This window comes from Corythoichthys intestinalis, chromosome 10 (assembly GCF_030265065.1).
Source record: "Corythoichthys intestinalis isolate RoL2023-P3 chromosome 10, ASM3026506v1, whole genome shotgun sequence".
In the NCBI taxonomy this organism is placed as follows: domain Eukaryota; kingdom Metazoa; phylum Chordata; class Actinopteri; order Syngnathiformes; family Syngnathidae; genus Corythoichthys; species Corythoichthys intestinalis.
Window position 1 is genome coordinate 8,008,514 of NC_080404.1, and position 57,962 is coordinate 8,066,475.

The window sequence follows — 57,962 nt, forward strand, 5'->3', positions numbered from 1 at the left end:
GGCAATGACCCAGAACACACTAGAAAATGGTTTGAGAGAAAACACTGGAGACTTCTAAAGTGAGTCCAGACCTGAATCCCATAGAACACCTGTGGAGAGATCTGAAAATGGCCCCCTTCAAATCTCAGAGACCTTGAGCAGTTGACCAAAGAAAAATGGTCTAAAATTCCAGCAGAGCATTGTAAGAAGCTCATTGATGGATACCGAAGGAGTTATTCGCAATTATTTTGTCTAAAGGTTGTGCTACCAAGTATTAGGCTGAGGGTGCCAATACTTTTCTCCAGCCCATTTTTGGAGTTTTGTGTAGAATGATAATTATTTTTTTTTACATTCTTTATTTATTTTGCTTGCAATGTAAAAAAAAAAAAAAAAGATATTACTACCGAAGCATTTGTTATTGCAATCATTTTCTGGGAGAAATTGAGCATTTTCTGACAGAATTGCAGGGGTGCTAATACTTTTGTCCAGCACTGTATGTAACGCAGTAGCCTAATAATGCATGTGTAAAACCAATTTGTGTGTGTGTATTATGGGTGTAAGTATGCCAAAACCAGTTTTCTTTGCATTTCCTTCGTTTTAGGTTTGACTCCCCCCAAAACAAAAAAATGGTTAAAAACTGGCGACCTTAATGTCAGGGTGTTTTCCGGCAAGAAATTTTTGCCACTTTCACCCTTGTTTTGCTTACAGTGTTCCACGATTGACATTGTGTTTTTTTTTCCGGAATAACAAAGATGGCTAAAAATACCCATGATGATATGTAGGCGTGGTCACGTTCACCTCTCCTCCAATAGAATCGTTGTTCCGCGTTTTGTGTTTCCTTTTAAAATTCAGTTGCTCATTGCTTTTTTTTTTCTTTTTTTTTTTTTTTTTAAACTATTTTATTGAACAGTTGTATCAAATATATATTTATACAACGATGATGTACTATGCTTCAGTCGAATATAGCCTTCAAGCTTTAATTTGAAACTCACCAAATTGACACCCGGTGTTAAAGCCGTTACACGGAAGCAGACCAGTGTACAGTTGTTTTGCGGTTGGTCCGACTCCACAAGTATGAGTTCCACGGGCTTTGAGGCAAGAATAGTCATCATAGGATGCGGTATATCGGGGATAGCAGCGGCAAACAGACTCCTTAAAGTAGGATTTAAGCATGTGCGGATACTCGAAGCTACCGGGAGAAGCGGAGGGAGGATCAAAACTGGAAAATTGGGCAAGTTAAACTGCAAACCAGCCTTATTATTTAAGTCACACGCGGTAAAGTACATGGAGTTCTTTTCGATCAGATTTCTTTTTTTTTTCCCCCTCTCTCCCCAAAACGCATCATGTAATACATCAATTTAAAGCGCTTTTCATGCCATTCACAGAACTAAAAACCTATTTTAAATAGTCCCAAAATATTACCGTTAATTAAAGGTGGAGCCCTTAGGAAAATGTTCTGAACTTCATCGCTTAACTAATAATGGTAGTATATGGTAAGTACAAAAAGGGTTAAATCAAAAATCATTGATAGTACACTGCAAATTTATAACGTCCTAAACAGATTATATATTAAATCTAGTCAAATTTCTCCATCTTGTTTTGAGTGTTACAGACAGTAAATATCACTATTTGTTCTTATTAAACCCCATACATCTAAAAGTTGGTCATTTTTCACCTAAATCAAGAAAAATCTGCTTTCACGTAATCTTTTGAACAATATATTCATGAATTAAGAACATTTCTAAAAAGCTTTTTTTTTTTCTATTATTATTTTATTTTTATTTGTATTTTTTGTAAAGATTAAGTATTCTACTACAACCCCTAGCAAAAAGTGAATCACCAGTCTCGGACGAGCACTCACTCAGACATTTTATTATGTAGAACAAACTGGGATAAAATGCTGGAAAAAATAAAGAGTTGCATTTTGAAGTAATTCATTAGCATTCAGAAACACTAAAAGAAATGAATTAAAAAACATTGTGGTGGTCAGTAAATGTTACTTTTATAGAGAAGGTGCAGGGAAATATAGAAACACTTTATTCTGAGGAAAGATATATGGAATCATGAGAAATAAAGAAATAACAATCAAAACACATATGTAGTATTCAGTTGCACCACCCCTGTATGGAGGACCAGGAGTGCAAAAATTCAATAAATAAATACACGATTAAATAAATATTTAAAAGTGTCAATAAAATGCTTTTATTTCAATATTTATTTATTTATTTCAATTTTTATTTATTTATTTCATCGTTTATTTATTTCAATTTTTATTTATTTATTTCATCATTTATTTATTTATTTCAACATTTATTTATTTCACTTTTTATTTATTTCATTCTTGCACTCTTGTTCCCCGTGTGGCCGCATGAAATAATTTTATCTGTCATTGGCTCATCAAACCCGGTGGGCGGGCGTGAACTAGGCGGGGTTTGAGTTGATCGAGTAATAAGCGATTGCTTCGTCCCATTTCTTCCCAACGTGGCGGCATTTTCTGAGATTTTGCATGAGCTCTCTTGGGACGTTAGATTTCTCAGAACAAATTGAAGCAGGACATTTGGACCCTGAGTACGTGTCCTACAAAACACAGCAATCAATTAACGTTATTGGCATCATCTCGGCTCTGTCAGATCAAGATGTTGATCGAGTGTTCGATAGTTTAGAACTGCGGTCAAGCCAGCCTCCACTCGTAAAAACGAAGTCAAACCAGCCGCCCCTCATTTGGATTATTGTTTGCATTATGTGCATTACGGTAATGCAATGCGCTGGCTTCAGAATGCAAAGAGGTGGCTTCAGAGCGCAAGTCCCTTTATTAAATATATGGGGAAAAAACGGTGACCTATTCGACAACAGGTCCACTTTAGAGAGACACTGGAGCACCCCTAGACCCAAACTAAATCATTATCATGTAAAAATGATGTCGGAGTTCAGAGTAAAACTACTTAGAAAACTGCTAGTTATTTCTGTCATTTAGCTTTATTTCAAAACTTGATTAAAAAAATAAATAAAAAATAAAATCTGGTAAATATCCAAGGACCGTTCCACTTCTGAGTTATACTAGAGTTTCTCGTATGCAGACATCAGCCCGTTTAAAGGCGCTGGCCCGCGCGTTGTAGAAGCCACAGACTGGACTCCACCATGGGCTGCTGGTGGAGTTCTCCTCAGAGTGTCCTCGATTAAATTTGCTGCTTCTCTGAGCAGCGCCAGGCACATTTTGGACATATGTATGTTTTGCTTGGACAACACGCGAAATGCGTCAAAGCCCACTACCGCTACGCTGACCACGCTCGTGACGCTACTAATCTTCATCGTCTTTGTGATTTTGAGGGAGCAATTATTTTTCAGATTGTACGGATCTACACTGCCACCTTATGTTGTTGTCACCTATGTCATCACGACCACCTGAGCCGCCATCTTTCGTGTATCTCAGTGACCTGGACTACATCCGCCCCGGTCACGTTTGTTTTGTTGACAATTTTGCGGGTAAGCAGCCACGCGAATGTCACATCAAAATGGGAAAAAGCCAGAAGAACGACAAGACTCCTTATGTGGAGAAGTTTGAAAAGGAAGCGAGAGATCGATATTTGTCAGTTATGGTGCCTCTGCTGTGGTCTGGAGACCAAAGATGGCATGGTTGCGTGTGATAATGAGATCTGCCCCATTATTATTTAACCTGTGTTGGTCTACACCGCATGAAACAGATAAAGACATGTGTTGGTTCTGCTCTCTGTGCTCCACTTAAGTTAGTGGTGGTTGGTAGTTTGTGATTTGTTTTAACTGACAATTTGGCAACATTAAAAGTACCTGGCCAAAGTAGTTAACTGTCGTCCTTTGTATAAACATTATTATGCGTGTGTGTGTGTATATATATATATATAATACAGTATTGACACATGCTGTACTTACAAAGAATAGGATTCAAGATGACTTAATATGTTTTATTAAATACAATCAAGTCACAACAAAATACAAAATATCAATAACAGCTAAGTTTGAAAGGCTGAAACGGTTAGCATAATAAATGTTATAACAGTACAAACTACACAACAGTTGGGCAAAGGTTTGTAAGGGCACCGCATACATAAACAATCTTATCCAACAATGTGCAATCTTCGCCGTCACATGGCAGAACCAAGTTAATAGGTATAGTTCCTGTTGGATCTTATACTTCTGGCAAAGATTACCAATTACCCGTTCAACATGGATCCTCAAATGTGCTATCTTCCTAGTCTCCTCCACATCTCTACCAGCTGACAGCGACCTTTTGTGAACGTAGGGAGTTTGACCTCTGCACATAACATACCCACATGTTCTTGAATATCAAAACCTCTGTCAGTCAAGACAATGTCCCCGGGCAAAAGGTTATTAAAAAAAAGCACTGTTCAAGGTGATATGTTTGTCACTTGTGTGACCACCCCAACCTTTTGATATCAAACAAATTCCCCCCTTTCGTGTGATTCCAGTTAGGTATTTCATGGTGTAGTTATGCTTGTAACTAGAAAACATTTGCGCATGCGCCTTAAGATTTGATGGTTTCTCTGTAAAAATTTTAAAAAACTCAATAATCACTGCAACTCTGCGTCTGAAGAACTCAACAAACTCGTGAGGCACTGTTTTATAGAGTGTTTCTCTGTTGGGCCAAACAATTGCTCGTCTCAAGTTAGCATGTAAAAAGGGCACCATGCCACTGAACACTCAATACACAGTCTTACGGGAAACATGGAATATGTGTGCAATGTGTAGTGTAGGCAGGTCCAAACGCAGGCGCATGAAGGTCAGAAGGAGGGCGCTGACGGCTCCTCCTTTAGCTCACCAACGTCTTCCTCCATCCTCAATTTTTCACGCCTACTTCGCCTAGAAGAGTGGTCCACGTTGGTGGGCTGAACACATGTGTGTCCCAGGCGTAAGTATGGTGCCCAGTCAGGGTCTGCCTCACTTATTTCATATGCTGGTTTTCCTGAAATTATAAAAGTCGTATCAGTCATACAACAGGCTAACATTAGTAACTTAAAATGGATTTTAAAGCTTTGTAGTGAGTCTAAACTGGTGGGACCTGCCCTCATGTGGCACTGATTTGTATGCAACAGACTTTTTATTTATTTATTTATTTATTTTAAGTTTAACTGATCATTAGGCATAACAAACAAGCAGAAGATTCTTCTGGTGATTTAGTAGATCTGTAGTCTCCTCCACAGTGTGCTTGGTCAAGCATATCAGTAGCCTAAGCGGGAGGTAAATATCGCATTTTTTTCTAACACATCTCCCATACTTATAATCATTCATTGTGTGCTGTTACATCTTCATTACTACCCTTACTTTGTTACCTTTGAACTGTTTTTTTGTGTACTAGTACCATACGATGAACGCCTGTTGCTTATGCACAGTTAGCCAGTAGGGCTACAGTTAGCCTCTCTTAGACACTAGCGTGGTTAGCCAAAGTAAACAACACAACCACACGCCATAAGCGTTTGAATGCAGTCAGTATCAGTATCCGAAGAACATTAACACTTCCAGTTACTTACCTTTATGGAAATGTAGGGAACAGACCGACATGTTTTCAGTTGATGAATAAAAAGTGATGGCCTTTCTTCTCACCGCTGCAACCATTCGAAGCCTCTTGGTCAACTTCTCTTCCAGGCGGGAATGCTAAAAAAAAACCCTATCCCATCCTTTTTGCATTCGTTTCTATCATGGGACCTAGAATGGCAGTCTTTCACACAACACGAGTGTACCATTTTCAACGATTACCACGCAGAATGGATGCCTAGCAAAGGATCACGTCGCGGGCTTGTTGTTGTTCTGCAATACACGAAAACCCACAATGCATTGCGCCAGAAACGTCACGAGACAAGAACCGTCTCAGGCGTCAATCTATTATCTGAGATCGACTAGTTAAGACTTGCTTTGCTGAGCAACCAATCAGACGTTAGAAACTTTGACGAGCAAACGTGACAGATAAAATTATTTCATGGATGCACCTCCAGAGGAACAAGAGTGCAAGAATGAAATAAATAAAAAGTGAAATAAATAAAAGTTGAAATAAATAAATAAATGATGAAATAAAAAATAAATAAAAAAGTGAAATTAATAAATAAAAACTGAAATAAATAAATAAAAATTGAAATAAATAAAAGTTGAAATAAATGAATAAAAATTGAAATAAATAAAAATCGAAATAAAATTTGAAATAAATAAATATAAATTGAAATAAATAAAAATCGAAATAAATAAATATATATAAATTGAAATAAATAAATACAAATTGAAATAGATATTGAAAAAAATAAATAAATATTGAAATAAAAGCATTTTAATGAAACTTTTAATTATTTATTTAATTGTGTATTTATTTAGCGAATTTTTGCACTCCTGGTCCTCCATACCCCTGGCTTTTATGACCACGTGCAGTCTCTGAGGCATGGACTTGATGAGTATTCTTCATCAATTTGGTCCCATCTCTCTTTGATTGCAGTTGACAGATCATCCTTGCAGGTCGGAGCCTTGCTGTGGACTATTTTTTTTTTTTTTTTTTTTCAATTTCCACCACAGGTTTTCAATAGGGTTTACATCTGGGCTATATGCAAGCCATGACATTGACTGGATGAGTCTTTCTCTAAGGAATGTTTTACCAGTTTTAACTCTGCGGCATGACGCATTGTCATCTTGGAAAATGACAAACATATTTTCAATTGAAGGGATAAGAAAGTGTAAAATTTTAATGTAAATTTGTGCATTTTTTAAAAGATTTAACAACAGTGCCTTTGCCTGACATGCAGCCCCATATCATCAAGGACTGAGGGAATTGTGATGTTTTCTTCAGGCAGTCATCTTTGTAAATCTCACTGGAACTGCATCAAACAAAAGTTCCAGCATCATCACCTTGTCCGATGCAGATTCTGGACTCAGTCCTTGATTGCCTCTCCTAAGCCCATTGCAGTCTTGTTCTTTTCTGTTTAAGTGTCAATGATGGTTTCCTTTTAGCTTTCCTGTATGAAAAATGTCCTTTTGGCGATTTTGCACAGTTCTGCCACATACCTTGACCCCAGCTTCCTCCCATTTCTTCTTCATTTGTCTTGTTGTACATCTTCCAGGCATGAAAATCTCTCACCGTTCGGCGAAATTCGACGTTTTGAAGTCAAAAAGGGTGACCTACGTGAATTGTTTAGATCCGAGGAGAAAATTTTTTAGGGGGGGGGGGGTAGTCGGGAGTAGGCATGTGCCGGTTAACGGTTTCCCATGGTATGAAAATGTCGCAGTTTGTGTGTCAGTGACGCTATTCCAGCGAACCCACAAAAACAAACACTCGAAACACAAGGCGTACTTTTCTTCAATTTATTGAGCTCTCAAAGCGTGGTAACTGAAATATACAAAATGAATACATTTAAAACGTTGTACACAAGTATTTTTCCATGTGTGAGTAGCTTCAACAGATTAGCACCATGAAAAAGTTAGCCAAAAACAAAACACACATTTTCCTTTCAAATTCAATATTCAAACTAAAAACTTACAAAGACGAATGTTAGCCTAGGCTTAGCTGGGAGAGCGACTTCATTGAGGTTATAATCACAGCCGCTGAGTGAGAAACAAGTTTGAAGTGGGGAAAAATAATAGCGTCAAAGATTGCTAATTGCGACAGATGATCTTGCCCTAAGCACAAATTCACGTTCGCTGGACGAGGAGAGGTATCACTCTCAATATTTTTTTAGATGAATGCATTTGCCAGCATATTGAATTTGGTGAGTAATGGTTTTAATCGTTTCATATTTTGCGGTATAGCAATGTTACTGCCGTTCATTGCAGCTTGCGTCGAACACTGCCAGAGCTAGCCAAATCTCTGGTTAAAAAAAAAAAAAAAAAAAAAGCTCCCGTTAAGTTAGCGTCAAACTTGTGTATTTAACGTTAATATAAAACAGGGGTGTCCAAACTTTTTGCAAAGGGGGCCAGATTTTGTGTGGTAAAAATTTGGGGGGGTGGGCCGACCTTGGCTGACGTCCTTTATGTATTATCTATATCGAACAATATATTTAAGCAAATTTCAGCAAGCCATTCTGTGTGTCACATTTGCTTTATTATTTTTTTAATTAATAATTTCAACAATCCCGCAACTAACCTTTGTGGCATTCTCTTTCCACTGTCGGGCTCTTGCGAAATACTGCTGCTGTGAAATTAAACTAGCTTCAAGTTGCTTCAATTTCTCGCTACGTATCGTCACTGCAATCTTGTCGTACAGGTCACCGTGTCTTGTTTGGCAATATCGCCTCACATTGAATCCTTTAAAAACAGCAACTGCTTTTTTGCAAATGAGGCAGACCGTTGTTGCGTATTTTAGTGAAGAAACAGTCCAATTTCCACCTATCCTTGAACCGTCGGCCGTTGCAGTCATCTTTTTTGTTGTTGTTGTTGATTGTCGCCATTTTAGAAAATTGGGAGTAAAGGGCCACATGGGGTAATGTTGCTTAGAGTGCTGCTGCCTTTTCGTGGGTAAATGTGGAGCAGCATTTAGTGTGTAAGATACTTCATACGCTGGTAGCAGTTCTGCTGACGAATTTATAAAGTCTGTTTGTGGGCCAGATGTTATTGATTTTATGACAGATGCTGGGGGCCGGATGAAATTTGACCACGGGCCGCATTTGGCCCCCGGGCCGGACTTTGGACATGTCTGATATATAAGAAGAGACGCAAGCTTCTCTCTAATATCACTGTAATTGGTATTTCAGGGACGTGTAGCGCCTTTTTTTCAGTGCGACATTTGTGTACAGTGTTGAACACCTACGTAACTCGTTTAGCTAACTTCAAAGTAAACTTTGTTTCTAAATAAAACATGGCCAGCACAAGGTATATGTGTGTCTGTGTTTTTTGAGTTTTTTTATTACCTTTTCATTCCCTTAAAAAATATCTTTCGCCTGTATTACCCTCTCATACTTTTAACCATTGTTTTTTGTGGTAGCTTTAAAGCATTTGACCACATTAGTCACATAGCCTATTTAAACCATCCTTATTTGATATAACTACATTTGAATCTTTTTTTAGTACGTTCTACCTGTATGCATCTAAACAAAACAAGTTGACAGCACACGGTAGTACTTTGGGTGTCAAATTCGCCTCATATAGGATTTTTCGCTGATGTAGGACATTTTGGCAGAACGCCGGAACATATGTCCTCCACACCCTTCTCACCTTTTTAACCCCTGACCCATTTTCATGCCGGATCTTCTGTTTTCAAGACCTTTAGTTGTTTGTCGTGACGTTTGGATGGCTTCCTCAGTCTACCAGTACACCTAACTTCAAATACTTTGCCATGCTGTTTGTACTTGGTCCAGCTTTTTGTTACAGCTGACTGTGAACAGCCCACATCTTTGGCAACCATACGTGTAGCGTTACCCTCTTCAAGAAAATTGATAATCCTCTCCTTGGTCTCCAGAGACATCGCTCTTGTTGGAGCCATGATTCTTGTGAATCCACTTGTTCCAGCAGCCCTCCAAGGTGTGATAACGGCACTGTTTTTAACTGCTTACTAACGAGCATACTGTATCTAATCTGAGGCAGGGGCTCAATTAAGGAAAGGTAATTGACTGGGTGTATCTGTAATTTCTACTCAAAGTGAGTCCATATTTTTTTTCTTCACAGTGGAGTGATTCTATATTTCCCTGCACGTGCTCACTAAAAGTAATATTTACTGACCACCACAATGTTTTTATTCTTTTCTTTTAATGTTTCGGAATGCCAAAGAGTTGCACTTTTCATTCACAATTCATTATTTTTTCAAGCTTTTAATCTGAGTTTGTTTTACATAATAAAATGTCTGAGTGAGTGCTTGTCCGAGACTGGTGATTCCATACTTTTTTTCTAGGGGTTGTATATAGACAAGTTTCCAGAGCGAAATATGGGCGGCGCCATTTTGGAAAATATTTGCTCCGAACTTTCGGTTTAGAAAGAACAACATGAATAGGAAATGGGACATACTATGTCATTGTTTGGGTACGCCGCCATGTTGGTAACATGAATTACTTCCGGTCCAGCAGACTCATCGCAGATTGTAATTTGTGGTTGTGCTAAGATAATTCCTTCGTTGTATTTAAAAGAAAAAAATGGGTGTACAATGTTGTGTGACTGGGTGCAGCAGCGCCTCCCACAACGGAAAAGGGGTGAAGAAAACTGCACTCACTTTTCACTGATTTCCTGCATGGAGGACCATTAAAGGGGACTAAATATAGGCGTGACGGATGGCTTGAGCTGCGGCGGTTCGTCCGAAAAGCATATCTTTTCCCCATATTTCTGCTGGAATGAGAGCGTGTTCCCGTCATTTCTACTCTGGTAAGTTGAACAATTTATCCACTGTTTTGGTTTTAATACACGTTTTTATCGTTGCCTCGGTAGCAGTGCTCAATTTTTAAATCATAAGGTGCCGGATGACGAGAAATTATTTTGACAAAACGACATGACAAAATTACTCATAATGGTCAAAACTGTCGACTTCTTGCACCTCCCAAACTATAGTTTATGCCACCGGAGTTAGTCGGCTTTTGTCATTTCCCTGTCCCGGCTTCGGACAGCATAAACAAACCAGTAGGCGTGACAGCTAGCCGGCATGCTAACCTGAACCGAGTGATGTTTCAAAGTCTTTTTCTCAGCTTTCGAGCGAAAAATCACACAAAACTACCCGCGGATCATGTCACACGGCGGCAGGGTCGATTGTCTCCGCCGATCGGCAAGCTGCTCGGCGGCGAGCAAGTTACAGCTCGACATTCCCCTGCTGCGGGCAGGAGAGTTCGTTTGCGGGGAAGCAGCTGGACAATGACCGCCAGACAAACAAGCTTATGTTGAAGGAGCGTGTAGCTGCCACATGGTCAACATGAATATGATGTAAATTAATGCTTAACTACACAGCGAAGACTTAAACAGTGAGAGAGCGGCGTGCAGTTGTTATGTGCCGCGAACAAGGCAGGATGTGTCTGAGAAATTTTCTACATGTCTGTCCATGATCACATGTAAGTAAATAGTCCTTAAACAAAGTTTGTAGTGTTTACTTTGTAATCGCTGTATTCACAGCCATTTGAACACAAAGTTGCAATTTCTTATGGGGTGGAAAATTTGACAGAACACTGGGCACACGAAGAGGGGCAATAAGCCAAGTATAGTGGGGGGGTGCAAACAATTTGCCGGTCGAGTGGCTTTCTCGGTGGACAAGCAGCCACAAATTGCAAGCCACCTCCGTATTAAAATGTGTGCCATGATCCCAGTATTTGATATAATACAAAATATGATGTTTACTCACTTCCTCGTAAGTCCAATGTTCCCACAGTAGTAGGGCTTGTTTTGGCCAATCTCCGCTGTGAACGGGAACTTCCTGAAACCCAAAAAGGCTCAAATGCCTCTCCCTGGTGCAGCAACAATTTTCTGCAGCCTTTTGGCTGGCGTGATGCGAAAAATAAACGAATTAATCCGCAAAATCAGCTGAATCCGCAGTCCATCTGCATGCGATAAAGCAATGCTGTATTGTGAGATGCTGACCCGGGTGACGTCACATTTGCATTCGTCCTAAACCCCAGACTGGAGCCGGAAATCACTCATTTTGATGGGGCAGGATTAAAAAATTCATTATATAAAGTGATCGCTTCCACACACATCCAAGCTGTCCATTACATCCCAGAGCATAAAACACCGCATGAAATATGAAATAAACATGCTTTTTGGTGTCATACGCACTTTATGTTATTCAATTCGGAATATGCACTGACAATTTTTGGACAGTGTTGTAGACAAGAACTGGGACTGGCAAGTTGCAATAGATTTATTTCAAGCAATGCAACTTCTCCAATACAGTATTTGAACTGACAGTTTAAAATCTTTACATTAGCCCACACTCTAACGGGGGCAGCAAATATTATAATATCATAATTTATAAATAATAATATAGTACTATATAATTCCAAGATTACACTAAAACGTGTCTTTGTCAAAGCAATTTAAAAAAAAAAAATCACTGGCCTTAGGTAAATAGCCAGGCAGAATAATAAATATGTACTTTAAAAATTAGTTCTTGTATTTCCATTTTAAGTATTGCAACTTATCCTATACAATATTTGAACTGACAGTTTAAATATTTACATACATAGTCAATGAGGGCAGGTTGTCCAAATTGTTGCTCCATGCCTTTGGCTGCATGTGTGGGTCTACGTCGTCGATTAAAGTCATTTTTGAAAAGTACCGGCTTCGAGCCTCTACTGACAGCGTTTCCCTTTTAATCCCACCATGACTTTGGTTGTTTAACATAATTCCTGCAAAAAAACTATCCCACGGTGAAGTAAACGGCAAGATTAGTTACAATCCGCGTTGAGTCTGCCAAGCCGAAGTAAGTCATGTTGCCAACATGGCGAAGTATCCAAACAATGACTTTAGGGCTGTCCCAAACGACTAATTTTCTCCCGATTAGTGAGCCGACTATTTTTACGATTAGTCGACTAATCTAATAATTAATTTTTAAATTTAAAAAAAAAAAACTAATTTAGCAATGAAATTTTTGTTGACGCTTATCAATTAAAAAAAAACATATTGGAACACTCAAATCATTTATTAAAGTACAAATAAACACGTAAATAACTATAATAAATCACAAATAAACAATGAGTTCAAATGCTGATAGAATTAACTAGTGTAGCATCCCGATTGAAAAGATGGTCTCTTAAACTGATGGTTTACAACTTTTATTCCATCCTTGATGTAAACACACTGTAAGAGCTACAGTGCACACAAATAAAGCAACACAATTAGAAATTAACAAAAACTTTTCACCTTTTTCCTTTTAAACCTTATTTATATATCAATGAATTGCCTATATGAATTGCCTTTACCTTATTACCTTATCATTGACAATCTCTCCCTTGAGTGCAATCACTGTATATACTGTATATATTTATGACCTTTTAACCTTATATAATTTTCTATACCATAAAATAAACCATAACATGAAATAAACCTTTCAATTAGCATTAAGAACAATACTAATAGCACTTATAGGCCCATTGTCAATGAAACATTATTATTTAGTAAGGCGACAGCACCCTCTGGTGTACAAAAAATGAAAAAAAAACAAAAAAACCTTACAAACTGCGTGAAGGCGCTTGAGGTGTTTATTCACGGCCGACGTGCAGCCAAGCTTGGCACTGAAGAGACAGGACAGAAGAGTGTACTCTCCTTTGTTTCTTTGAAATAAGTCAATGTTTTGGACACTCTGGTGCGCTTTTTTTGGCTTTGTGCCGCTTTCCCCGCTTGCAAACAGAGCATCCGACATTCTAACTTTCCACGCATATATTTTTTAACCCTTCATTAACCGTCGACGGCATGTTGTGCTCGTCGACGGATTTACGTCATCGATGACGTCGACTACGTCGACTAGTCGGGACAGCTCTAAATGACTTCCCATTCCTTATCGGTAAATGTTAGGCAAAAATGCTCTCAGCAGTTCATTATAATGTCCAAAATAGGTCAAAAGATTTATCTTTAGGTTTTGATACTATTTTGCTCTAAAATGCATTTTGGTGCTACTTTGAAAGCAAGAATATTGAGCCGTTTTTGTATAAGCTCCAGTATAGAATCCAATATGTCTGCCGAAATCCCTACCAATGGCTGTAGCAACTGTTCTTGTGTGTGTCTAGGCGATAACATAGTGGAGATTGGGGCCAACTGGATCCACGGGCCTTCCGAGGAGAACCCGGTGTTTTGTTTGGCACGGCAATATGGCCTGCTGGATCCAGATGCCCTCACCCCGGAGAACCAAGCGATGGACGTTAGAGGACATCCTCCATGGATCCCCAATGTCTTCACCAGTTCAGGTCACTCTTGAGAAAACATTTGAACATCTTTTCCCAAACAAACAAGGTGTGAACTCATGTGGTACTCCTATGGAAAGGTCGCAAGTTGAACTTCGAGGATGTTTACCCCGCTGTGGAGATGTTTGGTGAGCTTATGGAAGAGAGTGCAGAGTTTCTGGAGAAGGGCGGAGAACCCTGGCCCAGCGTAGGCCAGTTCATACGTGCGGAGGTATGACCGTCATATCTGTGTTCAACCCTATCTTGACAGTAAAGTCATATCTTATGTGGGTGCAGGTGTTACAAAGATCAGCAGAGAAGTGGAAAGAAGACAATGCAAGCTCCTTGAAGCGCTCTATGATCAGCACCATGTTAAAGGTGGAGTGTTGTGTTAATGGTACTCACAGCTTGGATGACCTAGGCCTGGGTGTGAATGGCCTCTATAAAACTATTTTGGGACTTGACTGCACCTTCCCAGGGTTTGTCACCAACCTTTTATACATGTGAAACACAAATTGTGCATTGTAACTGAAGTACTTCATTTTCCCAGCAATGCATGCATGTACCGTAATTTTCGGATTATAAACCGCTACTTTAAAAACTTTAAACCCTCATTTTGAATCATGTGGCTTAAAGTCCAGCGCGGTTCATTTGTTGATTTATTCGGGTTAATGGGTAACACTTTATTTGATAGCAGCATCATCATAGGTGGAGTTTGAATTTTGGGGGAGGGGGGGCAAAACATGTTAATGACCCTGAAACACAGTGTCAGCAATAAAATCGCTGTAATTTACAATATGTATATATCTATATACAACAATGATGAGCAGCAGTATTTGCCCCCCTTGAGATTTTGCAAGATCACCCACTTAGAAAATACAGGTCTGAAATTTCAATCATAGATTTATTTCCATTTATAGAGACATAATCGTAAAAAAATCTGGAATTTACATTGTATGAGTTTTCAATAATTTATTTGTAATTTAGTAGGGTTCATGAGTTTTTGTACCCCTGAGAAAATCGGTGCTAACATGTAGTGCAGAAGCCTTTGTTTGGAATTACAGAGGTCAGATGCTTTCTGTTGTTCTTTTTCACATATGGAAAAAGGAATTTTGGCCCATTCCTCCACACAAATCTTCTCTAGACCTATCAGGTTTCGGGGCTGTCGTTGAGAAACACGAAGTTTCAGCTCCATCCAAAGATTTTCTATGAGATTGAGGTCTGGAGACTGGCTAGGCCACTCCAGAACCTTGATATGCTTTTTACGCAGCCACTTCTTGGTCAGATGGGCTGTGTGCTTCGGATCATTGTCATGTTGGAAGATCTAGCCACGACTCATCTTCAAGTCTGACTGAGGGAAAGAAGTTGTGGCTCAAAATCTGACAATATATTTCACTATTCATTCTCTGCTTTATAAAGTACAGTCGTCCTGTTCCCTTTGCCGAAAAGCAGCCCCAAAGCATAAGGTTTCCACCCCCTTCTTCACAGTGGGGATGGTGTTCTTGAGATTGTACTCTTCTTTCTTTTTCCTTTACACATGACGAGTAAGGTTTGCGCCAAAAAGTTCTACTTTGGTCTCATCTGACCACATGATTTTCTCCCATGACCCTTCTGCATCATTCAGATGGTCCCTGGCAAATTTCAGACGGGCCTTCACATGCATTGGCTTCAACAGGGGAACCTACTGAGCAATGCATGCTTTTTAAACCATTGCACTGTTGTGTTCTACTGACAGTAGCAGTGCATCCAGCTCTCTTCAGGTCAGTGACCAACTCCTGCCGTGTGGTTCTAGGCCGAGCCCTCACTTTTCTCATCATAAGTGATGCCCCACGGGGGGAGATTTTACATGGAGCCCCAGTCCAAGGTAGATTATCAGTCATGTTTAGCCTTTTCAATTTTTTAACAATTGCTGCAACTATTGATTTATTCTCACCCAGCTGCTTCCGAATTGTCCCATAGCCTTTTCCAGCTTTATGGAGCTCAACAATTTTTTCTCGGGTGCCTTTCGAAACCTCTCTGGTCTTGCCCATGGTAGCAGGCTGATTATGACTGACTGTGGGGTGCACAGGTGACAATAAAGAGCTCAAACAAGTGGTGGGTGGGTAGTTACTCATGGGGTAAAGGTAGATTTTTTTTTTATTTTAAGGTAGACTGACAACCCTTTGAGTGTCATAACTATTGCTGATTCTCAGAGGTTCAAATGCTTATGAACCCCAGTAAATCACAAATAAATTAATAAGTCATACGAGTTCCGGATTTTTTTTTTTACATTGTCTCTATAAGTGGAAATGCAATTATGATTGAAATTTCCAATCTCTTCCTATTTTCTAAGTCTGCGAACTTCACAAGAAGTGCAAATACTTTTGCTCATCACTGTATGAATATGTATATGGCGGAAAACACTCCGACATAGACGTCTATGACTCGGGTGACTTGTAGTTCCGCTCTGCTACCCCCAATTTGGCCAAATTTCAAAGTTGTCCTATATGCATTTGTGATATATCATTGGAAAGCTTAAAATCCCAATTTTCTGGGGGAAGAAAAATTTGAAAAGGAGGGAACTTAAAAAATATGTATTTAAACCCCTAAACCCTAACTTGAGGTGAGAGCATAATTAAAGACACAATGATTTTAACGAGATATTATAGCGTTCTTACCTTTTTTGGATCACAAAACTCTGTGTAGCATTTTTCAACGAGTGTCAAGACACAGCTTTGAATGGCCACAGGTGGACTTTTTGAGGATTTTATGGGTGAAACACGGTAATATAACAAGGGTCACAATGCAGAATTCGCAGACATCAAGGAGTGGTCGAGATTTTATTTTTCAAATATTTAACCTTTTTGACATTTTTCCCCCCATTTTTTCTTTGTTTGGATCCATAATTTATCATATAAAATATCCAGGAAAATGCGACAGTAACCGAAAAAAAAAAAAATGCAATTAAGCGATAGTTATTGGGTAGGTACTGTATCTGTGACCTATTTACAGACACTATTTTTTTCATTGTAATGTAATTTGTTTAAAAGTTTAAAATATGCGCGTGAATAATTTTATAAAGTCGTTTTAAAAAAAAATAAAAAAATTGTTAATTAAATAGTAGAAATTAATTAATGATTCTAAGCTAAAAAAAGATAGACATTTCGAATAATAAATATACCGTATTGGCCCGAATATAAGACGGTGTTTTTTGCATTGAAATAAGAATGAAAAAGTGGGGGTCATCTTATATCCGTGGTCTAGACGTTATACCCATTCCTGACGCTAGATGGCGCCAGATATCATTGAAGCGATGTTCTGTCATGACAAGGCTCAGCTACTCTCAAGTTTAACCAGTTTGCATTCTTTTATTGCAGTGTTTTTCCTTATTCAGATTTGTTTCAAGACTACAGTTAGTTAGACTTCACTTTGATGGTTAATGCAGTTATTGCAATTTTGTTGTTTAACACAATAGATTGGTTTATTTACATTTCAGAAACCAGAAGCCATTCATTTACGAATGTGATTGCACTTTATGTATTTAAATGTTCAGATATTAAGATTTGAATGAGGCAAAATAACATGCTTTTTCTCTCAAATATATTGTTCTATTCATTTGTTTCGGATGTACTGTAATTATTTTTCTGTATAAAAATGAATTAGGTGTTCAAAAAGTCTTTTTTCAAACTTGAGTCTTGAAAAGAGGGGGTCGTCTTATAATCAGGGCCGTCTTATATTCGGGCCAATACGTTAATTACTTTCTTTTTAAGGCTGGGTTGAAACAAAAGCAGTTGCGCGGTCTCCAGGGTAAAACTCGGTTGTGCGGTGTCTCTAAACGGGGGTGTCCAGGGTAAAACGGACAAATTAAAAATAGTTTGGGGCTTAATGCGCCATGAGACTTTTATGGCAGCATATTGACATATTGTTCGATCAAACAACAGTTTCTTTAACTTCAAATACAGCAGTTTATTTTAAAGAGGGGTACAAGAGCAGAAACTGCTTTTTCAGCCTTATCGGTGTTTTCCGCCATTTAGGCTATATGTGTATATATATATATATATATATATATATATATATATATATATATATATATATATATATATATATATATATATATATATATATATATGTATATATATTAGGGCTGTCAAAATTATCGCGTTAACGCGCGGTAATTAATTTTTAAAATTAATCACGTTAAAATATTTGACGCAATTAACGCACATGTCCCGCTCAGAAAGTATTCTGCCTTTTGGTAAGTTTTACAGCAAGGCTTTTTGCGCTGTCCAACAGCGAACTCTTGTGGTCGCTTTGCGACATGGTTTATTATTTTCTTTTTTTCTTCATTATGGCTGCACGACGTCTCGGGCTGATAATGTTGTGCTTATATGATCCTTGGTCAAGATTTGTCCGTAAGTATGGTTGTTGTAAAGAATGTACATATTATGTTAGTAAGCGAAATGTTATATTTTTTGTATGAGACGCTTTTTGTTTATGTTTAGTGAACCTGTATAGCGTGCTAAGCTAACGTTGTTGCTAATGCAATGCTGTGTACTTTTTTGTTGTTGTTTCACTACGGTCTAAAGAGGACAGTGGTTTGAGGCCATTTTATTAATAAATCAGATGAAAAAGGAAGAAGTCTGATTATTAAGGCGTCGTTCACTAGCTGTCTAGCTTTGGAAAAAGTAGACGCTTCGGAGTGAGGACAGCATAGACAGATTTAAATGACAGTAGAGTGAAATGCCCACTACAGTCCTTATGTACCGTATGTTGAATGTATATATCCATCTTGTGTCTTATCTTTCCATTCCAACAATTTATTTTACAGAATATATATATAATTTACAGAAAAATATGGCATATTTTATAGATGGTTTGAATTGCGATTAATTACGATTAGTTAATTTTTAAGCTGTAATTAACTCGATTAAAAATTTTAATCGTTTGACAGCCCTAATATATATATTTTACATACCTGTCAAGTTGTACGGTTTCGTCATAATTTGTACAAGTGAGCACTAATTTTTAAATGTTTACGCCATACGTTCAAAAGCTACATTTTTCGTGCATTATGTTGTTTTATTTTTCCGGATTTTGTCACCGTTTTGGCAACGAGACAGTGTGCATTACTATGCGTTACTACTTTGGTTGAATGACGCGAGAAAAGTCAGAGACACGGAGAGAGAAGAGCAGGAGTGGGAAGAAGGTAAGACTGTTGTGACGCTGTTGCAAGCGCAATGTTAGGCTAGGTGGACCCAATATTTCCTGACTGTAGCCAACAGCCTACAATCTACGCCCAATTGATGCTACACTATAAGCCTACGAGTATATCACATGCATATAGAACTACATGCGAAATGACAGACTCGGCGGCGTTAGTAAAAAGCCGCCATTTTAAAGCAGTAGACTTCTCAGAAAGGCTCTGTTGTAGTGAACCTTCCTAGCGAACCGAAGTAACTTTTGATCTTAAAATACTCTTAAATCTTGACTTGAAACTATCTTTAAATGATGAAACAGTTTTAAAAACTTTCACATGTCGAAAGTAAACATAAGGAAACTAATGCAAAACCGGGAGCTTTAACTTTAACAGGTGATTCACAACATTAAATGACTTCCAAACATAGCAAAGGTTACTATGTTTTCTTTCTTTTTTTTTTTGAAAAATAAAAAAACATGAAATGTAACACCAGTTACTTTGCCAAGTAACTAATTACTCTTACATTCAGGTAACTGAGTTACTAACTCAATTACTTTTTGGGAGAAGTAATTTACAACTGTAATTAATTACTTTTTTAAAGTAAGATTAACAACACTGGCCATAAGGATGAAGTCTGCAGAATGAAAAGTGACAAAAGCGGAGGTTTTATTCTGTCAATTTGTTGCCGGACACAATTTGTATTGCTGATCACTTCTCAGAACTAGCAAAAAAAAAAAAGTTCCCTGACTCAAAGATTGCATCGGTAAGTTAATTTTATCAATTGACCTTTTTAATTTATAATTGGACACACTAACGAACTACCTTCAAGTCAAACTGAATTGCGAGCTGAATTGCAGCCATCAAAAGATATTATAGAAATTGCCAAAAGTGCTAAATACAATTTTAACAAAAGTCACTGTTAAATTTTAGTAATCATGATGTAGCTGAAGATATTGATTGTTCTTTGATTGCACCAGGTTATGTGTGAATATTTGTTTCATATTGCACGCTATATAAAACGTTGTAAGATTAGTCGCCAATTTGCAAGGGCATATGTCACTATTTGTAAGATTGCCAACGGCCTCAGGTTGACAGGTATGATATTCTGTATATCCGGCAAATTTTGTCCCTTAACTCCATTTATATCCAGTTCGATTGCATTCAAAAGTGAGATAATTTGCCAGTTGCCCCCAAATGATATCTGTCATAAACATTCATTAATGCTCTTGACAGTGTCATTTCATAATCAAGACGGTCTTATGACGCCGCTGCCAAATGAAGTGTTACCGGTTGACATCTTGTGATGTAAATATCCCGTAATACAGTGAGGACAGCTACGACTCATAGTCCGGTGCGGCTTATCCATGAACAAATCCCGTTTTCGTGTCAAAATTGGTGAATGGCAGTTTATATACAGGTGCGCCTTATAGTCCGAAAATAAAGGTATTAGTAAATAAAAATCTATATATCACACCCAAGTATCCATCTCATACTGTATTATGTTGTATTCTGTATCTTATTTCAGAGGTTACGAAGGTCTAGTAAGAAACCTGATGTCGGAGATGCCCGCTGATCTGGTGACCTACAACCAGCCTGTTCGCTGTATCCACTGGAACAACTCTGGCAAGAAAGACGTGAAAGTTGAGTGCGAGGACGGGAAGATGGTGGCTGCTGATCACGTGATTGTCACAGTTCCTTTAGGTATTATCACACTTCATTGGTTTGTTCCTTACGAAATAACTTTCAAATTGTACCCTTTTCTTTTTGGTCAGGTTACTTAAAGAAGCACTTTACCTCACTGTTTCATCCTCCTCTTCCTCTGCACAAAATGCTTTCCATCCAGAGGATGGGTTTTGGTACCAACAATAAAATATTTGTGGAATTTGATTCACCCTGGTGGGATAAAGACTGCCAGGTCATCTATATGGTGTGGGAAGATGAGGTTAGTCAATGAATGAAGCTGTGATTTTACTATTTCTTCTGCCTTATCCTAGTATAATTTAACAAAGTGTCAATTCAGAACGTTATCTTGCTGGGCAGGATTGCAATAATGTACTGCTGTAAAAATGTGTCTAATTATTACCTATCGCTGCATCTTTGATAAATAATCTTAACAACCTAAAGCCTAATCTGTCATCACATTGTTCAGGACGCCATGATGGACCAGGTGAATGATATTCCAGGATCCTGGATAAAGAAATTGTTCGGCTTTACTGTGTTGAAACCTACCGAAAGGTCAGCAGTCTTGGTTCTTACGGGTGCGAGAAGGTTCTTCAGGATGGCCTTTTGATTATATGTCCATGATAAATTTACTCGGAAAATTTTAATTCATTTAATTAACCCTATCATGCTATTTTTTTTTTTAATTTCTTTTTTAAAGCGTTATTGTTACATTCATATAAGACATCAGTCTCAAACTTGCAGCCCACAGGACAATATTCCCCCCCCCCCCCATTTTAAATCTAATTCCAGTATTCGTGTTGCCCGCATGTATTTTACAACGGGAGGGAAAAAACTATATATCCACTACTGTTCAAAAGTTTGGGGTCACTCCGTTTTGAAAGAAAAGCAGTTTTTTTCAATGGAAATAACATTTAACTAATCAGAAAAACACTCTATACATTATTAATGTGGTAAATGACTATTCTAGCTGGAAACGTCCGGTTTTAATGCAATATCTACGTAGTTTTGGAAAGAGGCCCATTTACAGCAAACATCACTCCAGTGTTCTAATGGTACAGTACATTGTGCTTGCTAGTTGCCTTAGAAGGATAATAGATTATTAGAAAACCTTGTGCACTTATGTTGGCACAGCTCAAAACAGTTTAGGGCAGGGGTCCCCAACCTTTTTTGCACCACGGACCGGTGTTATTTGGGTCTTTTTTTCACGGACCGGTGTTCTGACAAATTTTGCAACCCATCAAAAATTGCAACGATTCGGTTCTGCGCATGCGCGTAACGTTAAACATGGCCGGCAATGCAGCGATTCCAAAGTAAACGCTACAAACTTTCTTTAAAGAAAGGAATATTAACTTAAGTTTGATCATGGAAGGACATGTAGAAAAGCTCTCCTCAGATACATCCTGCCATGTTAGCTGTACACAACAACTGCACACGACTTCGCCTTGTCGTTAAGCATTAATTAAGAAGCCCGCTTCACAAAGATACGATGTTGGAAATTGTAGCAAGGTTTTCAATGCATCGTAGCGATGTCCGGGTATTCCGGAATGACTTTAATCCAGAACCTCGGTAGAGTTGTTGTCTCAAATGTACGTTTAGGGTCGCCGTCATTGGCGATCTCTGCAAGCTGAGCCTCCTGTTGCACAGACATGCTCGAATCACTCGGTTTATTCACAAACGGGTCACGAATCCACTCCTTCGCAGTTCGTGGGTGTTTGAGGTTGTAGGCTCATCTTCTGGCTCGTCAGGTGCCCTTTTCGCCGTAAAAAATATCTCCAAAGACGTCTGTTTTCCAGTCATCTTCGCTCGTGTGGGGGCTAATTATTTCCGGGAACAAATGTGCTGCGCCCGAGGCCTGGTAATACGTTATTATCGAGGAGAAGCGCACATAGATATATTATATACACAAAACAAGATGTACTGCTAACAGTCCAATCAAAGGATTTCTATGATGACCTTCTAATCTATCCTGTAGTATTATATGTAGAGTAGACAGGGATATTGGTGTGTTAAGCAGGGACACAGGGTTAATTCGGCCAGAATGCGGTCGTTAATAAATTATTATTTCCGTGCGGCCCGGTAGCACCCGGTAGCACCCGGTACCGGTCTGCGGCCCGGCAGATGGGGACCCCTGGTTTAGGTGGTTAGAGAAGCTATAAAACTGATCTTCCTTTGAGCTAGTTGGGTATCTGGAGCATCACCTTTGTGGGTTTGATTAAACTCTCAAAATGGCCAGAAAAAGATAACTTTCATGTGAAACTTGACAATCTGTTTTTAGAAATGAAGGCTATTCCATAAGAGAAATTGGCAAGAAATTGAAGATTTCCTATAACGCTGTGTACCAGTCCTTTCAGAGAGCAGCACAAACAAGATCTAACCAGAGTAGAAAGAGAAGCGGGAGGCCCCGCTGCACAACCGAGCAAGAAGACAAGTAGATAAGAGTCTGTAGTTTGAGAAATAGATGCCTCGCAGGTCCTGATCTAGCAGGTCTATCATTAAATAGTACCCGTAAAACGCCAATATCAATGTCGAAAGTGAAGAGACGACTCCGGGGTGCTGGCTTTCAGGGCAGCGTGAACAGAGGAAGATGGGAAAAAAGTGTTATGGACAGATAAATCATAATTTGAGGTGTTTGGACTTTGGATCAAAGAGAAGAACATTTGTGAGATGCAGAACAACTGAAAAGATGCTGGAAGAGTGCCAGATGTCATCTGTCAACCATGGTGAAGGTAATGTGATGGTCTGGGGTTGCTTTGGTGCTGGTAAAGTGGGAGATTTGTACAAGGTCAACACGATTTTAAATAAGGAAGGCTATCACTCCATTTTACAACGCCATGCCATACCCTTTGGCCAACGCTCGATTGGAGTCAATTTCATCCTGCAACATGACAATGACCCAAAGCACACCTCCAAATTATGCAAGAACTATTTAGGAAAGAAGCAGGCAGTTGGTATTCTATCTGTAATGGAGTGGCCAACACAGTCAACAGATCTCAAACCCATTGAGATGTTGTGAGCAGCTTGACTGTATGGTACGCAAGAAGTGCCCATCAAGCCAATCCAACTTGTTGGAGGTGCTTCTGGAAGCGTGGAGTAAAGTTTCTCCAGATTCCCTCAACAAATTAACAGCTTGTATGTCATTGGTCTGCAAAGCTTTTGAACAGTAGCGTATATACTGTATATATATATATATATATATATATATATATATATATATATATATATATATATATATATATATATATATATATATACTTGTATTGCTCCTTTCCAGCATCATGATCATGGCACTCAAAGCGACGCAGCATCAGGCGCTACGTGGGGTTCAGTATCTTGCTCAAGGATACATAAAGCGAGGTTACCAGGGCGGGAGATTGAACACACAACCTCTGGGTGTGTATATACAGTAGATCTATAAAGGGTGGGGCAGAGCAACTTGCTTATTTGAATTTGGTGCCCTGAAGCGATGGTTTCTCTGAGGATGGTAGGGATTAAGCCTGAACGATATATCGTTTAAACATCGCCATCGCGATGTGCGTGTGCGCGATAGTCCCATCGCAAGCACGTGCGATAGTTTTTCTTTTTTTTTGATCCACATACGCCTCACTTTCTGGTCTGCGCACAGCCTCCTACCCTCCCTCTCCCAGCCTTTTGATCCTCTCAGTCACTGCAGCACAACATTGGCTTTGATCTGGCCAAAGAATCAGACTTCACACAGGCATCTGTCAATCATCGTTTAAGTTGTTAAACAGTTGAAAGGAAGCCGCGCTGGAATGAATGTGTGTACTGTGGGGACGTTGGAGACATTTAAATGCCAGAAGTGATCATGAGGAGTTTGAAATGTCTACATGTCACTTCAACGGTCACAGCTAAAGTAGATAAACAGAAAGCATTTAATAAAGCCAAGCATTTATCTGCTACAGTACTTAAATTGCTATCTGTTCGTTTGGAGTGTTTAACATTGAATCAAGGATTCTAGAAGGACATACATAACTAATTCAGATTGGTGACATTATACGAACATACCTGTATAATATCTGGTGAGCTTTTTCACCCTTATTGACCCACTATTGCACTCCTTCATACTTGTTCAGTTCTTCAATGTTTCTAATAACTAGTATTTTAGCATTTTCGGGTGGGCCATTAAGTTTGATATATACTTTACAGTTCATAACCCAAGTATTCTGAATTTTGTTTTGCTTCCTTAAGATTCTTGCTTTTTTGGCGATATCAGCTTTTCTTTTGATTAGATGGTGATTTAGATAGACATTAGTACCTTTAAGCTTTTTTCCTTGTTTCATCAGAGCTACTTTGTTCTTCCTGTTTGTGAATCTCATGATCACTGCTGGTAGATTGTTCACTTTCATGGGAAGAGGATGGCACGCTTCAATCGAATTGGTATCCACGTGTATGTTTCTTGATGCAAGGAAAGCCATCACCTGCTGTTCTGCAGAGCTGCTGTCCGAGTCACTTATTTGCACCTCTTTATTCTTGTTAAAAAATGATTTGGTTGGACAGTTATGTTTAAAACTTATCATAATTATGAAATTTGAAGTGCTTAAAAACCATTTATTTATATACATTTTTAAAATCACTTTGGGGGGGAAAGTGAGAAAAAAACATGGACATTCTTATATGTATCTCTTTCCAATGCTAAATCTGAATAAATACATTGGGCACAAAAAACACACACAATTTTTTTTTTTTTAAATGGGGGGGGGGGGGCTACTTCGCAGTTTTTCACCTATCGCGGCGGGTTCTGGTCCCCATTAACCGCGAAAAACAAGGGATGACTGTACACTGTGGTGATGGTGAGTCATCTAAAGGCTTTCCAAACAGCTATTTAAGTCATCTTGTGAAATTTTCTTGAAAAAAAAATGTATACATTTTTTTTAATATCGCAATATATTATCGCAATATATCGCAAACCCAAAAAAAATCGCGGCAATAGTTTTTTCCAATATCGTTCAGGCCTAGACTAGGGATGGACTTTTTTGAGAGGGTGGGGCTTAAAGTTTGGTTCTTAATGTGTGTTATTTATTTTGTGTTTATTTTTCAAGAACCCCAGTGAGCATCACTGAGTGGACGAAGTTGGAACGCGCTTTCACTGTTGAGGCATTTTTTTCAAGCGGTCGCTCAATCGTCACAACGCAACGTACATTTTGTAGACTTTTCAATATTGCCCCCCCGTGGTCGTGTTCCTGGCCGGCAGTCGATTGTAGCCTGGCCTCCCACGAACAGCAAGGACACCCCAAAACATTGACGCATTGAGACAATCTGTTTTGAGATCTCCCCGACAGTCTGCCCGCAAATACGCATCTGCTCCTGGATTGTCTGTTTGTTATGTGAGACGAATCCTCCATGATGAATTGTAATTTAATACCTACAAAACAGCTATGGTGCGGGAATTTAATCCATGCAATTTTAATGCTCGTGAAAATGCATGTGAGGCATTTTGGGAAGCCGGGTTTCTTTTTCTTTACGTTACCAGTTACCCTGAAGTTGTTTGCCCATGAAACAATCGACTGCCAGCCAGGAACACGACTACGGGGGGCAATATGAAAATTTCTATGGAATGCGCGTTGCAACTAGAGCTAAAACAAATACTCAAGTAACTCGAGTTTAAAAATTGAGCTGAGTAACTTTATTCGCCTCGAGGAGTCGTTTAATTTTGCCAGCTCTAAGCATCACGTTTTGCGTGGACTAATTTAATTGCGGAACAACGCGCTGACGTCACGTCTGTAGAAGAAGAAGCAATAATACCCGATTGCATCTGACAGCCGCTACAAACTATGCCAACGTTTCTACAAACTACGGCCGCACAATGCTGCATCTCAGAGATGTCACATGTATACGGAACTAGATGCGACATGAAAGACTTGGCGGCGCTAGCAGATGTATATAAAACTAGATGCAAAATGACAAACTTGCCGGCGTTAATAAACAGCCTCCATCTTAAAGCAGTAGACTTTTCAGCGCTAATAAATAAGATTAACTTTACTGTACCTTGCTAACGTAACGTTAGCCCTGCGGAGGGCTAGGTTTCTATTAATTATGACCACTGTCGATGCGTGGGTAATGTGTCATACATACAGGCTTTATTTAATCTGTAAAAACCCAGCGCTGTAGAGAGATGAGAGTGTAAAATAAAAATATTATAAAGCTCCCTGTCATTGTTGAATAAAACACATAGTAGCACTGGTGCCTAATGTGCTCCAATACATTACAATACAATAAATGTATGATACCTACTATCGTACATTTATTTTGAACACTGCAAAAACTCAAAATCTTATCAGGACTTACAATTCAGACTAATTTAAAACTAAACTAGCTTGACACAAATGGAAATTTAATTGAAACATGTAGGGAAAACACTTAACTTTTAAGTGATTTGTGTTATCAAGTGTAATGACATTTTAGGTAAAAAATACGATTTTTTAAAAAAATATATAAGATCTAGAAGTTTTTTGAGTGAAAGCTGTGAATTTGTTGGGTTTTTTTCTAGTCACATCTGAGATGCAATTGTTGGCTGTTTTCATTAATGTACATCGAAAATAAAGACATTGATAGTCTGAAAGTCTTCAATATTAGGTGAAATGTTGTTGTTTTTTCCTGTATATTTACTCTTTACTTAAAAAAAAGTTTTATCCGATAACTCGATTAATCGGTTGAATTTTCAGTCCAATACTTGAATACTAAAATATTCGATAGCTTCAGCCTTAGTTGCGTCGATTGAGTGACCGCTTGAAAAAAAATGCCTCAACAGTTAAAGCGCCACATGTCCACTCCATGATGCTCCCTGGGGTTCCTGAAAAATAAACACAAAATAAATAACGCATGTTAAGAACCAACTTTAAGCCCCACCCTCTGAAATAAATTCATCCAGTTAAAGGTTGTGTGTCTGTGTGTGTGTGTGTGTGTGTGGGGGGGGGGGTTGTGTGTCAGGATATTTTAGTACAGCTATATGGTTGCCCTCTATTGAAAACCAGACAAAATGCTATATTCTGGCCTCTTCACAAGTTCACACACCTTCTGAAACTGTGCATGTTGGATGAATTGAAAATGGATTTTTAAAAAGTCTTTTAAACCCCCAGGTTTGGCCATGTTTTATGTGGCTGGATTGCTGGGCATGAAGCAAGTTACATGGAGACATTGTCTGAACAGGAGGTCCTGAATGCTGTCACACAACTCGTGCGCAGGTTCACTGGTGAATGAGTAACATTCTCTTTTTGTTTGTTTTTGCTTTGCTGCACAATCTGGATGTTTTACAGTTATTCTGGCGTTGTGGGTTTTTTAGGTAATCCCATTATCACTCCACGGAGAGTCCTAACCTCCAAGTGGTTTCACGACCCCTGGACATGCGGATCGTACAGTTATCCTGCAATAGGTTGCTCATTGCAGGATATTGAGAACATGATGGAGCCTTTGCCATCCAAGCAATCACTCTCACAAGTACTGACATATTAAGCAGTTTTTATTTAATGTAGATATTTACTCCCCAATGGCAAACTGGTGTGTCGTTTCCAGCCGCTGCAGGTGTTGTTTGCTGGAGAAGCGACTCATCCCTGCTACTTCTCCACTGTGCATGGAGCTCTTCTCACTGGCTGGAGGGAAGCTGACAGGCTCCTCGCTCATTATTCCTCTACTCAGCCAGCACAGCCACCCAAGTCAAAGCTTTGAAGGAAATGTGCTGTTTAGACATGCACGTTTTTTTTATTTCAATGTAGCTTGATTTCAATGTTGATACAGATTAATATATCTACTGTAAGAACAATTGCCGCCGCTTCGGATGCCAACATTAGATTTGAAAGAATGAGAAATGCAACCCCCTTTTCACATCAGTTAAAAGGTTTACTACATAACTATCTGCACTACTACACTCATCATTCAAGTACAGTGTTATTAAGCTTTACACACAGCTACAAGTCTGTCTATAAGCCATTCATATACTGTTTGAAGTTGTGTGTTCATAACATGTAATTATTGGGTCTCATTTCAGAGTATGATCATAATTTCTTTTTCATTAAGATCTAATCTAAGAAAAATATAATGTTCTATTTTGCTTTGAGAGTTTTGCATTTTCACATCTAAATTCTGCCAATATTCCACTGCATTTGATCTTACCATCACCATTATGTTTGTCTCAACCAAGGGCGTAGGTTTGGTCTCAACATTGACATAACAGCATAACCTGCATGGACACTTTTTGCTGGGGAGGGGACGTTAATAAGACCAAACACATTAGGTGAACGAGGGTCAGGGCTACATTTCTCACAACTACAGTGGTATGAAAAAGTATTTGAACCTTTTGGAATTTCTCACATTTCCATTTATATCCCAGTGCGGCTTATCTATGAACAAATGTCGTTTTCGTGTCAAATTTGGTGGGTGGCGGCTTTAAGTCAGGTGCGCCTTATAGTGCGAAAATTATGGTAAAACAATGGCCAAGAATGGTGTTCATGGGAGGACTCCATGGAGGAAGCCACTGCTGTCTAAAAAAAACCTTGTTGCTTGTTTAATGTTCGCAAAAAAGGCGCTTGGACACTCCACAGAAGTTTTGGCAAAATATTTTGTGGACTGATTAAACCAAAGTTGAATTGTTTAGGAGTATCACACAATGTCATGTGTGGAGGAAAAATGAAACAGCTCACCAACATCAACACTTCGTCCACACCGTGAAGCATGGTGGCGGGAGCATCATAATTTGGGGCTGTTTTGCTACCTCATAGCTTGGACAACTTGTAATCATTAATGGAAGAATGAATTCAAAAGTTTATGAGGATGTTTTGCAGGAAAAACCTGAGGCCGTCTGTCAGACCTTTGAAGCTTAAAAGAGGACGGATGCTGCAACAAGACAATGATCGAAAACACAAAAGTAAATCAACTTCAGAATGGTTTCAGAAGAACAAAATACACGTTGACACGAGAATGCCAATACTTTTGTTCGACCCATTTTTGAAGTTTTGTGTAAAATGATAATGATTTAATTTGTTTTCCCATTCTCTTTTGTGTTATTTCATTGCAAGCAAAACAAATGAAGATATTATTACCAAACCATTTGTAATTGCAATCATTTTCAGGGAGAAACTGAGCATTATCTGACAGAATTGCAGGGGTGCCAATACTTTTGGCCAGCAGTGTAAATGCAAATTTACGAGTGAAAAAAACCTATGTTTACTGCCTTTCATAACGAACTCCTTTCCTCTCCTTTACTAAAAGCCTTGAAATAATGAACAGTAAAATGCGCTGAAACATGTTAATTTTTTTGTAAAATATGACTTAGAAAAATACCCTTGCAATTTTATTGTTATTATTATTATTTTTTCTTTTTTCTATACTCTGTATCCTATAGCATGCACCGGTTCAAAGTTGTCATAAAAAGTACAAATACGTATGAGCCGAATTGTTTTTATATTTGGTTCTGTTTTGTACTAAAAAAAAAATAAATAAATAAAAATATTTTTAAAAAATAACTTAATGAGTTGCAGTTCATTTAGTGATCTGCAGTGGGCAGCGATACGCGTTCTCTTCAGTTGGAAGCAGACGAGGAAGAAACGCGGAACAAATAACCGTGCATATTTCTGACTCGGCGTGTAAACAATGGTACGCGTGGTATCAATTTGGTAGTTTTTTTTTTTTTTTTCCTTATTTTGAGTGAAATAAATACTGATAGTTACAGATGTAAAATTAAGTCACTTTATTTACGACAATGAAACTGTACCGGTCCCTCTACAATGTCACGAAGTTTCGAGGTGCGTTCGACTTCGGAGGACGTGAAGTAGCTCACTGGTTCCCAGGACACATGGCTAAAGGTGATTACAAGTACAATAACAATAAAATAATCGAAATGTTCAGTATTATCATCAACGTGAGCTGTTTTTTTTAAATGGCCGAGAGCAGGACTGAAGCAAATGAGAGCCAGTCTAAAGAGAGTGGACTGCGTCGTTGAAATCCACGACGCTCGAATATCCTTTTTATTATTATTATTTTAAATATATGGAAGTGTGTGCTGACAAACTACTGATTCGGAAATATCTTTAACATGAAGCACATACCGTTCTCTGGAAGAAACCCTATGTTTCAGGAGACTCTGGACGTGAAACCGCATTTGCTGGTCCTGAACAAAATGGACTTGGCTGATCTGACAAATAAACAGGTTCTGGCTGTATTAAAAACTGCATCATCATCAAAGTTTCTTAGTGACCACTGTGAAAAAGAAAGTATTTATTAAAAAAAAAAAAAAAAAAAAAAAGATTCACTTGAAGTTATCCTAAATGAAATGACAAAATGTATTTGAATTTACGATAGGCGAAATGTACATAAACTGTCATGTGTAGTAGAGATTCGTGAACTGAATTTATTTCAGTAGTTTAATTACAAAAAATTAAAAGTGAATCTATTATTACGTAGCAATTCACTACATACTGTACATTGAGAAATATATGTGAAATGTGAACTTGATTACATGCAAGTTATTAATTTTGCCGATAAAGCTCAGTAATAGAATATTGCTATACAACTTTTTTTTTAAAATTTATTATTATAATTATTATTATTATTTTTTTTTTTACAAAAAGCGACTTATATGTTTTTTATTTATTTATTTTATTAATAAATTTGCTTTTTTTTTTTGCCTATTTGGCACAGCAGCCGCATCCGACTATTTTAACAAATAAGCTAGATTTGTTTACATACAGTGGGGTGAACAACTATTTGATACACTGCTGATTTGCTGGTTTTCCCACTTGCAAAGCATGTAGAGGTCTATAATTTGTATCATAAGTTCTCTTCAACTGTGAGGGACGGAATCTAATAAAAAAAAAACAGAAAATCACGTATGATTTTTAAATAATAAATTTGCATTTAATTGCATGAAATAAGTATTTGATACATCACAAAAGTCGAACTTAATATTTGGTACAGAAACCTTTGTTTGCTACTACAGATACCAAACGTTTCCAGTAGTCCTTGACAAGGTTTGCACACACTGCAGCAGGGATTTTGGCCCACTCCTCCATGCAGATCTTCTCCAGAGCCTTCAGGTTTCTGGGCTGCTGCCAGGCAACACGGACTTTCAGCTCCCCCCATAGATTTTTCTATCGGGTTCAGATCTGGTGACTGGCTAGGTCACTCAAGGACCTTAAGATGCTTCTTATGGAGCCACTCTTTAGTTGGCTTGGCTGTGTGCTTTGGGTCGTTGTCATGCTGGAAGACCCAGCCACGACCCATCTTCAGGGCTCTCACTGAAGGAAGGAAGTTGTCAGCCAAGATCTGGTGATACATAGCCCCATCCATCCTCCCCTCAATACGGTGCAGTAGTCCTGTACCCTAGGCAGAGAAGCAGCCCCAAAAAATGATGTTTCCTCCTCCATGTTTCACGGTTGGGATGGTGTTCTTGGTGTTGTACTCATCCTTCTTTTTCCTCCAAACACGACGAGCCGAGTTTAGACCAAAAAGTTCACTTTTGGCCTCATCCGACCACATGACCTTCTCCCATTGCTCCTCTAGATCATCCAGATGGTCAGTGGCAAACTTCAGACGTGTCTGGACATGCACTGGCTTCAGCAGCGGGACCTTGCGTGCGCTGTAGGATTTTAATCCATGACGGCGTAATGTGTTTCCGATGGTTTTCTTCGAGACTGTGGTTCCAGCTCTCTTCAGGTCATTGACCAGGTCCTGCCGTGTAGTTCTGGGCTGATCCCTCACCTTCCTCATGATCAGTGATGCCCCACGAGGTGAGATCTTGCATGGAGCCCCAGAACGAGGCAGATTGACCGTCAACTTGAACTTCTTCCATTTTCTAATAATCGCTCCAACAGTTGTTACCTTCTTACCAAGCTGCTTGCTTATTTTCCTGTAGCCCATTCCAGCCTTGTGCAGGTCTATTATTTTATCCCTGATGTCCTTACACAGCTCTTTGGTCTTGGCCATTGTGGAGAGGTTGGAGTTTGTTTGTTTTAGCATGTGAACAGGTGTCTTTTATACAGGTAAAAAGTTCAAACAGGTGCAGTTACTTCCGGAAATGAGTGGAGAACAGGAGGGGTTCTTAAAAAAGAACTGAGAGCCGAAATATTTACTAGTTGGTAAAGTATCAAATACTTATTTCATGCAGTTAAATACAAATTTATTATTTAAAAATTATACAATGTGATTTTCTGGATTTTTGTATGAGATTCCGTCCCTCACAGTTGAAGAAAATTTATGATACAAATTACAGACCTCTACATGGCTTGCAAGTGGGAAAACCAGCAAAATCGGCAGTGTATCAAATACTTCTTCTCCCCACTGTATAAGCCGCGCTTGACTATAAGCGGCAACTGTATTATATTGTGGGTAGGGCTGAAACTAACGATTATTTTGATAATGGATTAATCAGATTATTACCGTAATTTTCAGACTATAAATAACTACTTTTTTTCCCCTCATTTTGAATCCTGTGGTCCTTCATAAATACAATCCAAATCCAATTTCAAAGCACACTCTCTTGTGTGACAGTTTACAGTTTAAATGGGAGTTAGTGTTGGAAGGAGAATCTAAGCTGTTATATGAATTGGTTTATATGTATTTTTGTTTTATAAAAAGAAATGACACAACTTTCCTATCTGACAATAACTCAAGTCCTAATACAACCCGAATCCTAGTCCCCGGGTTACGGACGAGTTCCGTTCCAACGCTGGTGACCAAATTTCCACGTAAGTCAGAATGAACCCTTCTGGTACCCCAACATACCCCTTAAATCTCAAAATAACTGTCCAGGAATATGTATTATATGCCATTGCACTGTCTTCGCCAAGATGTCGGAGCTAAGTCCTAGCTAGACAACGAGCTAAGCTCCGAAATGACGATGTCAGACATCCGTGTAGTTTGCTGACTGTATTCAGCAGCTCATGACATCAACGCTTGCAGACTGAAACTAAATGAAAATGTAATGAAATCAGTTTCATCTTCAATAACGGCAATTCAAATTTGTGTTGATAACTAGCTGCTAATACAGCAATAAGAATCCACACGAACGGTTAGCATGTATCAGTTAGCGTCGACACATCATAAAAAACATAAATTCGCCCCAAGTAGTCGACCACAATTGAAAATGCCTTTTTCGTGTGTTCCGATTCAATGGAATAGTTTGGCAGTTTAACAATTCTCTTATCGATTCCAACCATCACGATTTACGTTTCGTAATTTCCACATGTTACACACATCCGATTCGGCACGTAAGACTGATGATTACTCAAAAGAGAAACTACTCATCAAGTATAATCTGGAGAGTTGTCGCCGAGTGAGTTTGCATTGATTTTCACAGGCCATGTCATTATTCATTAGACGACCTAAAGGAATTGTGATTTTTCCAAAAAAGTCTATTAATAGGTCTATCGTATTCCTCGTCAAATACTCTATAAGAAAAATACAACATATATGCATCTAAAATAGTCCTAAACGATTTTATTAGCAATTTTAATACTCCTGTTAGAAAGATTCCTTGGGTATGCCTTCGTTCCCATAGCAACCAGTCAGTTATTTCCTGTTATTGTCCCACGTCACATGCGCTGCGTATTCTGGGACCTTCCATGAACTAATGTAAGTATTTCCTCTTCAAGTCATAAAGTTGTTATAATAAGTTAGAGCCGTTATCAGAGCGACCGTTTTGTGTTTTTACTGTTACGTCGGCTGTATCTCCCACTCGTCCTCGCTGCGTCGAGGAGAGCGTTGTTTACATTATATTCGCGTTGCAGATTTGTGTTAAGAGGGAATGTGTTAGTTTAGCATCTTAAAATGATGCTGTACGTCCATATGAGTGTAAAGTGCTTAGTTTTCGCCACTAGTATGCCAATATGCCAAGATGACCGCACGTGCACGCAGCGCGCTTCCGGGTTGTGCGAGCAAATGGGTCTTCCTCGTGTGTGTGCGTGCGCTCTTCTTTGTTTGCGCAAATTCCTTCTTCGTGTGTACATGCGCGCTTACTCGCGTGCGGAAGTACTATATGCCCAACGCTTTCTGCTCCAAAATAAAAGCGTGCATCACAAATCAAGAGTCAACATTATTAAAAAAATAAACAAAAACAAAAAAAACGATCGGCGACTCCGGCGTTGCAAAGTCGAAATCACGTATGTCAGGTACGTCGTAACCCAGGGACTACCTGTATGCTTCTCCAAAACACAATACAAATGGACTCAAGACACTAATTAGCATAATTGACAACTAGCTTAGTGCTCCATGTAAAGTAGTAACGTCTCATCAACATAGAATACAAACTATACAATTGGCTTCATTTACTCACCTGTGACGGAGGCACACTGGATCTAACAGCACAAAAAAGCAATCTAACTCTCGACACTTCATAATACTGTATTATTAATTCAGCAATCCAACAACAGCAGCAGCAATTGCAGCAGTGAACTCTCTCTTACTCTAATCAGTGTCGTGCACGTTTTTACGCGTTCCTCTTTTTACACACAAATAGGGACCAAACTGGACTGTACATAGCTGCTGACAAAAATCAATTATCACATTAGTTGGCAACTAATTTATTCGATTTTAATCGATTTAATCAATTAGTTGTTGCAGCATTATTTATGGGATTTTTATACAAAAACACTTGGAGCTCGTTATCCTGCAATCCACATGTAAACTGCACTCAACTATAAACTGAAGGGTTTAAAATGTGAGGGAAAGTAGCATGTTATCGTTCGAAAATTACTTTTTTTTTTTTCTCCCTGCAGAGGATCCTGAATAAGCTTAATTCTAACGGAGTGAAGAATGTTCTGTTCACTGACTGTCTAAAGCAGCGAGACAACAGTGTTACCAAGGTCTGCGAAATTTTTCCCGAAAACTTCAATTACCCTAATAAAGGATTTTATTGATTTAAAGCCAATGTGTGTTTTTTTTTTGTTTTTTTTTTTGTGCAGTTGGTGCCAACAGTCTTGGAGATGATTACAAAGTCGCCACGCTTTAACAGAGAAGAGGTACGAACCAAGTAAAACGTATAGGCATTAAAGCTAAAGATGAAAAAAAGTCATTATAGTTAGGATGCTGAATTTAAACTAGCGAAGCAACTAATTATAAATCGTAACACTATTTAACAATGCTGCCATGGTACAGTGGTATGAAAAAGTATCTGAACCTTTTGGAATTTCTTACATTTCTGCATAAAATCACCATCAAATGTAATCTAATCTTTGTCAAAATCACACAGATGAAAATACAGTGTCTGCTTTAACTAAGGCCACCCAAATATTTATAAGTTTTCAATAATTTAATGAGGATAGCATGCAAACAATGACAGAAATGGGGGAAAATAAGTAAATGAACCCGTTGCCTAAGGAGACTTAAAGAACAATTGAAACCAATATTTACCAAACATTTTAGGACAAGTGTGTGCCCAATCACTGGTGAGTAGTTTAAAGCTGCCCTGCCCACTATAAAACACACACCTCGTAAGAATTGTCTTGATGAGAAGCATGGTCTGGTGTGCATCATGGCTCCGTCAAATGAGCGGTCTTAAATCCTGCGATCAAGGATTGTTGATTTGTTTAAAGCTGGGAAAGTCTAAAAGTCTGGATGTTCATCAATCCACAGCCAGAGAAATTGTCTACAAATGAAGAAAGTTTGGACTGATGCTTTTTTCCCAAGGAGTGGCAGTCAATCAAAAATGACACCAAGAGTTTAGCGCAGAATACTCAGAGAGGTTAAAAAAAAGAACCCTAGAGTGTCTGCTAAAGACTTACAGAAGTCACTGGCACCATGCACACATCAACGATATGTAAAACTATGACCAAGAATGGTGTTTATGGGATGACTTCATGGAGGAAGCCACTGCTGTCTAAGAAAAACATTGTTGCTCCTTTAATGTTCGCAAAAAGGCACTTGTACACACCACAGAAGTTTTGGCAAAATATTTTGTGGACTGATGAAACCAAAGTTGAATTATTTGGAAGTAACACACAACGTCATGTGTGGAGGAAAAATGGAACAGCTCACTAACATCAGCACCTCATCCACACTGTGACGCATGGTGGAGAGGGCATCGTGATTTGGGGCTGTTTAGCTACTTCAGGGCCTGGACAACTTGCAATCATTAATGGAAGAAAGAATTCAAAACTTTATCAGGATGTTTTGCAGGAAAACCTGAGGCCGTCTGTCAGACAGTTGAAGCTAAAAAAAGGATGGATGCTGCAACAAGACAATGATCCAAAACACAGAAGTAAATCAACTTCAGAATGGTTTCAGAAGAACAAAATACACTTGAGTGGCCAAGTCAAAGTCCAGACTTGAACCCCATTGAGAGGATGTGGCATGACATAAAGACACAGATTCATGCCAGACATCCCAGGAATTTTGACTGAACTACAACCGTTTTGTAGAGAAGAATGAGCCATGATTAGTCCAGATCGATGTGTCAGAGTGATCTGCAGCTACAGGAAGCATCTGGTTGACGTTATTGCTGCCAAAGCGGAGGGTCACAAAAATTTTAAATGTCATGGTTCACTTCCTTATTTTCCCCCCTTCTGTCATTTTTTTCATACTATCCTCATTAAAAAATGAAAACCTATAAAGGTTTGGGTGGTTTGAGTTAAAGCAGACACTGTTTTTTCATCTGTGTGATTTTGTCAAAGATCAGATCACATTTGTTGATTTTTTGCAGAAATGTGAGAAATTCCAAACGTTTCAGATACAGTGCAGATACAGTGGTATGAAACAGTATCTGTTAACTACAAGCCTTTTTCTCTTAATCTCATGTGCATGTATACTTTTTCTTAGAATCATAATTATTGCCTGATGATAATTGGAGTACCCAATGTGGGAAAGTCATCACTTATCAACTCACTAAGAAGGACACATTTGAAAAAAGGTATTGCAACAGATTATTGGCATTGTTTTAGTATCTGAGTAACCTGAATGAAATTTCAACATAGCAAATTTCATTCAGGCCGTGCGTCTCGAGTCGGCGGAGAGCCTGGGATAACACGAGCCGTCCTTACTAAGATTCAGGTCAGTAACATCTGAACGTTTTTCTGTTCAAAATAGTGTTATGTACAGTACGTGTCATTCTCAGGTGTGTGAACGCCCTATTATGCACCTACTAGACACACCTGGAGTCTTACCCCCGAAGATAGAGAGTGTCGAAACGGGCATGAAGCTCGCGTTGTGTGGTGAGCAGATTTAATTAACATGTTATATCAATCAGTCTCAACTACTATGCTGAGTGAGGAGTTGTGAATAAAATTAAATGTTGTATCGTTACAGCAGTACTTCTCAAATAGTGGGGGGCGCAGAGCGATGCCGAGGGTGGCGCATGTGACCTTGGGGAACATACTTTTTTGCCGTACTAGAATAAAATGTAATTGCGCATTAGGTGTGGGAACGTCTTGTTACCCCATGATTCGACACGATTTGCGATACAAAACTCACGATAATGATAATCTCACAATATGGCAGTACAACAATGATCGATACTGTGGTCAGGAAATTATTCTAGGATATTCTAAAAACAACTAATAAACAGAAAAACAAGCTTCTGCTTTGAATTGGAATACGTTTATCACTAGTAGATGTCCAATCTATTTAAACTGGGAGAATGATGAATGCTCATTCGCTGCTAGCCTTCCACTTCAAATGGATTGGACGTCTACGGCGGTCAATGGCAACCACTGAGTTTCATTTGGGGGCATTTCATGTCATTTGCTATTGATTTTGGGGCATTTTTAGGGTCACATCCTTTTGATTTTTGGGCATTTAAGGGTCACTTCCTGTTGATTTTGGGTTAGAGAACAGGAAGTGACCCAGGAATCTCCCAAATGAATAGGCAGGGACTCAAACTCAACAGAAAGTGACCTGTAAATGCCCCGAAAATCAAAAAGAGTGGCTGTGTGACAGGGGTCGCGTTAACCGGATATTTTCCGTTGTTGACCGGTTTTTTAAAACGGTGACGGAAAAAACTGACGTCTGTCTGTCATTTTGACAGGTTGTAATTCACACCCCAGACCACAGGGTGGCGAGTTAGCATATTAATTAGCTATTGTCTCTCTTAATGCATGACGTCGTTGGCTCTTCTGTCAGAATATTGTAGCGTCACCGGGGTCTGGCGGCGGCACCGTGATTGACACATCAACGCGAGGTTCTTATTGGTGCACCCGGTGTGCCAGCGCGTCATCCAATTGATGGACAAGATTGCTGCCCAATCACATGACGTCACAACTCCGCCCCCCTGACTGGAGCCGCCATATTGTGTGTCAACTGTTCATGTTTACACATTACCGCTACGTACATGCCTCCTATTACGGCGTGTTTTTCTGCTCGTTAATATTAATAATCAAAATGGTGAAGGCGTGTGTGGTTGGTTGCTGTAACAGAAAAGATAGACGGAGAGACTTGAAGTTCTACTGTATTCTGAGAGACCCGAGGATGAGAGCGAGATGGACTGCTGTAATTCGACAAGAAATCTGGGCACCAAACGATCACCACAGACTATGTAGTAGTCATTTTATATCTGGTAAGATGCATTTAATATATATTTAGAAGATTTTGAGCTGACAACCACAATTAAGATCATTGTGTGACGTTGGTGATTGGGGTCTATATCGTTGCCTCTTTTTCTTTGGGGGCGGAGTAAAAAGGGAGAAAAATACCACGACTCCCGTGTCTAATTTTTCGCCGCCAAGCAAGCGTTACAATATTAATTAAAAATGAATGAAAACTAAATACTATTGAATATGTCATCATTATCATTTTAAAAATTGAAGTGACCGGTAAAAATAGATTATGACCGGATTTTTATGACCCTGTCAGTCAAAATGACAGACAACGAAAATGTCTAGCGCAACCTCTGCTGTGTGAATGCTCCGGTTTTGAATGAATAAACTTTCATTCACCCCTCCCAGTCTATATAGACCCTACTCACCTACGTCACAAAATGGGCGTGTCGCTGTTTCCGGCCGCCATATTGTACCTCTTTTTCAGACCTATTCTCATTGTTTTCAATTAGTCGAGTAAGTTATAGAGCAATTCATGGAAGCCCCGGTGTTATCTGACGCTGTAAACTCATTGGATCCGTTGCATAAAAGGCGTTACGTGGAAAAGCTTCAGTTTATCCATTCGCCAGATCCGTATTTGATGCCTAAATCGATGTTTTTCGACCCGCTGGCTTCGCCTGACATCTGATATCCTGATATTTACAACTATCTTGTCCACACAAAATCAGCCTATTCTCACGAAAGCTTGAAAAAGCTTGGAGGCTTATAAATGCTACGTTGCTGGTTGGGTGAAACAGGTCCTCGTACACGAAAATTCGGCAGGAATCTTGTGCTCGGAAGGTGAGTTACGAAATTTTCAATTCAAAATCTTTTGTTCTTGCTAGCATCCACTGTCAAGTCTAATGTATTTCATGTCATTTGTCAATGGAGCTAGGGCTTTTAATGTTTATATGGTTTAGCGATAGCACTCTGACTACATACATACGTGTATGTTGTCGGCGATTAGCCTAGCAATGATCTTAATTGTGGTTGTCAGCCCAAAACCCTCTAAATATATATTAAATGCATCTTACCAGATATAAAATGACTACTACATAATCTGCGGTAGTCGTTTGGAGCCCAGTTTTCTCGTCGAATTGCAGCAGTCAATCTCGGTCTCCTCCTCGGGTCTCTCGGAATACGGTAAAAATTCAAGTCTCTCCGTCTATCTTCTCTGTTTTTGCAACTGACCGCCACACACGACTTCACCGTTTTGATTATTAATGTTAACGAGCAGAAAAACACGCCATAATAGGAGGAATTTACGAAGCGCTAATGCATTAACATGACTAGTATCCGGACATCATGGCGTGGGGGCGTGGCTGTGACGTCACGTGAGTAGGGTCTATAGATGGGGCGTCTAGCGCTGTCAATGGCAACCATAGAGTTAACAGGGAAACTATAATGGTGCAGGCATGAAAATCTCTCACCTTTCGGCGAAATTCGCCGTTTTGAAGTCAAAAAGGGCGACCTACGTGAATTGCGTAGATCCGAGGAGAAATTCTTTTTGGGGGGTGGGGGGGTCGGGTCGGGAGGTTTTATTAAATTATTATTATTATTATCATCATCATATGATTAACTTAGTACGTAAACTGATCGGTTCTTTAAAAAAGTGACACGGACAGTCAGCAAATCCTTCTAGATGCTTCGCTGACGAGAACCAATCATCGGCCCAAGCTGCGGGCCATTATTCCAAACGCGCGCACTCCTTACGTGAAAAAAGGAGTGCTCGGCGAGCCTTTGGTTGAATTGCAAAGCTGCGAAAACAAAAAAGCAGGCCTTATCCTCACCGGGCAGACCAGAGCGCAGCATACACACTTGCCTGTATTTGCCAGCAGATCGAATTTGGTGAGTAATGGTTTCAATCGTTTTCACATTTTGCGAAATAAAAAAGTTAATGCCATTCGTTGCAGCTTGCGTTGAACACTGCCAGAGCTAGCCAAATCTCCCATGAAAAAAAAATAGCTCCCGTTAAATTGGCGTCAAGCTTGTGTATTTAGCGGTAATATAAACGAAGAAACACACTGTTGAGTCAAATTAAGCGGCATGCTCTCGGATTGAGGGGTCGCCTCGCATCGCATCGGTCCCGTCGTCCGCCCTAGACGCGTTATTTTCGGCTGGGACTTGAGCTGACGGCCGGTGTCGGCACAACACCGGCCCGACGAGTGGTGGGAATGACTCTTGCTTCTCAAAGCTTTTCAGAAATACAGGGATCCCTCGTTTTTCGCGGTTAATGGGGACCAGAACCCGCCGCAATAAGTGAAAACCGCGAAGTAGCGGCCCCCCCCCCCCCCCCCCCCCCACTTTTTGGGTGTGTGTTCAATGTATTTATTCAGATTTTACATTGGAAAAAAGATACATATATATAAGACATGTTTTTTCACTTTTTTCACCAAAGTATCATTTATAAATGGTTTTCAAGCACTTCAAAATGTAAGAATTATGATAAGTTTTAAACATGTTACTGCCCCACCGAATTATTTTTAAACAAGAATAAAGTAGTAAGAAAATGCTTGGCTTTATTAAATGCTTCATACTGAGTCTACTCAAACCCTCTCAGGCTTTGTTAAACGGTGATTGACACATGTGCAAAGTTTTTCTTTTTATATATATTTATTGTTTGAAGCAACTTATTTGATTGAATAATAAAAACACAAATGTCCTAGCCAAAAGGTGGGCCAAACGCAAAACAACATTACTTCAATGGAAAAATTTGTTTCAATCAAGAAAAGTAGTTTTCAAATGCTTTTTTTGTCTCAAATTTATTTTGCAATCAAAAACATTTTTTTTTTATTGAAGTGACTTTTGGGATTAAAAGTATAACTGTATTTTGAAAAGCAACTTTGTTTTTGATTGATTGAATAATAAAAACACAAATCTACCTCCATCGTTATTGAGAGAGAATTTAAGAAAGCTTTAAAACTAAAAGCCACCGGGGAGTCTGTTTTTTTTTTAAAAAATATTTATATTTCATTACATAGACATGCCTCATAGGGAAAGGAGATTAAGGGATAAAAAAAAAGGAGTTGGATGAGGCTGCTAAAGGCAGCGGATACCTCATCAGCTGGGTGAATAGCAGACCTGGTAAGAACAGGTTTGCAAGGATAGTCGGGTATTAAATACAATTATAAACACATTACAATGTTATTTTTCTATAAGATTTTATGTCATTGCTTTATTAATCATTATGTGCTAGAGTTGTTAAGTATGGATAATAATGAAATAATAGTTTTAAGAGAACTGCTGTTGGTGGCTCAGTGACCATCTGATGTGGTTTGTTCTCAGATGAACAAGTTGAGGAAGGAAGTTTTGATGCAGAGGTTGAAGGAAGAAAAGAGGCAGACTGACTGAGTCACAGCCAGAAAGTGTTGATGACAGTTTTGATTTCTATTCACTGTTGCCCCCTCCCAATTAGAGTATGTCACAGTCGTAGCCAATAATTATCTAAAGCTGGTTAAAATTGAAGTTATGTTATTTTAAGGTGTATTAAATACTTGTTCATGTGCTCCTTTTGATCTACGAGCACCCGCCCCTCCACCGGTCTCTGCACGGCCCTGCTGAAACACAGTGTGGGTCGACAGAGCTCAATATTTTGTTGGGGTGTACAGTGTACTGGAACATATTTCCTCTACATCCTTCTCACCTTTTTAACCCCTGAACCATTTTCATGCCTGATGGTGGAAGATTTGGTAGCAACTTGTTTCCTTATGATTCTTATTTTTTTAAAACATTGACACCTTTTTAAAACGATATCTCTATTCTTGGCAGTAGCATATCAATAACCTTTCAGGATACAAAGTGTCACGATATATCACCATTGCGATATTTGTTCAAACCCCTATTGCACATCCACTCAGCAAGGGGCAGTGCCGCTTTCATTTTCAGAGTGTGCGCAGTATTTTGAACCAAACAAGAGGCCACAGCAAAGGACGCTGGAGAAATGAAGAGCCAAGACGAGGAAATTTGACGAAGCGTATGTAGCGTTTGGCTTTTGGCTTTGACTTTTAATACAGTATGAGACGAGGAAAGACCAGTCTGTTTACTCTGTCTAAACTGTTTGCAGCGGACAGCAGGAAGCCAAATCAGTTAAGATGTCACTTAAAGACATTAGACCCCAATCACATTGCCAAGCCGTTTGATTTTTTTTTTTACAAAAATGTGCCGAAAATTGCCAACAATTGACCAGCTTTGTCAGTGCTACAGTAGTGAACCAGCGAGCACTGTTATCGTCATATAAGGTGGCATACCAAGTTACTCAGTGCAAAAAAAATACATCATAGCAATGGAGCTGATACTTCTTGCAGCAAAAATAAAAACTGTCCCTCTGTTATGACACTGTCATTTTTGTTCTGTTAATTTTTGTTTTTTCAGTCCAACTGTTTGGCATATTGTCCTCGTGAGTTAATGTTGCTAATCAATTTGGATGCATTATTATTTGTTGATTTTATTATTTTTATATATGTATTTTTCATTATAAAATGGTCAAAAATGTACCTTGTGTGTACTTTTTACAGTTTGGATGGGACTTTTTTTTTTTTTTTAAGTCAGGCAAATTGATGTGCTTTTCTGTTACAAACAAACAATGTTAATAAAGTTATACTTTATTTTAAGCTTCTATACTAATCTATAAACTTAATAATTAAATCTATATTGCTTTTTTTCTCTTTAATATTAAAAAGGACAATGTAATATATTAATAAATTGTACCTAAAAAAAATAATAATTTTATAGATAAATGATACTATTTACAGTGGCGGCACAGTTGGGGGGGTTGTTTTCCTGGGAGGAACATAACAGGAAATTGAGAATCACTGAGTTACAGAAAGAACAATTGAAGCCACTGTCAGATATGAAATTTTTGTGATGCAAAATCTGTATTTTAGCTCAATGTAGGTTGGGATCTGTGCTAAATCCAAACTTATATTGAACTCCATTGGGAAATGCTCCTTGTGTCGTCTTTCTCCAGGAACTATCCTGGATCATTTAGTGGGTGAGGATGTTATCGCTGACTACTTGCTGTATTCTTTGAACCGTCTTGGAAACTTCAGGTAAAAAAGTATCTGAATTGATATCACGTGATCAACGTTGACATTTGTCTCTCTTTTGGTCCGTGTCTGAAGTTATGTGGAAAAATACAACCTGGAAGAGCCCAGCGATGACATTCAAAATGTCCTCAAACGCATCGCTGTGAAGCTTAGGAAGGTTCAGCGTGTCAAAGCCCTCACTGGAGTGGGTAAGAGAGATTACTCGGAATACAAGTAAACACATTCAGAGACAACAGGGGGAAAAATTATTGTTTTAACATACGAGAGAATGATGTCGTACTTTGCTAATTTTCTGAAATGGCTTTTCTTTGGAGTTGTGCTGCTAGATAAATATAATTTGACCAAATACCTATTAATACCACATTTTTCCAAGTCACAAAAGCACCTAACTTCAAAAACCAGGTCAATACAATTATTCCATCCATCCATCCATCCATCCACCCACCCAAGAAAAAATTATCACAATTATCAACATGGCCACCTGAAAATAGCTAAATTAAACTGGAAACATAACGAAATTAAACTGCTACTGGATCATACAGCCGAGGAAGAGACAGTCCATCGTCCGTCTTTGGAAATGTGTGGTTTATTTTGTTGCTGACGCCGACCAAAAATTACGTTGTGTCTGGGTTATAAAATCCCGCCAGCCGCCCTCCCCGCACAGAGAGCGTCGAGTCGCCAACACTGGACAAGTCTATGAAAATGTCCAACCTGGGTTATTCTTGGGACATCTCTCCATGTGTGAAAGCCATGGCACGGGTAAATCCCATGTAACCTTACACGGGAATTTACCAACATATACAGTGCCTTGCAAAAGTATTCGGCCCCCTTGAACCTTGCAACCTTTCGCCACATTTCAGGCTTCAAACATGAAGATATAAAATTTTAATTTTTTGTCAAGAATCAACAACAAGTGGGACACAATCGTGAAGTGGAACAAAATTTATTGGATAATTTAAGCTTTTTTAACAAATAAAAAACTGAAAAGTGGGGCGTGCAATATTATTCGGCCCCCTTGCGTTAATACTTTGTAGCGCCACCTTTTGCTCCAATTACAGCTGCAAGTCGCTTGGGGTATGTTTCTATCAGTTTTGCACATCGAGAGACTGACATTCTTGCCCATTCTTCCTTGCAAAACAGCTCGAGCTCAGTGAGGTTGGATGGAGAGTGTTTGTGAACAGCAGTCTTCAGCTCTTTCCACAGATTCTCGATTGGATTCAGGTCTGGACTTTGGCTTGGCCATTCTAACACCTGGATACGTTTATTTTTGAACCATTCCATTGTAGATTTGGCTTTATGTTTTGGATCATTGTCCTGTTGGAAGATAAATCTCCGTCCCAGTCTCAGGTCTTGTGCAGATACCAACAGGTTTTCTTCCAGAATGTTCCTGTATTTGGCTGCATCCATCTTCCCGTCAATTTTAACCATCTTCCCTGTCCCTGCTGAAGAAAAGGAGACCCAAACCATGATGCTGCCATCACCATGTTTGACAGTGGGGATGGTGTGTTCAGGGTGATGAGCTGTGTTGCTTTTACGCCAAACATATCGTTTTGCATTGTGACCAAAAAGTTCAATTTTGGTTTCATCTGACCAGAGCACCTTCTTCCACATGTTTGGTGTGTCTCCCAGGTGGCTTGTGGCAAACTTTAAACAAGACTTTTTATGGATATCTTTGAGAAATGGCTTTCTTCTTGCCACTCTTCCATAAAGGCCAGATTTGTGCAGTGTACGACTGATTGTTGTCCTATGGACAGACTCTCCCACCTCAGCTGTAGATCTCTGCAGTTCATTCAGAGTGATCATGGGCCTCTTGGCTGCATCTCTGATCAGTTTTCTCCTTGTTTGAGAAGAAAGTTTGGAAGGATGGCCGGGTCTTGGTAGATTTGCAGTGGTCTGATGCTCCTTCCATTTCAATATGATGGCTTGCACAGTGCTCCTTGAGATGTTTAAAGCTTGGGAAATCTTTTTGTATCCAAATCCGGCTTTAAACTTCTCCACAACAGTATCTTGGACCTGCCTGGTGTGTTCCTTGGTTTTCATAATGCTCTCTGCACTTTAAACAGAACCCTGAGACTATCACAGAGTAGGTGCATTTATACGGAGACTTGATTACACACAGGTGGATTCTATTTATCATCATCGGTCATTTAGGACAACATTGGATCATTCAGAGATCCTCACTGAACTTCTGGAGTGAGTTTGCTGCACTGAAAGTAAAGGGGCCGAATAATATTGCACGCCCCACTTTTCAGTTTTTTATTTGTTAAAAAAGTTTAAATTATCCAATAAATGTTGTTCCACTTCACGATTGTGTCCCACTTGTTGTTGATTCTTGACAAAAAAATTCAATTTCATATCTTTATGTTTGAAGCCTGAAATGTGGCGAAAGGTTGCAAGATTCAAGGGGGCCGAATACTTTTGCAAGGCACTGTAAGTCTGAAAGGGGCTATAGTCTCAACAGCGTGTCCTGGGTCGGCCCTGCGGCCCCCTTAGTGGGACGTGCCCGGAACGTCTCATTAGGGAGGCATCGTGGAGGCATCTTAATCAGATGCCCGAGACACCTCATCTGGCTCTTCTTGATGCCGAGACTCTACTCTGAGCCCCTCCCCGATGATGGAGCTTCTCACCTTATCTCTAAGGGAGAGCCCGGACACCCTACCTAGGAAACACATTTCGGCCGCTTGTATCCGGTATCACGTTCTTTTGGCCATGACTCACGTCTCGTGACCATAGGTGAGGGTAGGAACATAGATCAACCGGTAAATTGAGAGCTTCACCTTTCGGCTCAGCTCCCTCTTCACCACGACGGACCGATGCAGAGTCTGCATCACTGCAGACGCAGCACCGATCCGCCTGTCGATCTCCCGTTCCATTTTTCCGTCACTTGTGAACAAGAACCTGAAATACTTGAACTCCTCCACTTGGGGAAGGACCTCATTGGAGAGGGCATTCCACCTTTTCCCGACTGAGGAACATGGTCTCGGATTTGGAGGTGCTGATTCTCATCCTGGACGCTTCACACTCAGCTGTGAACCGTTCCAGGGAGAGTTGAAGGTCACAGCTTGATGAGGCCAACAACACTACATCATCTGCAAAAAGCAGAAATTCAATACTGAGGCCACCAAAACCGGACCCCCTCATTACATCAGCTGCTCCTTGATATATTCAAAGTATCGTAATCGGCAAAAAAATATCGGCCATGCCTTTTTTTAATATATACTGTATATATTTTTTAATTAAATCTTTTTCTAATTGCATTTAACGTTACAGACATAATATGTTAAACTCATCCAGAGTCTTTAGTTTAGGCTTAAGGTAGGGTTATCAAATTTATCCCGATAACAGCAGTAATTAATTTTTAAAAAAATGTAGCACGTTAAAATATTTAACGCAATTAATGCATGCGCTGCACGACCCACTCACGCATTGTCGCGCTCAATCTGTAATGGCGCCGTTTTACCTATATAAAGAGATAAAAGCCAGCGTAAAATGAGTAGAGTGAATTTTGGCAGCCTTTGGAACCTTTTTTTAATTGGCTAAAGCCTTACGATCCCTCTCCCTACGATTAGAAATATCATGGGAAGCAATGTGGGGAAGCAAGGTAGCAACTGATCTTTTTCTTAACACCTTATGTTATTTCCCAACGCAGAGAAGATATATCAATTGGTAGCACTACGCACAGTCATGGTTCCACTTCCCATCATGCATTTGGGCATGGCTACAGTATCATTTACTGAAAGCTCAGCAAATATACTAGATGGCAATATTTAGTCACAATATACAAAGTCACAAGTCTTTCTATCCGTGGATCCCTCTCACAGAAAGAATGTTAATAATGTAAATGCCATCTTGAGGATTTATTGTCATAATAAACAAATAAAGTACTTATGTACTGTATGTTGAATGTATATATTCGTCCGAGTTTTATTCATTTTTTTCTTAATGCATTGCCAAAATCTATATGATCGGGAAAAATTATCGGTAAGGATTGGAATTGAATCGGGAGCAAAAAAAGCAATCGGATCGGGAAATATCGGGATCGGCAGATACTCAAACTAAAACGATCAGGATCGGATCGGGAGCAAAAAAACATGATCGGAACAATCCTATTATGAACAGAATCGATGACATACGGCAGCCTTGGCGGAGTCCAACCCTCACTGGTAAAAGATCTGACTTACAACCGGCTACAAAGACCAAACTCGCAGTTATACAGGGACTGGACACATTTGAATGCCTTCTCCACAAATCACATGTAGACTGGTTGGGCGAACTCCCATGACGTCCCCCAAGAACCCTGCTGAGGTTATAGAGCTGATACACTGTTCTGCAGGCCGGACGGAAACCACACTGCTCTTCCTGAATCCAAGAGTCGACATCCCGACGGACCCTCCTCTCCAGTACTGCTGAGTACACCTTCTCAGGGAGGGTGAGGAGTGTGATCCCCCTATTACACACCGTCTGGTCCCACTTATAAAAAATAAAAACGGGACCACCACCCCGGTCTGCCAATCCAGAGGCATTGTCCCTGATGTCTATGCGATGTTGCAGAGTTGTGTCAACCAAGACAGCCCCACAAAATCGAGAGCCTTGTCACCGAGGAGTTTTTTAACCACCTCAGTGACTTCAACCCCAGAAATAGGAGAACCTGCCGCGGAGTCCCCAGGATCTGAATGTAGGAGGTTTTCAAAGTATTTGGCCCACCGACACACAACATCCCAGGTCAATGTCAGCAGCGCCCCATCAACGCTATACACAGTGTTGGTGGTGCACTTCAGTTGGACTCTTTGTTTCTTTTTTCCCAAAAGTGCCAAATAAACAAGTTACATCATAAACATGCATATGCAACATGAATACGGTGTAAATAAATGCTTGAGACGGATAAGCGACATGGAAAACAGATAAAGGAATGTATTAAATATATTTAGTTTGATTGCCGGCTAGTCGTATTATTTTATTTCGTATTAACTGATTACAATGGCAACTTATTTTGCACATTGAGATATGCGTTTACTGCATGCAGGTAGCGTTCAAGACCACTACGGTGGCCGAGAGGTGTCAGGTGAAATGCAAAGTCCAAACACTTTGCAAAAAGAAAAAAAACACAAACCCCAATTTCAAACGCTTTACAAAAGATAAAAGCACGAATGCACACTGCCACAACACGATCCCTAATTGCAAAAGCGCGACTGCAAATTGGCAAAAGCACAAATGCAAATTACCACAGCACGAATGCAAATTGCCACAACACATAGCAAGAAGCCCAAGAGGAAGACCCGGAAGTAGACTACATTTCACGGAAGTAGGCATGAGGACTACAACTCCCACCCTCCTCCTGCTACAGTGAACCGCAACTCATCGTTTCGACACACGTACAGAGCTGGAAAACATAAGTTACATAAGTCGCTAACACATTTACACTTTGAATATTGCTATATGTGCTTGGTGACCATCTCTACGGACCTTTACAAAGTCAAGTAAGCCCGCAAACAGTTTGCTGAAGACATGTCAACAAAGCACATAGATTACTGGAACCATGTCCTATGGTCTGATGAGACGGGCGGGCTTTCTTGTGTACCATCTTCAGAAGATGTAGAGTGCGGCGTATGGTCTGGGCACTAACAGGCTGACCCCCCACCACTTCAATCTCTGCAGCAATGCTGACAGCAATCCTGTAACGAGTCACTTGACATTTTAGAGGGAAAATGACAAGCAGTACTCAATTTCGACATTTAGGGATGTACGTTTTTTTCAAAGGGGCGTAGTCACTTTTGTTGCCAGGGGTTTAGATATTAATGGCTATATTTTGAGTTATTTTGAGGGGATAATAAATGAACTCTATTATATAAGCTGCACACAGACTAGTTTTCATTGTGTCAAAGTGTCATTTTGTCAGTGTTGTCCCATGAAAAGATATACTTAAATATCTGCAGAAATGCGTGGGGTGTACTCACTTTTGTGATACACTGTATAGCAATACACAAAGTGTCATCCTTTTTTTTTTGGGTTGTTGTTTTTTTTTTAAACTTCCGGGTCATCCTCTTACCGTCGTGCTGTGGGATTTTGCTGTCTTGCAAGCCTTTTGCATTTGTCCGGCGAGCCATTTACTGTCGTGTTGTGGCAATTGGGGTTCGTGCTTTTGCCAATTTGCAATCGCGCCTTAGGAATTGGGATCCTGTTGTGGCAGTTTGCATTCATGCTTTTTTTCTTTTGCAAAGCGTTTGCAATTGGGGTTCATGCTTTTTTCTATTTGCAAAGTGTTTGGACTTCGCATTACGCCTGACACCTCTCGTCCACTGTAGACCACACTGTTTAGTAACATTAACAACCACAAGTACCATGTTATTTTTTTCTACATTGATAGTTATGTGTATAGTTTTTCAATTTATTAGCTGCAATCAGTAACTAAAGTCCTCAGATGAAAACCAACAAACGGTTCGCGAATGCGGAAGCAAGGTTGCCTCTTAGCAAACAACAATAACAGGGAGATTGCATACAAGGGTTTATTGAACACAGTGAGCCACGATGAAAGGCAGTCGGATGAAAAAAAACAAGGCAAGGATGCAACTCGCAATGAAGGGATCGAGAATACAAACTGTCAAATGGCAGCAAGTCAATATCTCGGCAACCTGCCTAGGATCGGTTTAAAGACACTACTGATGAACTTTAATTGGATTCAGGTATGACATTGTGAACCCATCCCACAGCTGTGTAACAAAACAATCTGACCAGCAGCAGAATGTGACAAAATCATGCCAGTCGTCATACTAGCTTCGCTAGTATAGAGCACAGCTATTCTCCCAGTACAACCCAACTGAGTCATCACCCCCAGTGTGTATTGCGTTCGTGAAGCATGGCGTCCTCCATAGGTCGAAAACATCTTCTAAATATTAGATTTCTAAATCACTGGCAATACTTTGTGTGTTTCTAATAGCATAATTTAATAAAAGAGAACACTTGTGGCTTATTAGACCCTACAAGTCTTTAATTCCGTGGTTTCCTTTAAATCACATAGTTACATGGTATGGTAATGCAGGTAGGCCCTCGGGTTACGACGTTCCCGATTTATGTGATTTCGACCCTACGACGCGTCCACCATTCAGTTTCCAGTCCTTTTTTTTTTTTAGTCGCGTAAACAGTACCTAGTTCTTGCCATGTCAGGATCCCCTCCCCACCCAGCAGCATTGCCATTCCTGATGGTGTCAGGTCCCACTTCCTTGTTCTTATGCTGTTGCTGCTGCTTCCCCGCGGCGCGGACTCCTCTTGCGAATCCCGATCTGGTTAAGAGATGGGATACTGGCCACCTGAGCGGCCATGATATCCCCAGTCTCTCGCCTCCATACTCTTTCCATAGTGCCCTTTTCTCTCAGCAAGGCAACTTACTCACAAGTAAAGCCCAAATAGTTTTTTTTCTTTAAGGCTGAGTAGTCATTGAATATAACAACATTTAACACAACGTACCTCACAGTATCTTATTTTTTAACTTTATCTTTTTAATATGGTGTATGATACCGTATTGGCCCGAATATAAGACAGTGTTTTTTGCATTGAAATAAGACTGAAAAAGTGGGAGTCGTCTTATATTCGGGGTCTAGACATTATACCCATTCACGACGCTAGATGGCACCAGATATCATTGAAGTGAATGCTGAACTTGAGGAGTAATGTTCTGTCGTGACAGATCTCAGCTACTCTCAAGTTTAACCAGTTTGCATTATTTTATTGCAATGTTTTTCCTTATTCAGATTTGTTTCAAGACTACAGTTACAGTTAGATCTCACTTTGATGGTTAATGCAGGTATTGCAATTTTGTTGTTTTATCACAACAGATTGGTTTATTTACATTTCAAAAACCAGAAGCCATTCATTTACGAATGTGATTGCACTTTAGTTTACATTTTTAAATGTACAGATATTAAGATTTGAATGAGTCAAAATAACATGCTTTTTCTCTCAAATATATTGTTATAATCATTTGTTTCAGATGTTCTGTAATTATTTTCTGTATAAAAATTAATTTGGTGTTCAAAAAGTCTTTTTTTTTCAAACTTGAAAAAGAGGGGGTCGTCCTATAATCAGAGCCGTCTTATATTGGGGCCAATACGGTACATGTTTTTGGACAATTACTTAGAGGTTCAAGGGGAATCTTGGGGTACTTGAAGGGTTAATTCTGATTTATGCGGAAATTCGGGTTACATTGCCAACCTAGGAACTGCGCTCATTCGTAACCTGGGGACCACCTGTAATCTATATAGTAATGTGTCATTCACATTTTAAAATGTGCCAAGTGATGATAACAATATTTACTCTCCTTTAGGCAACGTTACCGTCACCGTTCCCAATTATCCAGCGGCTGCATACGACTTCATCCGAGCCTTTAGGAAAGGAGAGTTAGGCCAAGTAATTCTGGACTAAAAGAACAGATTTCATGAATGCACTACGGCATCTATACTTTGTAAGTAAAAAAATAAATAAATAAAGATATGACTTGAACAGTAGCGCAGGAAGTGGTGTGCTGCAGCACCCCGTTGGTTTGTTTGTTTGTTAAAAATGACATCAAAAAATAAAACCTATTGAAACAATTGTGTATTTAACTTTGGGGATACAATATATGTGTTGGGAAAGGTTTTTTTTATTAATAACATGGACACCACCTGACACCTTGCTTGCTACTAGGTCATAGTTGTATTGAGTTCATTTTGTCTACACTTTATAAGTTAGTTGATATCCCAGACAATAGGTTTAGGTTGTTTAAATTACCTGACATGTTTCGGCGAACACTTCCGCCTTCATCAGAGAGTCGCTGGTATTGGTGTGAAGTGTCTTTATCAGCTGATGAGCTGATGATCCAAAGTGTCATGAAAAATATAAACAAACCACAAACAACACTCCGCCAGATGTTGGTCCATCCAAAGGACAAAATCCACCCAGAAAACAAATGTAACTCCATATATGAAATTCCATGCAAATCATACAATAAATCATACATCATGAGACAGGAAGGAGCTTTATTACAAGAAAAACAACACAAGTGGGTTAAGGAGACAACAATAAGACAAACAAGGGCAATAACAGAACAAGCACAACAGGAACATCACAAGTCCGCAATCACCGATCACTGCAAAAGAATTATGGACTGGGAAAAGGCCTGAGTCATCCGCACCGAAGAAAAAAAAAACATCAGCTCTAGATCAGGGAGGCCATTGAGATCTGCAAGTGGGGCCCAAGGACCATCAACAGGGACGAGGGGGCTTACATGCTCTCTAGTGGTCAGCAGACCATCCATCAGCTGATTAAGACGCGTCACACCAACACCAGTGAGACTCTGACGAAGGTGGAAGCTCCAAAACATGTCAGGTAATTAAAACAACCTAAACTTATTGTCTGTTGTCTGGGATAAAAGAAAAATTCAACTAATGCTACTAGGTCATGTTGAATAAGTCGCTATTGGGACTTTAACTGTTCACAAAGGAGGCGTTAACGTGGCGCAAAAGCGAATTAGCTATTTTTTCGTTAAAAAACAAAACAATTCGAGGTCGAAAATGAATATGATTTGGTGTCTTCAAATAAGCAAGACATGCTTGCATTGTGGTCATATTACTGTTTGTTGTTGCTGCCCGGTGCTGTTAGATATTTGTGTGCGATTTATTTGAGTCTTCTGAAAAATGGCTGTTAAACCGAGGATTTGGACCTTTTAGTTTTCAAATGTGTTTGTGTGTCATTGCATGGTCTACATTGAAAATAATAACTGGTGGATTTACAGTACTTGATAAAATCATTGTAATTTGCACTTTTACTGCCGGTAAGTAAATTTTACTGCTTACAATATTAAGTTCAGTTCACAAGCAGTGAAATTTACTTAACAGAAGTAAGTGCAATTTGTTACAATGATTTTATCATGTAAATCCACCAGTTATATTTTTTCAGTGTAGCTGCGGGGATTTGCATTATAATTCACAGGCGCTTTTATTTCTAAAACTCCCAACACGCACTGTAGGTGAAGTCAATCAAATCAATCAAATTTATATAGCTCTTTACAGAAACCCGAAAGGACCTCAAAGTGCTTTACAACAAAGACAAACATGGTTGGCTCAAGCTTTATGGCGCAGCGGTTAGCGTCAGGGGGTGAGTGTAACGGGTACATGGAGGTCTGTTGTGGAGCGTGGAAACCTCCCTGCCGATTCCTTCATGTAGGGACGCTGGCGGCTGTGCTGTTGGCTCGAGCATTATGGCGCAGTGGTTACAACCCTACCTGACGAATGGAAGCGTCGTTGCGTGCGGGTTCGCGTCCCGGCCTGGTCAGAGGTGGGAGCGGAACGCGGGGAGGCGCTGACATACCGGTTACACCTCTACATACGTAGTTAATTCGTTCCAGGACCTTGATTGTAAGTCGAAATGGTTGTATGTCAAACAGGATTTTCTCATAAGAATACATTATAATTCCATCAATTCGTTCCACAACCCAAAAACCTACACTAAATCCTTAATAAATACTGCTGTTACTATTTCAAAGAGCAAAACAAATGAATATATGGTTCTAATGTGGCGGACTTTTTTTTGCCGTACCTGAACGTACCGCGAGGCTGACGTGACGGTTCCATTTTACTATGTTTTGATGCTGGCATCAGTGTTGCACAAGTTGATGGAATAAATGATTAGAAACCTGACGAAGCTGGCGATTGCTTTGGCGATGTTACCACAATAAGAATAGTCACCTTAACTTATAAAGACTGCCGAACGGCAGAGGACCGCCGGCCGAGATCGACATTCTCCGGCCCTGTTGTCGACCCAGTTCATGGATGCACACACCATGCCTATATTTTACTATCATTTAAATCCTCAATTCAATGGTAAGTGTCACATTTTCTTTTTTTTTCTCCACCTCCACCTGCACTAACTTTTTTGGATCCATTGTTGATTTCTCTCACAAAAAAATCAGCCGTGCGTCTTCTTCCGGCAAAACAAAGAAAGTGCGGTGGTCAGAAAATCTTTGTATTCCGAGCATGTTGTCGGATGTAGAAACAAATAGCGAGTCAAATTTTACGCCGGATGTTGAAAAGATCGTATGTTGATGCGATCGTATGTCGAGGTACCACTGTATTGTGTGTGGTGTGTTCGTTGGTTCTCAGGGGCAGAGACAGCTCCAGGCAGGGGCGTTACCGGGGGGGGGGGGGGGGGGTTATGGTTGGCACAGATGGGCAGTGCCCACCCACGGACACGCTCTGGCCACCCAAAGAAAACTGGATGTAGTAGTAACGGCAGTCTGGGCACCGCGTATGGTATCCCACTCATATAGACCCTACCCACGTGACGTCACAACTCCTTCCTCCTCACTGGTGCCGCCCAATTGTCCGTCAACACATCATGTTTACCTGTTACGGCTACGTACATTCCTCCTATTTACGACGTGTTTTTCTGCTCGTTTACATTAATAATCAAAATGGTGAAGGCGTGTGTGGCGGTCGGTTGCAATAACAGAGAAGATAGACGGAGAAGACGGAGAGACTTGAAGTTCTACCGGATTCCGAGAGACCTGGAGAGAAGAGAGCGAGATGGGCTGCTGCAATTCGACAAGAAAACTGGGCTCCAAACGATTACCACAGATTATGTAGTAGTCATTTTATATCTGGTAAGATGCATTTAATATATATTTAGAGGGTTTTGGGCTGACAACCACAATTAAGATCATTGCTAGGCTAATCGCCGACAACATAAACGTATGTATGTAGTGAGAGTGTGTAAGATGTGCTCTAATACTTTTGCATGCTAAGGTTAATAATGTGTGTTTAAAACTAATAGTTATAGCTACAGTCTTATTTAACAGTCTTAAGGCCTTACAAAAGAAAGAATGTGTCGCGGAAGGTCACATTCAACTGAAGGACAGATGCCCAGCTTGACCCAGAGAGGTAGATTTCCTGTTTTACGTTTCTATTGCTGACCATAAAGTTTCAACACAATGAGACAAGACAAATAACTGCCCGCATTCTTTTCTCAAAATAACAGCTATTTCTCAAGATGTGAAACTCACACATGTATGTTGAAACTTTCTCACTTGTCAATAAAAGCTGTGCTCCTCAGGATGAAAATCAGAGAAGCTTGTTGCGAGCCAGGCGCTCGCATCAACCTTTTTCTCCTGACAGCGTAAAACCTTATCCCTGTCTCCGTTCTGATCCTCTCTCCGTCCTCCCTCAGGTCTTTTATTATTTTCTTAGTACAGTAGTAAGATTAGACCCAACATTTCTTGGTGCCGAAACCCGGGACCTCATACATCCGTGTCCATCCGGACCGTAGCGGGACCAACGGGCCGTCTCCGGACAACGACACCTTTACGTGACTGGACCGGCCGTCAGTTTGTTCCTGCGACGACCCGGATTGCCGGTGACAGGTTCCAACCGAACCAGGGAGGGACGGACTAAGGTAGGATTATTTTTGCCCAATTAACGCTTTCGGTGTTGATACGGTGCGCGATTTGAGGTGTCAAGAATACGGGACACGACCTAAAAAGACAGGTACGAATGATTAAGTTCGTGGTAACCGTGTCACGAGAACTGTTGAGAACCCAATTAAGGCTACGTGCCCGCGTAAGAAACCGTCGAAATTCAACCCATTCGCAGTTCAGGGAACTGGCGTAAAACAACGTGTTATAGTCCTACACGGCAGGACGTCGTGTCAAAATAGTATTTTGCATCACGAATTAACACGTTAACGACCGAGGCGTCGTCGGAAAAGCGGGTTGAGGACCCTTAAAAGTTTAAATGGGCAAAAAGCGAGACATTTATGGAGAAAAACCTTTGTGAAAATTGATATAAAAATTGATAAAAGCCCGTGCACGGCAAAAATTCGTAAAAGATATCAATACAAAGGTGAAAAAAACAAAAAAATAAAATAAAATAAAATAAATAAATAAAATAAAATAAAAAATATAAAAAAAAATAAATAAATAAAATGAAATAAAAGTTAAAAAGTGGGGCCAAGAGTAAACAAAAAAAAAGGACACCCTGACGTGGTGTTTATACAAGAACAATTCCCAGGAAGCTGTTGTTAGGTTAGAGATCATGGCTTTAACCCAACGCTGAAAGAAGTGGAGAATGTGGGAACATTGAAGGCAAAAGAGAAGTGCAAAGAAAGAATAGAGGACGAGCTCAAAGTCCTCTCCGTGTGGGAAACTCAAAGAAAAAGAAGGTTCGAGCAAAGTGAACGAGAAGGCGAAGAGGAAGCAAGCATGAAGAGAGCAAGAAAAGTCTACTCTGGCAACGCTCAAAATCAAGCCAGAAGAGAAAATCACACGTTTGGCCCTTCTCACAGAGCAAAGAGGAGGTGCGAATGTAGGGCTTGGAAATTTTGGGGCATGTGAGACGAACGTCGATAAGTGAGGGAATTGTTTGTAAATAGCTGACCGTTCGTTGCGTAATTAGTTGACCGTTTATTGCGAAAAATCGGGAAAAAAGAGAAGTTTTTCAACATGAGGAGTGCGGCCCTTCGGTGGTCCCTATTTGCAACATGGGGTCCTCGACGGCATCCGCTGGGTTTTTGCCCAAATTAATTATAAGGGAAGGTTGTAATTGCAGCTGGGAATATTCCAGCCTTTCCCTTGTACTATTTAGGATAGAAGTTTGAAATGGAATCTCAATAGAGATAAAAATAGACTATTGAGCTAAATTCAAAATAAGAACGCTCTTAAAAGAAAATAAGAGAATGGCTAAAAGAAAGAAAATAGTTAATGTTTTGAAAAAGGAAAAGATCAACTGTTGATAAATAGCTA

The 57,962-nt window shown here is 39.6% G+C and overlaps 2 protein-coding genes across 3 annotated transcripts; both read left to right on the forward strand.

Moving 5' to 3' along the window:
- The first annotated feature begins 999 nt into the window (after positions 1–999).
- LOC130922813 (peroxisomal N(1)-acetyl-spermine/spermidine oxidase-like) lies at positions 1,000–30,030 on the forward strand. 2 transcript variants are annotated; one of them, XM_057847946.1, is made up of 10 exons: positions 1,000–1,210; positions 13,635–13,811; positions 13,889–14,019; positions 14,085–14,266; positions 20,489–20,664; positions 20,736–20,905; positions 21,113–21,198; positions 27,741–27,853; positions 27,944–28,098; positions 28,174–30,027. In XM_057847946.1, exons 1-10 carry the CDS (start codon positions 1,054–1,056, stop codon positions 28,324–28,326), a joined length of 1,500 nt encoding a protein of 499 aa, XP_057703929.1. In that variant the 5' UTR covers positions 1,000–1,053; the 3' UTR covers positions 28,327–30,027. The 2 variants fall into 2 exon arrangements, with proteins under 2 accessions (XP_057703929.1, XP_057703930.1); XM_057847947.1 differs by lacking the exon at positions 1,000–1,210 and adding an exon at positions 1,221–10,293 and having other exon boundaries at positions 28,174–30,030.
- A 157-nt stretch (positions 30,031–30,187) lies between these two features.
- On the forward strand, positions 30,188–52,738 carry mtg1 (mitochondrial ribosome-associated GTPase 1). Its single transcript, XM_057847948.1, has 11 exons — positions 30,188–30,458; positions 30,547–30,611; positions 30,698–30,802; positions 35,367–35,453; positions 35,553–35,609; positions 37,405–37,495; positions 37,574–37,635; positions 37,700–37,796; positions 44,122–44,203; positions 44,276–44,388; positions 52,518–52,738. Exons 1-11 carry the CDS (start codon positions 30,356–30,358, stop codon positions 52,613–52,615), a joined length of 960 nt encoding a protein of 319 aa, XP_057703931.1. The 5' UTR covers positions 30,188–30,355; the 3' UTR covers positions 52,616–52,738.
- The last annotated feature ends 5,224 nt before the right edge of the window (positions 52,739–57,962 follow it).

Bases quoted from the DNA above. Each gene is read 5' to 3' on its own strand.
- LOC130922813 (XM_057847946.1), top strand. From the start codon at position 1,054: ATGAGTTCCACGGGCTTTGAGGCAAGAATAGTCATCATAGGATGCGGT. The intron at 13,812-13,888 runs GTCACTCTTGAG...TCCTATGGAAAG, and splicing joins CAATGTCTTCACCAGTTCAG to GTCGCAAGTTGAACTTCGAG. The intron at 28,099-28,173 runs GTACTGACATAT...TGTCGTTTCCAG, and splicing joins CCAAGCAATCACTCTCACAA to CCGCTGCAGGTGTTGTTTGC.
- mtg1 (XM_057847948.1), top strand. From the start codon at position 30,356: ATGAAACTGTACCGGTCCCTCTACAATGTCACGAAGTTTCGAGGTGCG. The intron at 37,496-37,573 runs GTATTGCAACAG...AATTTCATTCAG, and splicing joins AAGGACACATTTGAAAAAAG to GCCGTGCGTCTCGAGTCGGC. The intron at 44,204-44,275 runs GTAAAAAAGTAT...CCGTGTCTGAAG, and splicing joins AACCGTCTTGGAAACTTCAG to TTATGTGGAAAAATACAACC.